Source organism: Palaemon carinicauda, chromosome 25 (genome assembly GCF_036898095.1).
Source record: "Palaemon carinicauda isolate YSFRI2023 chromosome 25, ASM3689809v2, whole genome shotgun sequence".
Classification (NCBI taxonomy): Eukaryota; Metazoa; Arthropoda; class Malacostraca; order Decapoda; family Palaemonidae; genus Palaemon; species Palaemon carinicauda.
In genome coordinates this window covers 92249605-92321693 of record NC_090749.1, presented here as the reverse complement: position 1 = coordinate 92321693, position 72089 = coordinate 92249605, and the positions used below count along the sequence as shown (strand labels likewise).

The 72089-nt window shown below is 45.2% G+C and overlaps 2 protein-coding genes and 1 pseudogene across 5 annotated transcripts in view; 2 read left to right on the top strand and 1 right to left on the bottom strand.

Annotated features, from left to right (window-relative positions):
• Positions 1-12580, top strand: part of LOC137618708 (zinc finger protein 454-like) — a 584206-nt gene extending 571626 nt beyond the window's left edge. For both annotated transcript variants that reach the window (XR_011039808.1, XR_011039807.1), the window contains one exon: positions 10753-12580. The gene's annotated coding sequence lies outside the window, so the exon portion shown is untranslated. The remainder of the gene's footprint in view (positions 1-10752) is intronic.
• Positions 4191-4309, top strand: LOC137619336 (5S ribosomal RNA; annotated as a pseudogene).
• Positions 12581-23644: 11064 nt separating the features above from the next.
• On the bottom strand, positions 23645-67295 carry LOC137619283 (ketosamine-3-kinase-like). 3 transcript variants are annotated; one of them, XR_011039887.1, is made up of 5 exons: positions 67230-67295; positions 64790-64953; positions 63884-64082; positions 41386-41585; positions 23645-24024 (listed from the first exon to the last, which is right to left on the bottom strand). XR_011039887.1 is itself a non-coding variant. In XM_068349450.1 (4 exons), the coding sequence occupies exons 2-4, from the start codon at positions 64940-64942 to the stop codon at positions 23965-23967; spliced, it is 381 nt and encodes a 126-aa protein (XP_068205551.1). In that variant the 5' UTR covers positions 64943-64953; positions 67230-67295; the 3' UTR covers positions 23645-23964. The 3 variants fall into 3 exon arrangements, 1 of the variants encoding a protein (XP_068205551.1); XR_011039886.1 differs by lacking the exon at positions 63884-64082; XM_068349450.1 differs by lacking the exon at positions 63884-64082 and having other exon boundaries at positions 41386-41553.
• Between the last annotated feature and the right edge of the window lie 4794 nt (positions 67296-72089).

Sequence of the window (72089 nt, the reverse complement as noted above, 5' to 3'; positions counted from 1 at the left end):
CAATTAGTTTATGAATCTAATTGTATTTGTTGATTTTTCAGCTTTTGTAGAACGATTCCTTTCGGCGTTTTCGTTCTTTATTTAGTGTTCATTCATTTTTTAATTACATAATTACATAGTTACATAATTATAATTGTTATAATTCTGTGTTGGTTACAGCTCTCCTTCCGTGAGTGTAAGTGGTTGTGAGGGCACGTTCCTGTTGTGTAATTTTTGTGTTCTTTTCCCTCGGGATTCCTCTTTGGAGTCTTCCCGGGGGAATGAATGTTAACTAATGATTTTTGTTTTTATTTTTCACAGTTACCGATCTAGTTCGTTTCTGTAATATGGCTACGGTGTGAGCTGTCTTGTGGAGACCTGGGGATTCAGCTGTTGCTGCCTCCCCTATAGATCTTCGTCAGGGGCGTGTCTCCTTCTCCTGGAAGTACTCCCGTGACGATTGACAGCTCTCCAGTTCATTTTAGAACACTCAGGAGGCTCGCCTCCTTGGGTGGGTAACTTTCCTTCCGAGCGAAGTTTTCCTGTCCAGGCTTGAGTTTTTTCCCCTTTGGGGGGTTCTCCTCTTACCTTTATTTCGTGCAACTATGCTCTTGGTGCTGAGCGGTCGCACCTGCAGTTACGCTCAAGGGGCTGGGCAACTGCAGGAGCCCCTCTTCGGAGGATTGCTCTTTTTAGGTCACTGGCTGACCAGTCTCTTCTACGAAGTGTTTCTCTTTCGTTCGCGAGGGAGTACACTCATAGAGACTCCTCTTCGGAGGACTCTTCTGCTGCTGTTGCTGTTGGCCGCCTTCGCCGTAAGGCTCACCGTCCGCTACGTCGTAAGGGCCTCCCGTCTCCCTATAAGGGTGCTAAGAGGCGCCTTTTTGAATCTTCTCCGTATGCAGCCTGCAGCTCCTACCTCCTTAGATCTCTCCGGCGATCGATCTCCAAAGCCTTCCTGACCTTCCGGCCCTGGTGCAGATGGACAGCAGTCTGACCTCGTCATCCGACGGGCAACGGTCCCTTCGGGGCAAAGGGTTGCCTCCCACGGTGTGGGTGCTTCCCTTGCGTGTCAGGTTTCCCCTGCGCGCCCTTCTGCAGTGTTAGCGCACAGGCGCTCTCCTGCTCGTTAGTGTTCTCCTGTTCGTCAGCGCTTTCCTGATGATCATCGCCCCACTGCTCGCCAGCGCTCTCCTGAGGACCCTGAACATCTTGCGGTTCCTGTTGGGCGCCCTGCGCGCCATCGGTCTCCTGAGCGCTCTAGATCTCCTGCCCGTCAGAGCGCACCTGCGCTTCCAGTTCCTGATACGCACCCTGTGCGCCCCTCGTTCGCCCACGCAACCTAGAACTTCGGTTTGGGTCTTGGACAAGGACTCTTTTTCTTCTCGCCCTCGCGATCCGGCTCGTCAGCCTGCTCCAGCGCAGCAATGCTCGCGGTCGCCTACGCATGCTTCTAAGCTACTGTACGCGCAGGATTCCACGTGTCGCCCTTCTGCTTGCCAGCGATCACCAGCTCGCCAGCGACCACGGACGCGTCAACGTTCGCCTGCTCATCAGCGATCTCCTGCGCGTCAACGATCGCCATCGATCTTCCACGCATTACAGGTCCCCTGGACACCATCAGTAGTGATCTAGCGCTCGCCTGCTGTGGACCACGATCTCCGGTAGCTGAGTCTTGCCGTAGATCTTCCTCCTGCTCGCCAGCGCTCACCTTTACTTCTGTCCTTCTGTGCGTCAGCTTTCTTCAATCGCCAGCGCACATCTGCGCGCCCTTTCCTGCTACGCACCAATGGGCACCAACGGTTTTTCCTGACCGTCCAGGATCGCCTGATTGACAGCTCGAATCAGCGCTCACCTCCCTGATGCACCTGTGCGCATTCTGATTAGCGCGATGCGCGCTAATCATCCCTAGTCTCTTACGCGTCAGCGATCTCCTACGCGCCCGCGCAATTCTTCGCCTGCGCGCTAGCGTTTTGTTAACGCACCACCGCTCGCCAACGCGCCGTCACTTGCCGACGCGCCATCGCTTGCCAACGCGTCTTCACTCGCTAAAACGAGCCATCGCTCGTCAACGCGCCATCGCACGCCTACGCGCCATCGCACGCCTACGCGCCATCGGTCTCCCGACCGCCTGCACTTGCCCACGTGCCTGCGCGACCACACGCCCACGTGCCCGCGCACCTACGCACATGCGCGCCTGTGCACATGGGCTCCAATGTTCGCCCGTACGCGAACCAACGGTATTCCATCGCACGAACTATCGGTGTTTCATCGCGCGAACCAACGGTGTTTCATCGTGCGAACCAACGGTGTTCCATCGCGCAAACCGACGGTGTTCCATCGCGCGAACCGACGGTGTTCCATCGCGCGAGCGCCGGCTCGATTCCTGCAGTAGCCATTGCTTGCCTACGGGTCATCGCTCGCCTGTGAACTATCGGATTCCGACCACCAGCTCTCGCCCTTCCTACCACGCTCGCCCTTCCTACCACGCTCGCCCTCCTTCTGCGCTCCCTCGCGCACTTTCGTCCGCGCTCCTGCGTGCCCACGCACGGGCGCTTCCACGTTTGGCCACGCGCGAACCATTGATTTACCATCGCGCGAGCGCCAGGGCGATTGCGACTGCGATTCCCGTCGGGGTTTCGCAACACGGCCAGCCTGGCGAGTCTTCTGGAGCGCGTATTTCCAGAACACGGTCTTCACCCCATAAACGCAGAGCATGGCATGTGCAAGAGCAGGAAGAATCTTCAGGGAGGTCTGAGCAACATTCTTCTTTCCAGAACCTGGGTTAGCCCTTCCTCCTCGTCATTCCCTGGAAGGGTCTTGCCAGGGAGCTTTCCGTTCGAGATTTCTCCGTCGGTCAAGGGGTGACTGGTTTAGCCCTTTCCTCTTCTCCATCTTGTGGAAGGGGCTTACCAGGTCCTTTCTCTCCTTGGTTGCAACCCGAGGTTTTGTACAAGGAAGCTCCAGGAAAATCATGGGTACTTTCCTCCTCTCGGGCTCAAGCACCTTGGCGTTCCGTCGCCAAGTTTCGAACTTGCGGGCAAACTCGATGTTGGAGCATCTAGACAGTGACTGAGGGCTTCCTCTCGGGTGTCTCATCCGTGGATGTCGACAAGCTCAGACACTTCCATCCTTGGGAAGAGCTTGTTTGAGCCCAAGGACAGAAACATGGACAGCTGTTGTGCGAAGGAAGTCGACTTCCGTTTTCACTCCTCCAAGGCGCTTTCTTCCAGACCCTACAGGCCTCCGACGCCTCTTCATTCAGCCTCGTCAGCCTAAGTTATCGGACCGGCTACAGCAGCTAAGACAAGGTGTACAATAGCAGTCCCCTCCTGTCAGGGACAGGTAGCACGGGAGGCTCTCCCGGGGAGGCATAATCCTAGAGGGAGCGGCAGAGTTCACAAACTCTAGGATTGACAACCCCCCCATGCAGGTCTCACGCTGGGGGGATGCCTAAGGTAACTCATCCGGATAACAGTTTCCCGATGCCGATTCCTGCACGATCTCCGTGATCAGCCAAGGATATCGCGCCTCGCTCTTACCATTTCTCCATCACTGTCAGCGAATCCAGTGTCACTGAGCCTCTATGCCATTGGGTCGGCAAGAGGTTTGCCCGTTGGGCAGAAGGATCCATGCCTTAGGAGAAGGTCCTCCATAGGGTCGTCGACGCCCCCCTCCCCCCCCCCCCCCCCCCCCCCGGCTTCTTCAGTCGATCCTTTCTTCTGGGAAAGCATCTGAGACGGGAGTTCCGTCGTCGACCTCTCAGCTCTGATCAAAGTTTGTCGAACAAACTTCGTCCAGCGTGGAACAGCAGAGTCGATCAGACTGGTAACGAGGCTGCAGGACTCCTTAGGCTCTGGATCGGAAGGACGGGTACTTCCAGTTTCCATTCCATCCATCTTCCGGGAAGCTCTTGGAATTCAGCCTAGACTACATGTGTTCCTGCTCAAGATGCGGTGTGGTGATCCCGCCGCGGCATCTCAGGTTTTTCCCCAGAGAACTCTCCCTGCTTTCCTCATGGCCGCTCAGGAGCAGGCTTCCGCCTCTTTCGCCTTTTGGAGGTCTGGTCAACTCCGGAAGGCTCGGGTTCGACCTTCTTCAATGCCGGGACAAGCTTCCGGATCCTTACCATGAGTTAGGGATCACGGTAATTTGCTAGGAGCCTTCTCTACTTCTGCCTCAACATCTGGAGTATCTAGCCATGATATTGAGTCAACGGCCTTACCACATTGGAAACCCCGCTTCTCGTCCGTCCAGCGAGGTTAAGCAATGTCGGGTCTGGTCGGTACTTGGATGGGTGACCACCTGGGGACGCCAGATGCTGTTGCCGCCTCCTCCGAGCCTTCCCTTCAGTTGACTGTGGCAAGGCTGAGGAGAGTTGCAGTACCTGTTCTCAGTCAAGCAGAGCTTTCAGCCCTACCTTCGAACGTTTCCTAGGTCTCTTTTCCTCATTGACCGTCTTAAGTTCCAAACGGTCGCCTCAAGATAAGTTCCCTGTGGGGCGGCCCAAGTTCCGGTGGTATCCAAGCAACGATTAACCGTACTTTCTGGTCCCTATGGGACCAGCGGAACGTTTAGACCGGCAATGGGTTGACCTATAGAACCTCTTGCATGGGAGTGGATATTCTTGTCCTTTCCCCACATTTGATGCTGTTCTCGGACTCGTCAAAGAAAAGGGGGGACATGTTCCGGTTCAGGCCTATGGTCAGGACCTGAAGGGTACCTCCCCATCATTCAGGCAGGCTTAGGGGCCGTAGTCTGGCCCCTCTACAGATCCTACAGATCCTGCCAAGTCGCTCCGTGTGCGATGACTTCATGGTACTCGCGTATTCCAACCAGCATGGAGGCGCATTTTCATACTTTCGCATCTTGCAGTAGAGATACCGAGATGATCCGAGGTCCTCTCAATACCACTATCGGCTCGCTCATTCCGGGCAGAGGAATGTTCTCTCCGACTATCTGAGCAGAGCCTCACAGATAGAGAGTACCTGGGGGTCTTTGGACTATAGTAACCAGCAAGTCCTGGCCTGGGGGACCTGATCATGACAGCCTGGAACTTCAAGCTTCTGCTGTTCTTCCCCCCAGTCTCAGACCCCAAGACTCTTTGGCAAGATGCTTTCCGGTGACGTTGGGACAGCATCGACGCCTGCGTCTTCCCACCATTGTTGTCTGTTGTGAATGGGTTTCAACAAGACCAGGTTGTCTGTCTACCTTTCGATGGCCCTGAGAGCTCCGCTGTGACTATACGCAGAACGGTTTCCGGACCCTCTGCTTCCCCTGGCGGAACTCCCGGGAGAGTTTCTTCCACGACACAGGCTACTCGAACAACCACACTACATCATTTTTCACGAGCCGTTGCATTGCTTCGGCTTCACGCCTGGAGACACTACGCCGCCCCCTCAAGAAGAGACAACCCACTACAGTCGCGGAGCGGAGGTCGCATCACCTGCGATAGTCATCCGCAGGGGTCTACCAGGCGAAGTGAAGAGTCTTCTGTGGTTGGTGTCGTGGGAGAGATACCTCTTCCCTTGAAGCCTTTTCTCCAGCAATAACGGAGTTATTGTCCGTTATTGCTTTTCGGCGGGAGGAAACTCTTTTCCGCTCTCGGCAGTGAAGCCTATCGCTCAGCCTTCCCCTGGCCTTCAGGCTGAAAGGAATAGACTTTTTCCTTCCCGCTGGACATTTCTTCGCTCATGCGAAGCTGCGAACGTCCCTGCCCAGTACGTCAGGCCTCTGATCGTATTTCGTCTTGGGGGACGGTGCTCCTGCTCACTCTGGCCTCGGCCAGTGTGTAAGCAATCTTCATGGTCTCGTACGACTCCGCCCTTTCAAGAGAATAGGGGAAGGCAACATTCAGGTTTGCTCCTGAGTTGTTTTTTAGACTCAGAATCTTGGAGTCCCGGACCTTCGGTTTGACTCCTTCAAGATTTCGAGTCTCCGTTCTGTATCAGATGACCCAAACCTTTTCCTTCTTCCCAGTAAAGGAATCGAGGGGTTATCTTTGAGAACAGCTGCAGTTAGTTTGGGAGCAAGGGAGGACACAGGGGAGAGTCACCAGTATACCTCTTCAGCTCGGAGTCAAGGGCATTCATCTCGACCTGAATCCAGACCCTCCCCCGTCACGTCGCCCTACAGCACGATGTCGGATACATCGCAACGTCCCTCGCCTTCGAGTAGAACTACTCTGTGACGCAGGTGCTACAAGCTGGAGTCTGGAAGCGTCTAATGACCTTCACAGCCCGCTTCATGCAGGACATGACCCACAGGAGTATCGATACGTTTCTATCGCTCTGTGGTGGCTACACAACAGCTGGTCTAACCTCAGGCTCCTTTTTGGACAGGTAGCAGAAGGTTGAGGACCATTGTTATCAGGTTTTAGTCTGCATGAACGAAGGAAGTATGTCTGGCCCTTACTTCTTTCTTCATCGTCCCCTCTACTGGGGAAGCAGCATCCTGGTCTCTGCATAGCTGACCTAAAAAATTCTGCAGGTAAACCATGCTTTCTTGTGTTCCAAGTATTGAGTCAATACTGTCGTGTCCCCCATACTCTGACGAGGTGGTATTGGGAACGTCCTAACCCAGAGTTCCTTCTGGAACTCCAGGTCAATTGCCTAGGACGGCTCACACTTTCTTCCTTCACACACAAGCTTATGTAGGCCACATGGTTCCTTGCCGGGCAAGGAACTTGTGAGGTGCAGGGACTCCTTTTCTCGAGTGCGACTCACTCGGATTCTGAGTCCCAGGGTAAAGCCAAAGCCAGTATGGCTGGGAACTTTCCACCCTTCCTAAGGGGTAAGTCACCCAATGTAAATAGCGTGGTTTGTATTTCGGTTACGGGACAAATGACAAATTCGGAGATAATTTGTATTTTTCCTAACCATACAAACCTTAGCTATTTACACATATTTGCCCGCCAGCCCTGTCCCTCAAGACAAGTCCTACCTCTAAGTGAAGTGAGACATTTCACCGGTGTGTGAGGGAGGGAGGGGTAGCAAGCTACCCCTCCCCCTACCCCTGCTAACTAGCGCAGGGTAGGAAACCCTCGTTAAAATCTAATGGTTCGTCATTTCAGCTACGCCGAAAGTAATACCCAATGTAAATAGCTAAGGTTTGTATGGTTAGGAAAAATACAAATTATCTCCGAATTTGTCATTTTTGCTTTTTCTTTTCTCTAGTGTGTGTTGTGAAGTTGACTTCTGTGACCATGCGCACCGGCCCTGGACTCTCCAGCCACCCTTGTGGAACGCTTATGTCGGCGATGGAAATGGATCCTCACACCCTTTGTCCGATATGCAGAAGTCAACGGTGTGATAGTGTAACTAATTGTAATGAGTGTAGGGAGTGGTCTTCCTCCTAGTGGGAGAGGTTTGGGCGATGGTAAAAGAAGAAATTAGGAAAACCCAAGGCCTCTCCTTCCGTCTCCGGACCCTCCTCCGAAGCTTCCCCTTGTTCAGCCTCTTACGAGAGACCGTCGAGTAGTAGGGTAGACCAAGTTAATGTCGGCCAACCCCAGTCCTCAAGAGATGGTGTTGCTTCCCCTAGCGAAGCAGCCCCACCTCTCCCCCCTGGTGAGGCCTTGTCACTAACCCCTTTGTTGCAGATTTGGTCTTCCTTGGGGCTCACAGGTCCACCCTCCAAGGAAGCTTTGCTGCAGTTCATTCAAATGGGTGCTTCTGTTCAGCATTCATCGTCGCCGTTAGAGGTAGATCCTCTGGCCCTCGTCCATGTTGTAGTGTCAGAGGTGTCACACTTAATGTCATCCGACTCCTCCCAGCGGTTGCTGCCAACTTAGTTTCCCCCATTCCTGAACATCCTTAGAGGGGGGAAACTAAGTCCAACATCTGTCTCTCCTGCGAGTGTTTCTCCCCCTCGTAGGAGTTCACTTCAGAGGACTGCTGCGGCGCACGGTCAGCTTGCTGATCCAACGGCCCTCAGAGGGGCCCTTCGTTGGAAAGCTCACCCTCCACCCTCTGGTTCGTCTGCTTCGTCGCAGCCGACCATTGATCGTCACTGCTCTGCTACTAGTCCTGTGACTTCATTCCTGGACCTCTCTGCGGATCGTTTGCGATCCCCATCGGTGGATGCTCGCCCTTGCAAAGGACACATCCCATCACCTGACCATCCACCCTTCAGACCTGCCGACCTTCCATCACCCTTCCTGTCTCATGTAAAGCCTCTTAAGGCTCTACCAAAGTGTGCATCTGCGCGCCATCGCCCTTCAACTTGCCAACTTACAGGACACCAGCGCTCACCAGCAGCTCGTTATGCACAGCCTGCCCATCAGCACTCTACAGCGCTTCGGCGCGCCCCTTCACCTGCTCACCCTCATAGAAGGCAGCAGTATCATGCGCCTACGCGCCAATGCTCTCCTGCACGTCAGCGCTCTCCTGCACTCCCTGCTCCCACGTTCGCCTGGGCACCGTGCGCTCACACGCTTAGGGTCGCCCACGCAACAGCGCCCTCCTGCGCGCCCACGATTTCCTGCGCTCTTGCGATCTCCTGCGCGTCAGCAATATCCTATGCTCCCACGATCTCCTGCGCGTTAGCAATCTCCTATGCGCCAACGATCTCCTGAGCGTCGGCAATCTCCTATGCGCCCACGATCTCCTGCGCGTCAACACGCACCTACACGCCAGCTCTCTCCTGCATGCCGTTCCTCTCCACATGCCAACATATTCCACAAAGCCGTAGCTTCGCTACGACTTCACGCCTGGAGACTATCCAGCATCTCCTCTCTCAGAGAGGATTTTTGCAACAAGTTGTGACTAGGGTGTAATGGATACCTGTGTAAGTCATCAGCAGCAGTCTACCAGGCAAAGTGGAAAGTCTTCTGTGGTTGGTGTCGTGGAAGGGGTATCTCCTCCCGATGCCACTATTCCAGCAATAGCAGAGTTCCTCGTGTATTTGGGTGAAGAAATGGGCCTGTCAGTCTCGGCAGTAATAGGCTATCACTAAGCCTTAAGCCTCACCTTTAGACTGAAAGGAATGGACATTCCTTCATCACTAGAACTTTCCTTACTCATATGGAGTTATGAACTTACCTGTCCTCAGTCAGAAGTGAGACCTCCCCCATGAAACGTGGTTCGAGTTCTCAGATCTCTTAAGAGACCTCCCTATGAACTATTACGCCAGGCAACCGATCGCCACCTGACTTGGAAGACGGTGTTGCGGCTAGCTATGGCTTTGGTCAAACGAGTCAGTGAACTTCATGGTCTCTCATACGACATCGCCCATTCAAGGGGATGGGGAGAGGTAACATTCAGCTTCGTCCCTAAGTTTATTGCTAAGACTCAGAACACGGGAGTAGTGGATCCACGATTCGACTCCTTCCGGATTTCTAGTCTCTGTTCTGTAACAGACGACCCAGACCATCTCTTACTATGCCCAGTGAGGAGTTTGAGGCTATATCTTAAGAGAACAGCTGCAGCCCGTCCCCGTGTGCCTGCACTTTTCGTCAGCACAGGAAGGACCAAGAGGAGGTTCACCAAGAACACCATCTCAGCATGGATTCGCAAGGTCATAGACCTTGCATTGAATCCAGATCCTCCTCCTTCACGTCGCCCCAGAGCTCATGATGTCAAGGGCATAGCTAAGTCCCTGGCATTCAAGAGAAACTTCTCAGTGGGTCAGGTTCTTCAAGATGGAATTTGGAATCGTCAGACCACATTCACATCCCACTATCTGCAAGACGTGACCCACAGGAGACTCGATACATTCTCTATTAGTCCTGTGGTGGCTGCACAAGAGATGGTTTAAAACCTCAAGCTCCTTATTGGACAAGTAGCAGAAGGTTGAGGGCATTGTTACCCGGTTTTAGTCTGCGTGAATGAAAAGGTTTGACTGTCCCTTATTCTTTTCTTCATCCTCCCCTCTCTTGGGGAAAGCAGCATCCTGGGTTCTCTACATAGCTGACCTCAAACCACTGTAGGTAAACCATGCTCCCTTGTGTACCTAGTATCAAGGCTAATACTGTTGCGTCCCCATACCCTGACGAGGTGGTATTGGGAAAGTTCTAGTTACACAGTTTTTCCTTCTAAAGAACTCGGAATAACTTTACCTGGACAGTCACACTTCTATATACCTCAACACACAGCTTGTGTAAGCCGCGGACCTTGCGTAGCAACATTTTGACGAGGTGCAGACACTCCTTATTTTTTAGTACTGACATACTCAGATAAGGCGCCCCCGGGTAAAGCCAAAAGCCAGATTGGCTGGGACGTCCACCCTACCTAATTTTTGAGTCAACCCTATTGAATAGAGAGGTTTGTATTCCAGTTACGGAACAAATGACAAATTCGTAGATGATTTGAATTTTTCCAAACTATACAAACCTTAGCTATTTAAATAAACTTGCCCGTCAGCCCTATCCCCCTTTAAGTCCTACCTACAAGCAAAGTGAGCTCAATCACAGGTGTGTAAAGGGGGGGGGGTTACCAAGCAACCCTCCATTACCCCCGCTAACTAGCGGTATGGGTAGTTAACCATCGTTGAAAATTAATGGCTCTCTCATTTCAGCTACATCGAAAGTAATACCCCTATTAAATAGCTAAGGTGTGGCTTGTAGCATCCTGCTTTTCCAATTAGGGTTGTAGCCAGGGTAGTAATAATGAAAAAGTGATAAATAGGTTAACGATAGTAAATGTTGAAGCTTTTTATTAATAGTCCAGACCATTTTCCAATTAATCCTTAAGCCTTTTTGAAAATCTGTCTGCCATTGATTATTGTAACTAACCCCAAAGAGTGTTTTATTCATGTATTTATTTTCTCTTACAGGAAGTGAATCCTGTTTCTGGATCGTCACCACAAACAATTTGTACATCAGATATTTCCATGGCGCTGATGGAAATTTGGTGCCTTAACATCCTCTGTCTGTGGCACCAGGATTCCAGAACATTCCAGCCAGACCACTCCATCTCAGCCACTTATAATTAGTTCTTAGTGTAGTTTGATTCATTTTACATCTGGACATTTTAAAATACTTACAAAAGTCTTATCTTTTACACAGCAATGGTGTCAGACCAGTCAGGATTACAGATGTTTTCCAAATTAAGGGTTCAGTGCCCCCATTTACAGGTTTATTTTAAAGCTAATGATATTTTAATACAGTTTCATACATATTGACTTTTGAAGTAATGTCTATGTGGGTAATTTTGCCAGAGGGTACAAAACTTCTGGACTCCAGTGAGGCTGTAACTAAAGCTGCCGTATCAGGTTCATATCAGCTTTCCCAGTAAGGCTTCAATTCCCTGTGTAAGAAACAATATTTACAAATTCCCAAAAAGAGGTCAGATTAAAAAAGATCTATAGTATTGAGTTTATAATGTGAGAGATTGTGATATCCATTAATTATACTATAAAGTTATTTGACCAAGTATTGAGGGCTGTTATGCAACTTATAAAAAAAATCCATTGGTAAATGCTTTGATGCCTTGAACCTATAGAATAAATTGACCCATACAACATGAGGCATTGCTAAATCAATTCAATTTATCTGGATTGAATATATTTCTCAGCTGGATTGAATGAAAAAGTTAATCTTTCTTTTCTAACAATACTCCAGTTTTCAAATCAAAGCTTTGGCATTTTAGATCTGTAAAAGGAATTTCCCTTTTGATGTTTTCAGTGATTCTGGAAGTGACACAGAAGTCCGTCTTTAAGTTTTGCCTTTGAAAATATCCAAAATTAAATATGTTGAATCTTTTGATATAGACATTGCAAATGTTGGAGTATGTGATCTAAGATATTGGAAGCGTTGGGAGATTGATTTTGAGAAATCACTAGAGTTTTGAACGTATCCAATGTTTTTCAGTAATTGGTTGTTGACATCTCTAAGACTCATTATATGAAAAACTAACCCAAAGGAATAATGAACCAGAAATTGTACAAGGTCAAACCTATCGTTGGGTTTTGCTGTTCATAAAGTAGTTTGACCTCGTCTTTAAATAGGTTTGAATAGGCGACACTTGTTGAACCCGTGAACTTTATTTCAAAGTAGCTTACATGATCTGATCCTAGCCAAACCCCTATGAGGACTTAGGAGCCTCTGTAACTTAAACGTCAAACAATTTATTCTTTTTGCGCACCAGATTTTGTTATTAGAATTATTAATGAGCTGAACTGACTACTGACTCAACCTCCTAAGCTCTCAACCAGCTCTCCTATTTCCTGACTGGTCTGTCACTGTTGGTATTAGTAAGATGTGAAGGTAGTCATCTGTGAAGACCTTCTGTAAAATGATGGTATGTTGTTACACATTTACTCTTGAGGCAATGTCTTCTGGTTAGGGACCTTCTCTCGACAGTCTCTCATAGGTTGTGTTCTCTCAGTCATGTGACTCAGTCTATACAATGTAAGGATATTTAGTCAGTACTGAGACTTGAAGCATTGCAGTGTATTGCCTCTGGAGTAAATGGATATGATTCTGTCAGTGGTGTTTTAGAGTTAAGTTTAGTTTAGGGATTTAGCATTTGGTCTCAGAAAACTATTTTGTTTTGTATTTAAATGTACAGTATAGGCAAACCACAGTTTTAAGCACAGTAAATGTGTGTGCGTGTGTGTGTGTGTGAGAGAGAGAGAGAGAGAGAGAGAGAGAGAGAGAGAGAGAGAGAGAGAGAGAGAGAGAGAGTGTGCACATGTGAGAGAGAGAGAGAGAGAGAGAGAGAGAGAGAGAGTGTGCACATGTGAGAGAGAGAGAGAGAGAGAGAGAGAGAGAGTGTGTGTGTGTGTGTAAAACAGGACAATGACTTTTTAGTTTCCTGGGTAATTACAGATCACTTCATTAGGTTGCAGAGAAGGTGAGTCACAACAGATTAATCTGGCCATTATTAGAGCTACTTGGGAAAGTAGATGGCTATAAGCCCAAGAGACCAGACCCAGAACGAAAGCAGCACAACCCACAAAAAGTAAAGAATAAAGAAAGATAAATTTATAGATATTAAAAAATACCTTGAGATTTGTAAGAAACTGACAACTGCTGTTCTATGGCCAATTTGTTCCAAGGAGCAATAATTTGACCAGAGAAAACCAACAAAAGAAAAAAGTTACACAAATCAGATCCCAAAGGACAACAGAAGACCAAAGTGCAACAGGAAATGATGCTAAAAAGGGTCATGTTGTGCAAATCAGGTAAAGAGGTTCATGAGAAGCTTATTTCTTACTTATTAAAAGTAATGCAGGAAGGAAGGCAATGTCATATCAGATAAAGAATGGATTCTTGGGAGAGTAACTGAATTTATTCCAGCTCAAATAATGAAAATATTCTCACTGTAAGGGATCCCACGTCCATAAAGGGACCTCAAAGGACTCAAACTACCAAGTCATCCCTTTGTGCTAAAAGACAAAGTCATCTCAAGAAGTGACATCCTCATATTGTCAGAAAACGGCAGAGAGAAAAACCATCGTTCAAGGTGTAAAGAGACAAAGTTTAAAGGATGCAAAAGACAATGTAGAAAAAGCATCAGCCGCCCATCCTTAACAATCAAATGAAACATTTAATAAAAAATACTAACTATAATCGATCCCGACATACTGTACACCACAACTTTGTCCATTTGCATTGGAGACCAATGTAAGGCAAATGCAGTTACACTTCAGTGCAACAAATCCATCAGTTTTGTCAAAACCAGTTAAGATTGCAATATGCAAACAGAAAACAAGAACCAATTGTGTAGTTTCTTCCTCACCTTGCAAACTCCTAAAGGACAACCAAATAATTAGTTCATATTTTTAAATGCACAGTAATCTCTCATGACTAATTTACTCTAGATACAATTATTCATAAATTCTTTCCCCAAAATAAGATTTAATGTTAAAACAAGGGTTTATCTAGACCTTCATTTTGCCATTTGACAATTTTTTATGAAACTCTTTGATGAATTATTTGAAAAAGACACTTGGACCCGAGAAAAATGAATCCCCAACAATATTAACAGAAGAACGAAACTACAAATGACCTCAACTTTTCAACAGCCTATAAAAGTGTACGGTAATAAACTGATCTGCCTTGGAACAGTTTTCCAACTAAAACTACAACTAAAAGAAATGCTTTTTGCTGCCAAAGAAAAAGAGGACTGATATAAATACAGACCTACAAGGAACTCGGATACAAAGTACAGGACAGAAAAACAAGAGCTATTGTTTCAAGACGAACCACATTAGAAATATAGAAAACAAACTTTTACAACCTTAATGATGGTGAACATTCGTCTAACAGGTTTAAAAGGGGAACTATATGAAAGGTTTACGTCTAGAATGCGATTCAAAGACCAGACAACAAAAATTTTCCATAAATGTGTTGACCCAAGACATCATAAATTTCATTAACAAAGATGATTTAAAAATGTCATAGAACAGAAGAGACCGATATCAATCAGTGAGAAGGAGGTCCACAGACTACAGTATATAGAAATTAAGGCCAAAGGTGAACCACAGAGTAGAATATAATAGATGGGAATGATCATCACTAAACAAAATAGGAGAAAAATTACGATAATAAAAAAATTGAAGATAAATATAATTTTCTGGCAATCCTCATGAAAAAGATATATAGGAAAACAAAGAGAAGAAAGTTTTATGGCTCAACAGAGAAGGAAACAGTTAACACAAAATAACGAACAATTTCTTTCCTTCAAAATAACACCAGACAAAATGGTTCCCTCCTGAGTCTACTAAATATCAAGTTATCAAAACAACTCCCAGGAACTTTAAACTCCCTTAAAAAAACCAAGGAACTTCTGCTATTCCTAGAACTAACTTAATCAAGGAGTTTTAATACATATTCACAGACATTGAACTACAAGTTTTAAAATTGAATTATAACTGAAATATTCAAGAGAAAATCCTTGGAAACTAAATCCTGTTCTCCTACAGAGGAAATTCTATTTTACAATTTTTCCTGATATGTTATTCATGAATCTAGTTGGAAGAGTTCTTGCACCAAATCACCAAGACAACAAAGATTCTTCCCAATGACCCAAAAGATAAGGTTATACAGTCTTTAAACTTACAGAGTCTATATTTCTATCCCTAACCTAACAATCAAAGAAAATATAACATCACAGAACATCTCATTTCACAAGTTAAAACCAAAGATATAAACCCCAAATTCTCTACCTGCAAAGGAAACCAGTTTCATGATATTGTCATGGCACAGTAAAAATAGCAATTTTCTTCACTACAAAGGTAAATAAATATAAAAACAATATGTTATTTTTATTAATAAAATAAATTTTTGAATATACTTACCCGGTGATCATATAAGCTGTCAGCTCTGCTGCCCGACAGAAAAACCTAAGGACAAAATACGCCAGCGATCGCTATACAGGTGGGGGTGTACATCAACAGCGCCATCTGTCGAGCAGGTAGTCAAGTGCTCCATGTAAACACAGAACCAATTTTCTCCTCGGTCCACTGGGTCTCTATTGGGGAGGAAGGGAGGGTCCTTTAATATATGATCACCGGGTAAGTATATTCAAAAATTTATTTTATTAATAAAAATAACATTTTTCAATATTAAACTTAGCCGGTGATCATATAAGCTGATTCACACCCAGGGGGGTGGGTAGAGACCAGCATTACATGTTTACATTATTAAGAGCTAAGTATTTTGTATTTCATTTTAGCAGTTATTCAAAATAACAAACATAAAATAAATAAGTACCTGGTAAGGAAGTCGACTTGAACAATTACTCTGCCTTTTTAAGTACGTCTTCCTTACTGAGCCTCGCGATCCTCATAGGATGCTGAGCGACTCCTAGGAGCTGAAGTATCAAGGGTTGCAACCCATACTAAAGGACCTCATCAAAACCTCTAATCTAGGCGCTTCTCAAGAAAAGAATTTGACCACCCGCCAAATCAACCAGGATGCGAAAGGCTTCTTAGCCTTCCGGACAACCCAAAAACAACAATAAAAAACATTTCAAGAGAAAGATTAAAAAAGGTTATGGAATTAGGGGAATGTAGTGGTTGAGCCCTCACCCACTACTGCACTCGCTGCTACGAATGGTCCCAGGGTGTAGCAGTTCTCGTAAAGAGACTGGACATCTTTAAGATAAAAAGACGTGAACACTGACTTGCTTCTCCAATAGGTTGCGTCCATTATACTCTGCAGAGATCTGTTTTGTTTGAAGGCCACTGAAGTTGCGACAGCTCTAACTTCATGTGTCCTTACCTTCAGCAAAGCATGGTCTTCCTCATTCAGATGGGAATGAGCTTCTCGTATCAACAGTCTAATATAATAGGAAACTGCATTCTTCGACATAGGTAAAGAAGGTTTCTTAATAGCACACCATAAAGCTTCTGACTGTCCTCGTAAAGGTTTAGTTCGTTTTAAATAGAACTTAAGAGCTCTAACAGGGCACAAGACTCTTTCTAGTTCATTTCCAACCAAATTAGAAAGGCTTGGAATATCGAACGATTTCGGCCAAGGACGAGAAGGTAGTTCGTTTTTGGCTAGAAAACCAAGCTGCAAAGAACATGTAGCCATTTCAGATGAAAATCCGATGTTCCTGCTGAAGGCGTGTATCTCACTGACTCTTTTAGCTGTAGCTAAGCAGACGAGGAAAAGAGTCTTTAAAGTGAGATCTTTAAAGGAGGCTGATTGTAGCGGCTCGAACCTTTCTGACATAAGGAATCTTAGTACCACGTCTAAATTCCAACCTGGTGTGGCCAAACGACGCTCCTTCGAGGTCTCAAAAGACTTAAGGAGGTCCTGTAGATCTTTGTTGTTGGAAAGATCTAAGCCTCTGTGACGGAAGACTGCTGCCAACATGCTTCTGTAACCCTTGATCGTGGGAGCTGAAAGAGATCTTTCCTTCCTCAGGTATAAAAGGAAGTCAGCTATTTGAGTTACAGAGGTACTGGTTGAGGATACTGATACCGACTTGCACCAGCTTCGGAAGACTTCCCACTTCGACTGGTAGACTCTAAGAGTGGATGTCCTCCTTGCTCTAGCAATCGCCCTGGCTGCCTCCTTCGAAAAGCCTCTAGCTCTCGAGAGTCTTTCGATAGTCTGAAGGCAGTCAGACGAAGAGCGTGGAGGCTTGGGTGTACCTTCTTTACGTGTGGCTGACGTAGAAGGTCCACTCTTAGCGGAAGAGTTCTGGGAACGTCCACCAGCCATTGCAGTACCTCGGTGAACCATTCTCTCGCGGGCCAGAGGGGAGCAACCAACATCAACCTTGTCCCTTCGTGAGAGGCGAACTTCTGCAGTACCTTGTTGACAATCTTGAACGGGGGGAATGCATAAAGGTCTAGATGGGACCAATCCAGTAGAAAAGCATCTATATGAACTGCTGCTGGGTCCGGGATTGGCGAGCAATAATTTGGGAGCCTCTTGGTCATTGAGGTTGCAAAGAGATCTATGGTAGGTTGGCACCATGTGGCCCAAAGTCTCTTGCATACATTCTTGTGAAGGGTCCATTCTGTTGGGATGATTTGACCCTTCCGACTGAGGCGGTCCGCCATGACATTCATGTTGCCTTGAATGAACCTCGTTACTAGAGACAGGTTTAGATCTCTTGACCAGGTGAGGAGGTCCCTTGTGATCTCGTACAACTTCATAGAATGGGTCCCTCCTTGCTTGGAGATGTACGCCAAGGCCGTGGTGTTGTCGGAGTTCACCTCCACCACCTTGCCTAGAAGGAGGGACTTGAAGCTTTTCAAGGCCAGATGAACTGCCAGTAGCTCCTTGCAGTTGATATGTAACGCTCTTTGCTCCGAGTTCCAGGTGCCCGAGCATTCCCGACCGTCTAATGTCGCACCCCAGCCCGTGTCCGATGCGTCCGAGAAGAGAACGTGGTTGGGGGTCTGAACAGTCAGGGGCAGACCCTCTCTGAGGTTGATGTTGTCCTTCCACCAGGTCAGTGATGACTTCATCTTCTCGGAAATAGGGATCGAGACCGCTTCTAGCGTCTTGTCCTTTCTCCAGTGAACAGCCAGGTGAAATTGAAGGGGACGGAGGTGCAGTCTCCCTAACGCAATGAACTGGTCCAGTGATGAAAGCGTCCCTATCAGACTCATCCACTGTCTGACTGAACATCGGTCCTTCATTAGCATGTTCTGGATGCATCCTTGGGCTTGACTTATTCTGGGGGCCGACGGAAAAGCCCGAAAAGCTTGACTGTGAATCTCCATCCCTAGGTACACTATAGTTTGGGATGGGACCAGTTGGGACTTCTCCATATTGACCAGGAGACCCAATTCCTTGGTCAGATCTAGAGTCCACTTTAGATTCTCCAGACAGCGACGACTGGACGAAGCTCTTAAAAGCCAGTCGTCCAAATAGAGGGAGGCTCTGATGTCTGCTAAATGCAGGAATTTGGCAATATTCCTCATCAGTTTCGTAAAGACAAGAGGCGCCGTGCTTAGGCCAAAGCACAGGGCTTGAAATTGGTAGACAACCTTCCTGTAAACGAACCTTAGAAAAGGTTGGGAATCTGGGTGGATGGGGACGTGAAAGTAAGCGTCCTTGAGGTCTAAAGAGACCATCCAGTCTTCCTTCCTGACCGCTGCTAGAACAGACTTTGTCGTCTCCATGGCGAACGTCTGCTTTGTGACAAAGACATTCAGAGCACTGACGTCTAGCACCGGTCTCCACCCTCCTGTCTTCTTTACCACTAAGAAGAGACGGTTGTAGAAGCCCGGGGATTGATGGTCCCGGACTTTGACTACCGCTCCCTTTTCTAGTAAGAGAGACACCTCTTGCTTCAACGCTAGTCTCTTGTCCTCCTCTCTGTACCTGGGAGAGAGGTCGATGGGAGTCGTTGCTAGATGGGGCTTGCGCAAGAATGGGATCTTGTACCCTTCTCTGAGCAACTTCACAGATTGTGCATCTGCGCCCCTGTTCTCCCAAGACTGCCAGTAGTTCTTGAGTCTGGCTCCCACTGCTGTCTGAAGAAGGTGGCAGTCAGACTCCGCCTCTAAAGGACTTGGCACCCCTCTCCCCGCTCCCACGCTTCCCTTCGGCACGAGCACCTCCTCTGCTGGTGGCTCCGCCACGAAAGGGCGGAATAAATCTTGACGCTGGAGTATCCATCCTGGGTCTAGACACGGTAGGCAAAGGGGTGGCTTTGCGTGCGGATGACGCAACCAGGTCATGTGTGTCTTTTTGAATCAAGGAGGCAGCAATCTCCTTGATCAACTCCTCTGGGAAAAGGCACTTCGAGAGAGGAGCAAAGATAAGCTCCGATTTCTGACATTGTGTTACTCCAGCTGACAAGAAGGAGCAAAGGTTTTCCCGTTTCTTGAGGACCCCGGAAACGAACGAAGCCGCAAGCTCACTGGAACCGTCCCGCATGGCCCCGTCCATGCAGGACATAATGAGCATGGAAGTCTCCTTGTCAGAAGGGGAGGTTTTCCCGCTCAACGCTCCCAAACACCAATCCAAAAAGTCAAACACTTCGAAGGCTCTGAACACTCCCTTCATCAGATGATCCAAATCTGAAGGAGTCCAACAAATCCTGGAGCGCCCCATGGCCAGCCTGCGGGGAGAGTACCAGACCTGAGAAGTCGCCCTGGGCAGAGGCAGGAACTCCCAAGCCGAGAACTTCTCCCGTGGCGCACCAGACGCTCGATCTGGAAGCGAGTTTCGCAGGGGGAAACAAGAATGCTGTCTTCCCAAGGTGCTTTTTGGACTGCATCCAATCTCCCAACACCCTTAAAGCTCTCTTGGACGAGCGGGCGAGGACGAGCTTCGTAAAGGCAGGCGCGGATGACTGCGTGCCTAAAGCGAACTCAGATGGAGGTGAGCGTGGGGCCGCAGAAACAAACTGATCGGGATACATATCCTTGAACAGTGCAAGTACTTTCCTAAAGTCCAAGGAGGGAGGCGTGGTCTTGGGTTCGTCGATGTCCGTGTGCGGGTCGTCAAGGTGTGCAGCGTCGTCATCATCAGAGAGTCCATCGTCTGAATGCTGAGGAGGAAGCGGCAAAGGAGTAGGCATTGGCTGGTCAGCTGAGTCCGGCAGCACGGGTGCATGCGTGACTGCACTGGACGCAACGTCATGGAACTGTTGGCCAGTCTGTGAGCTGGCAACAACCATAGCTGCGCGGGGGCACAAAGCGTCTACTCCTGACTGTCTAGTCTGCTGTGGGCGAGTAGGGGTAACCACAGTGGGTTGCGGAGGTTGACGCACCGCGTCAAAACAAAACAACTTAGGTTGTTGTTGTTGTAACTCGCGAACGTCAACGGAGGGTTCCGTGCGTCGGCGAACGTCAACATGCGGCTGGCAGGGTACAGTGCGCATGGGTGGCGGGACTCTCACAGCTGGAGTGCGGGAGAAGGTAGCCTCAGCGTCAACTGGACGCACAACCGTGGTTGGTTGTAGGCTAACGGGTGCAGCGTCAACCTTCTCCGCACGAAAGTCCTGCATTAAAGATGACAACTGTGTCTGCATGGTCTGCAGCAAAGCCCACTTAGGGTCTACAGTAGCAGGTGCGGCAACAGACGGTGTTACTGCCTGTTGCGGTACCGCTTTGCCTCTCTTAGGAGGTGTGCAGTCATCGGAAGACTGCAGCGAGTCCGAACTGACCCAGTGGCTACAACTGGGCCGTTGGACTTGCGCGGAAGGGACCTTGCGTTTGAGAGGTCGTGAGACCTTGGTCCATCGTTTCTTCCGAGAAACATCTTCCGCAGACGAGGAATAAATGGGCTCTCTCGTCTTCTTGTGGGTGGGGCGATCTTGGCAAGATACGTCCGAAACCACGGAGGGAACGTCTGTCCGCTGATTAAAGCCTGTCGAACCCTTTGGTCGTACGACATTGCTTCTCCCCTGGGCTTGGGAGCTTGCAAGAGGTCCCGGACTGGGAGGACGACAGGCACGAACAGACGCACCCTCAAGCGCAACACTAACACTTTCCACAACACTACCACTCACTTTGTCACTACCCACTGCACTCTTACCCTTCAACTCCTTGACGTCTGCCATGAGTTGATTACGGTCACTCGCCAATGACTCGACTCTCTCACCCAGAGCCTGGATGGCACGCATCATATCCGCCATCGAAGGTTGTTGAGTGCTAGAAGGGGGATCAGGAGCAACCACTACAGGGGAAGGAATAGGTTGTGGGGCATGGAGAGAGGAAAAATCAACGGAGCGAGATGAACTTCTCCTGACTCTATCTCTCTCTAGCCTACGTGAATATTTCAGGAATTCGAGAAAATCGAATTCCGAAAGCCCAACGCATTCCTCACATCGATCTTCCAATTGACAGGTTTTACCCCGACAATTGGAACAAATGGTGTGCGGATCGATAGAGGCCTTCGGAAGACGCCTTGAACAGTCCCTAGCACTACACTTTCTGTATTTAGGGACTTGAGAAGGGTCAGCCATCTTGAATTAGTCAAAGGGGAATTCAAAATCTATCCAAGTCGTCAACAAATAATCCAAAATTCAATCAAAGAATGCAAGGAAGTATTGAAGATAACCTCTGCAAAGCGAAAGCTAATAACTAGAAATGAGTACTTCACCAAAATCTGTGAAAACCAATCCAGTAAGCAACAGCGTATTTAGTAGGTCTTGCCGGTGGCACGACAGAGAGAAAATTGGTTCTGTGTTTACATGGAGTACTTGAGTACCTGCTCGACAGATGGCGCTGTTGATGTACACCCCCACCTGTATAGCGATCGCTGGCGTATTTTGTCCTTAGGTTTTTCTGTCGGGCAGCAGAGCTGACAGCTTATATGATCACCGGCTAAGTTTAATATTGAAAACTTTTATTTACGTCATAACCTTAAAATCAATGCTCTGATTAATGTTTGTTCACTAACACTTTTTGAAAAACAGGATTCAATCTGGCAAACCTTCAAGAAATAAAATACAAATTGACAATAATTCTCAGAATGTTCAAATGTTACAAACGAATCTTGGATGTTGGTATTGAAAAGATTTGACTTTTAAGCTAACCTGAAGTCTTCAATACATGACTGACACATACATTTCTAAGTCCAGCTTATGTGAAAGTTTGATAAGAAGGAAAATGAAATTAATAATGGCTTTTGATTCACATAAGATTATTGACAACCAAAAATGAAAGACCATTAATAAGGATTGATATTTCTAAAAGGGTCTTATGAATACAAATTAGTAATAAGGGTGATACACAAAGTGTGCAATGTGTTTGAAAGGTTTTATGGCCTCAAACAAACCGCAGGATGAGAGCCTGTCTTATGGTATGGGGTGTAAGTACTGTATTTAGGCAAAGGGTAATCTAAGATGGAGCTTTCGGTGCATGCTAGTGTTGGATGCATTAAGTGTGTGATATCTCGCACAATCCTTCAGTTGGACAATGTGTTCATTAAACATAATGTAAAATATGTAAACCTATAAAGGAATCATAAATGAAATTGTATGTTATGATGTAGATCCTTTACACAATGTGGAGTCTTGCAACTTCCGTTTCAAAATGTTGCAAGTTGAATACTTTGCAATCAAACCTTAGACAGAATTTTCATTAGACAATTCAGTGCATCAGTCTGAAGTTTCAGGTCCCCTGGATAAGTAGTTTGCAGACACCAATAGTGAAAAAGATACATTAATTTGTGGACCTAAAGAGTAAGCAAAGAGGAAGACTCATAAAACAGCCTCTAGTGATTGTACAGATAATTAAATGAGCTCAAATGTTTGAATTAAATTAGGGAAGAAGATGTTTGTAGTACTACAAAGAAGCAGGAAAGTTCTGTACCAATATAACTAAACTATTCAGTAGCGAATTATTTTCTGTGGATATCTAATTGACATTCTTTGCAGATATTAACAAATGCTGGACCAACTTCACTGAGAATTGAAATAATAATAACTCAAGTTGAACAATAATATGTCTAAGTGAATGGTATCCTGTGGAACAACATAAGTGTAAGGAGATCTGCCAGTAATTAATGTGAACAGGATATTTTACACAAACAATAACACATTAGAACGGGTAATGCAGTAGTGCCCTTGCACTTGGGGAAAATGGTCTAGTCCTTCAAGAGTCCTATATAGGAAATGTTCTTTACTAAAAGAAAGATATTAATTTCCTATTATGGAGTTGTCTTTTCCTGACTTTTGAAAGAGCGATAATCAGTACCTGTGTGTGCTATTTTTATGTCGTGTCAATGAGAGAATATCTCTGAAGATTCCTTTGTAAGTGATGGAAAATTTCACAAAGCTTAAAAAAAAGATTTAAGATGGAAGATGTGACCAGACAGAATGTAACTCAAATCCAATAGAAAAGGCTTTCCTTTTCCTAACTTCTTGCACATACTATTAGTCAATGTTTGTTCAACTAACCATCTGACTTCTTTGATAAAGACAAGCTTCAATTTTCAACCAACCTCAACACCTGACAGACAACTGGCCATGCAATTCATCTGGTGTTAGAAAACAAAGTCAAAAGGATTCACTTTCAAAAAGGATCTACAATAATAGAATAGTAACCTACAAGAGCTTTTCACAGACATCTCTGCAATGTATACCTTAGTGTTTAGAATCTTTATTTACTGTATTGAGAACCAGTTATGACTTGACTCTTCAAAACCCCAATCATACTACCTTGATCGACTGCACACACACTAATGGCACAAGAACCATGAAAAGTCTTCATTGAGACACAATGCTTGATAAACTTGATAAAAACTGAACGGTATTTTTGGGCAAAAGTAAATAAATATGCTTATTGAACTCTTGTATATATTGTATTACTGTGTTACTATCCTTTTTTCCTAAGGAAACTACAGTCTTTATCAACAATGTCTGTATTAGCACAGGGAAACTAATGTATACAGTAGACTTGCCCAACTGAACCCTTTTCAGAGTGAATCTCCTCCAACCTTCTCTGCAGTCTAATAGCAAATATATCTTCAGGGTTTAATCCTGTTTACTAAAGGGAGTTTTTGCTATTTCATTTATAATCCTCATCTACGATTCCTTGACCCTGATATATTCTCTCTCAACTAACAAGTTCTGTAGGTGAAGTAGCTCTAAGGTGAGTTTCTTCCTGTTGAGGTGCTCATGAACCTTCCACTTGAGGACGGGGAATAATGTGGCTCTTTGAATTCAAGTTTTGTACCTGAAAGATACAAGATAATCATTATACAAATATATTACAAAGTTATTGTACCTCACAACAATGTAAAATTGCTTGTGGTATTGAAGAGTTTACACAAAAACACTAAAAGATTTTATTATTATTATTATTATTATTATTATTATTATTATTATTATCATTATTATTACTAGCTAAGCTACAACCCTAGTTGGAAAAGCAGGATGCTATAAGATCAAGGGTTCCAACAGGAAAAAATCACCTGTTAGGAAAGGAAAAAAGGAAAGAAATAAACTAAAAAGAGAAATAATTAACAATAAAATAAAACGCTTTAAGAACAGTAATAATGTTAAAATAGATCTGTCATATTATATAAACTATAAAAAGACACTTCTGTCTGTTCAACAAGAAATCATTCGCTGCAAGTTTGAACTTTTACTTTAGACATAAGTCTTCTCAAAACCACAAAATCATATTTTAAGGCTGATGAGATTTTCCTTGAGTGAAAATTGGTAAACAAAGCAACATGAAGTGTGAGAAGGTGAACATCTTGGAGAGAAGACAACAAATGATGAGGTTCAAAGGCACAAGATAAGATTCTACTGCCAACTGCATTTAGTGGCTTCTACAAATCACTGGACTAAGATCATTTCTTGTAGTTCCCCCTTAGAGGATAAAACACTTCTAGACTCTCTTCGTAAGACTAATCTGACAGTAATCAAAATACTTCATGAATATAACAGACACAAAGTAAGCAGACAGACATTTCCTATAAGAAAGGCTTTGATGCAGATGAAAGGTTATAAAGATACTCAGTCTAGATTTAAGAATATCTTTTAGATCTAGATTTGATGGACATTTTTCCGGCCGGATGAAACTGAATATTAGATAACCATTTCTTACTCAAAATAATTTACAGAGAGAGAGAGAGAGAGAGAGAGAGAGAGAGAGAGAGAGAGAGAGAGAGAGAGAGAGAGAGAGAGAGAGAGAGCCCTATTGCCTTATTCTAGAATATGTTTGGGTTCCCCCAGGTCCCTCAGTGTGAGGCACATCATGCAATATACATAGCCACTACAATTACATAAAAATACTTTGGAATAAGAATATACAACAATGTTGATAAAAGTAATTAATTACTGCATCTTATTGCATAATTAAAATCACCCTATAGAGTCAGTTTTTATCATTCACAAACACCTGGTATTTCATATATAAATGCTGGTATATATAGGTATTTAATAAAATGACCAATTCGTAGATAATTTGTATTTTTCCTAACCATACAAACCTTAGCTATTTAATATGAGTATTACTTTCGGCATAGCTGAAATGACGAGCCATTAGAATTTTAACGAGGGTTTACTACCCCCTCGCTGTTACCCTCCCCCCCTCACACACCTGTGACTAGCTCACTTTGCATAGAGGTAGGAGTTCCCGGGGGACAGGGCTGGCGGGCAAGTTTGATTAAATAGCTAAGGTTTGTATGGTTAGGAAAAATAAGAATTATATACGAATTTGTCATTTGTTCCGTAACCGAAATACAAACCACGCTATTTACATTGAGTGACTTAATCCTTAGGTAGGGTGGTAAGTCCCAGCCGTTACTGGCTTTTGGCTTTTTGCCCGGGGACTCAGTATCTGAGTGTGTCAGTGCTCAAGATAAGGAGTCCCTGCACATCGCAAGGGCCTTGCTCTGCAAGGACCGCGGCCTACATATGCTTGTGTGTGAAGGAATGAAGTGTGACTCGTCCTAGGAAGTTGACCTGAAGTCATTTAGATGGAATTCTAGGATAGGACGTTCCCAATACCACCTTGTAAGGGTATGTGGACGTAACAGTATTATCTTAATACTAGGAACACAAGGAAACATGGGTTACCTGCAGTGGTTTGAGGTCAGCTGTGCAGAGAACCCAGGATGCTGCTTTCCCCAAGAGAAGGGAGGATGAAGAAAAGAATAAGGGCCAGGCATACCTTTTCATTCACGCAGACTAAAACCGGGTAACAATGCCCTCAACCTTCTGCTACTTGTCCATTAAGGAGCCTGAGGTTTAAACCAGCTGTTGTGCAGCCACCACAGGGCCGATAGAGAACGTTTCAAGCCTCCTGTGGTTCATGTCTTGCAGGTAGTGGGCTGTGAAGGTCGTTTGATGCTTTCAAACCCCTGCTTGTAAAACCTGTGTCACCGAGTAATTCTTCTTGAATGCCAGGGACGTAGCAATGCCTCTGACATCATGTGCTCTAGGGCGACGTGACGGAGGAGGGTCGAGATTCAGGGAATGAGGGATAACCCTGCAAATCCACGCTGAGATTGTATTCCTAGTGACCCTCCTCTTCGTAATTCCCGTGCTCACGAGCAATGCTTGCACCCGAGGATGAATTGCAGCTGTTCTCTTAAGATAGAGCCTCAGACTCCTTACTGGGCACAGTAGGAGATGGTCTGGGTCATCTGTTACAGAACGGAGACTCGAAATCCGGAAGGAGTCGAACCGAAGGTCCGGCAATCCTGGATTTTGAGTCTTAGCAACAAACTCGGGGATGAAACTGAACGTTACCTCCCCCCATCCCCTTGAATGGGCGATGTCATAAGAGAGACCATGAAGTTCGCTGACTCGCTTGGCCGAGGCCAAAGCAAGTAGGAACACCGTCTTCCAAGTCAGGTGGCGATCAGAAGCCTGGCGTAATGGTTCGAAAGGAGGTCTCTTAAGAGACCTGAGGACTCGAACCACATTCCATGGAGGAGGTCTCACTTCCGACTGAGATCAGGTAAGTTCATAACTTCATGCGAGTAGAGAAAGTTCCAGCGAAGAGGAAATGTCCATTCCTTTGAGCCTGAAGGCAAGACTTAGGGCTGAGCGATAGCCTTTCACTGCCGAGACTGAAAGGCGCATTTCTTCCTGCAAATACACGAGAAACTCCGCTATTGCTGGAATAGTGGCATCGAGTGGAGAGATACCCCTTCCACGACACCAGCCACAGAAGACTCTCCACTTTGCCTGGTAGACCCCTGCGGATGACTTTCACAGGTGTCGAGACATCCTTTCAGCAACTTGTTGCGAAAAGCCTCTCTCTGTGAGGAGACGCTGGATACTCTCCAGGCGTGAAGCCGCAGCGATGCTACGGCTTTGTGGAAGATGTTGGCATGTGGTTGTCTGAGTAGCTCGTGTCGAGGAGTAAGTTCTCTCGGGAGTTCCGTCAGGAGCTGCAGAAGGTCCGGGAACCACTCTGCATGATGCCATAGCGGAGCTATCAAGGTCATCGAAAGGTTAACCGATATTCTGGTCTTGTTGAGTACCCTTCTCATCAGACAGAACGGGGGAAAGGCGTAAACGTCGATGTTGTCCCACCGTTGTTGGAAGGCATCTTGCCAGAGTGCCTTGGGGTCCGGGACTGGGGAGCAGTACGGCGGAAGCTTGAAATTCAATGCTGTCGAGAACAGATCCACCGTCGGGGAACCCCACAAAGTCAGGACTTTGTTGGCTACTAGACGATCCAAAGACCACTCGGTACTCACTATCCGAGATGCCCTGCTCAGACTGTAGGCGAGCACATTCCTCTTGCCTGGAATGAAGAGAGCTGATAGTGGAATCGAGTGGACTTCAGTCCATCTCAGTATCTCTACTGCAAGATGGGATAGCTGCTCTGAAAAGGTACCTCCCTGCTTGTTGATGTAAGCCACTACCGTGGTGTTGTCGCTCATCACCACCACAGAGTGACCCGCCAGGTATTGTTGGAACTGTTGAAGTGCCATGTATACGCCCTTCATTTCTAGCAGGTTTACATGGAGGCACTTTTCTGATTCTGACCAGAGGCCTGAGTTCCTGTGGTTCAGAACATGGGCCCCCACCATTATTTGAGGCGTCCGAGAACAGCATCAAATCCGGGGGGAGGATGAGAAGATCCACTCCCTTTCGTAGGTTTTCATCCGTCAGCCACTACAGAAGGTTCGTCCATTCCGCAGGACCCGTAGGGACCAAGACGTCCGGGGAATCGTGTCCTTGATTCCACCAGGACTTTAGTCCCCATTGCAGGGATCTCATCCTGAGGCGACCATTTGGAACTAGACGGGCCAGTGAAGAAAGGTGACCGAGGAGACATAACCACGATTGGGCTGGGAGTTCTTCTCGTCTGAGGAAAGGATCTGTGACCCTCATCAGCCTTCCTATCCTGTCGTCTGATGGGAAGGCTTTGTGGATATTGGTGTCCAAGATCATGCCTAGATATACCAGTCACTGAGTTGGAAGCAGAGAAGACTTCTCGAGAATTACCATGATCCCAAGATCTTGGCAAAGTCCCAGAAGCTTGTCTCGGTGTCGAAGCAGGGTCGACTCAGAGTCTGCCAAGATCAGCCAGTCGTCCAGATAACGGAGGAGACGGATGCCGATCCTGTGTGCCCACGAAGAAGTCAGGGTAAACACTCTAGTGAATACCTGAGGTGCTGTGGAGAGACCGAAACACAGCACCTTGAACTGGTAGATCTTGTTGTCTAGGCTGAATCTTAGGTACTTCCTTGAAGATGGCAGGATTGGGATCTGGAAGTACGCGTCCTTCAGGTCCAGTTTACACATGAAGTCTTGTGGTCTCACTGCAAGTCTGACCGTGTCCGCTGTCTCCATGCTGAACGGGGTTTGTTTGACAAACTTGTTCAGAGCTGAGAGGTCGATGAATGGTCTCTAGCCTCCAGACGCCTTCTTTACAAGAAAGAGTCGACTGAAGAAGCATGGGGAACCGTCGACGACCTCCTGGAGAGCGCCCTTCTTTAACATGGTCTCAACTTCTGCCCGTAGGGCTTGCCCCCTTACTCTTACTCTGGCAGCAAAGTCTCCAGTCCCCAAAGGCTCTTCTTGGGGGGACACATGGACGTTCTCTGCGGGTCTTGTTGGCTCTGGGCGAATTCTTGAGGATGACTTGATGACTGTCTTAGAGTCCTTAGGTTCCCTCCTGGGAGGAATACAAGACTCCAACAACGATGTCTGAGGGCTCTTCTCCACCCCAACCGGGGACGATTCTCCTGTGCGAGGTGGGGTTTCTCCCATTAGTGCGATGAGAGAACGCCTCACCTCGGAAGATTCCCAAGGACGGAAAATCCTCGTCCACAGGAGAGGGAGAGAAAGTCTGGCGGGGGGGGGGGGGGGGGGGGGTAAGGAAGCCTTCCTCAAGGATGTCCGAGGAGCCAGCTTGACCCTTGGAGAATTTACCATGACTTCTACTCCTCTCTTCCTCTTCAGTGGGGTCAGATCCGCCATTGATTTGAGGCCCATCTCAGCAAAGGCAGGTTTGACAGCCTGCACGACAGCTATGATGAGGGACCCGAACCATGGCTGCTCACAGACAGCTGTGCTGTCAGAGACTCCCTCTGAAGGGAAGGGGATCAGGCGATCCTTCGGAGAAGAAACAACAACTGGGCCTGCCTAAAAAGAAAGGGAAGAAGAAGAAGGTTGGTTCCTGGACCTATCTGGAGACTTCCCTCCCTCCTGCGAGCACGCTGGTCTGCGCTTGCAGGGGGGGGGGGGAACGTGAGGATGACAACCTGGCAGTTCTCGTTCCCGTAGGCTCGCGCGGTGGCTCGCGTTGTGCCTCCCTAGTAGGCCAGTCATTTTATGGATATACCCACCACAAATTGCAATAGTAATGAAACTTTGCATTTTTGCTTCTTTTGACCCATGTAATAACATAGTAAAAGTCAAGGAAATTTGAGGCATTGGAACACATTCATTTCGAGCAACCACTTTTTGAAAGTTATGCACGAAAATACGCTAATAGAAATGGCATATTTTTTGTTATAACAGTGCTTTTGTTATTTCTTTCACATTTCTCAAAAGATGTCAAACATTTTTATTATTAAATAAATAAATTGAGATAATTAACGTCTAATAGCCTTGTTTTTTTTTCTTTTTAGGTTAACCAGTAGCATGGACGATTGCGTTTTCTGCAGCGAGTCTCTCGGCAATGGCGAACAAACCACGAAATTAGGTGCCAAGGGGTGTGATGGAATAAACAAGGCAAATGACCTACGGCAGGTTGATATTAGTGTCGCACCTGGACAAGTTGTTCACACCAGATGCAGGAAGGACTTCTGCTCCCAACTGTCTATTGAGCGAGACATCAGAAAACGCAAATATGACTGTACTGGTGGTTTCATCAGCACTGTGCGTGCGCGTCGATCTGCCAGTTCTGCGTTTCACTACAGCGAACACTGTTTGTTCTGTGGAACACCAGACAAGTACCAGGGCAGACAAAAAACACATAAACTTATACCAGTCCGAACAATGGACTTCCAGAGGAAGGTTACAGAGAGCTGTGTTGAACGCAATGATGCATGGTCAGAGACAGTAAAGGCTCGAGTAGAATTCGTCCAGGACTTGCATGCCGCTGACGCAGTCTATCACAATATATGTAGCATAAACTTCAGAACTGGGAAGCAGATTCCACGCCAGTTCCTTACAGTGCCAAGCAAGCGACCTAAGTATGGTAGACCGGCTGATGACACACGGAATGATGCATTCATAAAAGTCGCAGAGTACCTCAAAGCCAATGACGAGGAACAGACAACAATGCCGGATCTCATAGGAAAAATGGGGGAATTTCTTCTTGGAACTGATTGCACACCTTATGGATTCACCTACATGAAGGAATGTATCCAAAAGCACTTTGGTCAGGATATCACCATCGCAGAAATAAATGGCAAAGAGAATGTTGTGACCTTTCGCCACAGGGCCTCTGCGATCATTCACGAGTTCCATCAAAGGCCAAAGGAGACATCATATGAAGCTGAGAAGATGAGACTGATTAAGACGGCAGCAAAACTGATCAAAAGTGATGTGAAATCCGTACAACAGTCGATAGATATGTACCCATGTACAACTGAAATGTCCTCAACAGAAGAAGCCATGTCATTCCTACTTGAATCACTAAAACTCCTTCTTCAAACACTCTTTGTGGGCTGAGATGCTGATAGAAAAGTCGGTTCTCTAGGGCAAGCTATCATGCAGGCAATTCGGCCCCGAGTTCTGCTGGCACCCTTACAGATAGGACTGGGTGTACAGATGCACCATCATTTTGCATCAAAGTTCTTGATCGACACGCTCCATGCCCACGGATATTGCAGTTCTTATCGTGAGATACAAAGGTATGAACGGAGTGCAGCAGTTGTACTAGGGACAGACATACCAAACTACTGGCCAGAGCAGTTAATCCAATATATGGCGGACAATGTCGATCACAACATCCTTACAATAGATGGCCTCAACACATTCCCCGGGATGGGAATGATTGCGTCTGTCACTCCAGGTACCAGGACATCAACAAGAGTGCCACGTGTGTCTGTGACACTGAAGGATGTTGTAGCTGTGGGCCGAATAAACATCCGACATCTGACAACACCTTGCGATGGGCTAGATACTCTGAGGTATGAGGTTCTACAAGATGAGATGGAAAAGGACAGATCTACCAACCTTGACCTCCTCTGGAAGCTGTCCCTCACATTACGCTCACCACGACCAGCATGGTCTGGCATGATGCAAGCCGTGCACACTGGTGTACATCCAGGTCAGTCTACAGTCTTCCTGCTTCCCATGATCGACATGAACAGCAGTGATCCAACTTGCATCTATTCAACATTGACATTTCTATCTGAGCACGCCAAACAGTACAACGCAAAGGTCATCATCACATTTGACCAACCACTTTGGTGGAAGGCGCTTACCATCATCGAAAGTCAATCGGAGGGCAGTGACTTGCGTAAGTTTGTACTGTGCATGGGGGGGCTTCCACACGTTGATGAGCTTCTTGGGGAGTATTGGAAATATCATGTCAGGATCTGGACTGCGCTCTGTTCTGGAACTGGTGTATGCCGAGAACACTGTAATGCACATGCTGTATGACAAGGCATATGACCGAGCTATCCGTGGGCATCTCTTGGTTGATGCAGCACTGAACACTCTCCTCGCGGAAAGGATACTTGGTACGCTAGTGCCTATTTGTTCGCAGGCTAAGAATGATGGTCCTCAGGGTATTGTAGAAGATGACGAACCAAGTGAAGACGAGATAATGCAAAGCATAGATGATGCACAGGCAGCCATAGATCCACATGATACCGAGTCAGGGTCGCAAAGTGTGGGAGCTGGACCAATTGACCTGTGTGAGCTGCGAGACCTGTATGATTCATTGATGAAGGGTGAGTGTTCTACTGAAAATATCCTTTCAGCCCCGGTTCTGGACTCTGTTCGTGACATCATGAATGTTGCCCGACAATCGATGAAGGATCTACGTACTGCACAGCTATGGCTGCAATACATGGACATGATTGACATATTGAGGACATTCCTGAGGTCAGAACGCACTGGTGACTGGCGTCTGCAGGTGCACGCTTTGCACGACATGTTGCCCTACCTGGCAGCTGCAGGCCACAATCTCTACACCAAATCTATTTACGTCTACCTGCAGCGACTGGCACAACTGTCTATTCAGCACCCCGAGGTCCACCACCAGTTCCAGAATGGATATCACGTAGTGCGGCGCTCAGATCGGTACTGGGCCGGCTTGTCCACAGATCTTCTGACCGAGCAAGTGCTCATGGGAAGTGTGAAAACCACAGGGGGACTGACAAGGGGCCATGGCATGAGCGAGTCGCAAAGGATCACGTGGCTGCTGTCCACCCCCATATGTGCAGAGGTCAACATGGCCTTGCAAGACTACACATCAGTGCCGTATGAGACCAGTGACCAGCACAAAGAACAAAGAGCAGCTCGACAAGCACGGGACACAGAGGACACGCACAAACTCATTGGCTACCTGTCATCAAAGGATCCCTTTGGAAACGATCCAACTCTGCAAAGCATTGACACTGGCATCACAGCTGGAGATTCGGTCAATGCTGACCAAGCAGCGTCAGTGGGCAGGAAGATCTTAGATGGAATGATTAGCAAAAAGGTTCTTGATCACACGTTCAAGAAAAAAAATCAGGTTGTGACTTTAGAAACACGTTCATCAGTGAAAAATGGCAAAGAATCTGTTCTGATAGATCCACAACTGTTGTTCCAACGTCTGAGTACGGCAGGATCACGCTGTGATGACCTCACTGATGTCTTCAAGTACGAACTACGCAGTTACCCAACAGCACTGTTTCAGACCATTGATATCCTGCTTGAGGCCGACAAGCCAGCGCTAGCCGAGGCCATTTGGAAACAACTCCCCCTTGCCGTTCGCAACACAGTGATGCCACAGAATGTGCAATATGTTCTGGATGGTGGGGCATTGCTACACAGAATTCCTTGGAATTTTGGCGAGACCTATGAAGGAATCTCCAGTCACTACATACGATATGTTGGAGACAGGTATGGTAAAGCTGTCATAGTGTTTGATGGATATGTGAGCGCACCCTCCACCAAAGATGTAGCGCACAGCAGGCGCGTTCGATCTCACAGCAGTCCCCTTGTCAACTTCACAAAGGACATGGTATGTACAGTAGGGTCCCGAATTACACGTGTTCTAATTACGCGATTCCTCAATTACGCGATCGATAGTTTTTAAAAATTAATTTTCCTGTATTTGCGAGGAGCATTCTAAATCCGCGAGTCAAGCACCGCGAAGCGTAGGAAATCTATTGTTTTCTTAATTGTATTGGGGGGGGGGGGGGGTGATGGTTCCCCGATGTCTGAGAAGGGGGGGGGGGAGAATGTGAGAGAAAGATTTCTGTTCAAACATTTTAAGACTAGTTTTGGATGAAAAATGTTAAGGTTTGCCCATCTGTTGTGTGAACTTGTCGCTAGGCCTAGCCTAACTGTCCAACACCTATATGTATAATATTCCATATTTGTACTAATTAATTTTTATACTTACGTTGTGATTATGGTGAAAAATCCTTATTCATTAAACTTTAAATTAAAAACCATCAAAATAAAGACTATTTTATATCATGCTACTGCCAAACATGTCACCACAACCAAACCCATTACTTTGTTTAGTACGTTCCATCGCCGATCATAACGAACTCGCTAACCAATTTTAACATCTGTCTATAGGTTAACTTTTGCGGCAAAAGATATCTTACCAGGTACTATGTAATAATAATGTTATAATTAATGTTTTATTTATCCTTAGAAAATCAAAATATTTGAAATATGAGCAATTTTGTTTCGTGTTTTTTTTTTCCTAAAAAAACGCCTTCTTAAAAGGAAAACGTTTTTTTTTTACGTTTCATCGTCGATCATAAACGCATTTACTCCTGAAAGTGATATTGAAGAGCTTTTACTAAAGATGTTATTATAAATAAAGATTATAAATAGGTGGTAAAATATCTATAATTAAAGTGTAGCAGCATCAAGAAATGTTGGGGTTCGCCCTTTACATAAGAATGTACTGTACATTGGATTAGACAGAACGTAGAAAAAATCAATTAGGGAAAAATAGGTATTCGATATCCTCTTCATCAGCATCGTCATTCGTCAATCGGGCTTTTTATTTTTTTTATTCTCAGTCGCTAACTAGTTATCGCACTGCCAAGATCTGCACACATTCCGATAATTCACATTTGAAGGTTTTCTGGGAGAGGATGGATAGAGAAAATACCGAACTATATATAATGTTTTTTTAACCTGTTAAGCGTCACCCACGTGATAAACCGTTCACCACGATCTACTCGGTACCGCCTTCAACTGTATATTCCGTTCATGACTTTAATTGCCTTTTACAAGCTGTCAGTCTCGTGATGTTACTTTACTCGTATAGTAAGTATAGGATCACCACTTGGCAACACTCTCAGCATATGGGGACTGTGAATAGAAACTTATATGATGTCTGGCAACTATTTTTCTGAAGGTAGCTTGATGTTACAAAACTCTGGTTTGAACTGGTTTCCTATCAGTGCGCTCGGGCGTTCATGCATAAGTGGTTATTTGTTGTTCCTTTTGTAATGAAAGGTCTAAAGAGGAAGGTTATTTCTTTAGATGAAATAAATGATATTCTTGTTGTGGAATTTGATAATGATAACCTGTTTGATAATGAGAGCACTAGTTCTCAATCCTCCAGTGATGAGTATATTGAAGAATAAGTTTTCTTTCGATGTCGAAAGCGAAAATGACTTCTCATTACCGAATGACTGGACAACGAAATTTCACAAAACTATAAAGGGAAAGGAAACGCCGAGAGAGAGAGAGAGAGAGAGAGAGAGAGAGAGAGAGAGAGAGAGAGAGAGAGAGAGAGAGAGAGAGAGAGAGAGAGAGAGAGAGAGAGGATAAATAATGTACAAATGTATGACGAACATATTTGAAAACTATACAGGAAACGATATGAAGAGAGAGAGAGAGAGAGAGAGAGAGAGAGAGAGAGAGAGAGAGAGAGAGAGAGAGAGAGAGAGAGAGAGAGAGAGAGAGAGAGAGAGAGAGAGACCTATCCCTTTCCTTTTGTTGCTTATCCAGGCGTAAGATTTACGATTGAAGATAAAAAGAACCCATTAGAATATTCAGTATTATGTAGCCATTTGAAATTAAATAATAGTAGTATTAATTGTTTTTTTTTACTCAACCATTTAATTAATATCCCTACTTTTAACTATAATTACGAATTATAAGCATAAAGAAATGATATTAACTTTGAAAAATTATCATTAGTGAAATGACCGCTCAGGGCAAAAAAAGCGTGATTATCGTACAGCAGCCTATTGCACACTTGCGCCTAGTGGCCGTGTTTACGTGTGGGAGTGTCATCATGGGTATACAGTACTATACTGTAATTTTTAACTATTGCTAGATACGTACTGTATCAAACCTTGAAAACCCTTTTTTGTTTTTTGCATCTATAGGAAATAATTCTACATCATTCGGAAAATACTGAAAACAGTAAGCTATGCATAGTACAGTAGTAAATACTACAGTCATAGAAAATTATCAAAACTTTAACAACTTTTTATTGTTTTATTTATCCATGAAAGAAATTTTGTACAGTATTTTATAAAAAAATCTATAAGAAGGATTTCTTACAGTATTGTTAAGATAAAAGCTACAGTATATATATATATATATATATATATATATATATATATATATATATATATATATATATATATATATATATATATATATATATATATATATATATATATATGTTTTATATATATATATATACACACATACATACACACACACAGTGTATATACAGTATATATATAGCTAGAAAGCTAGAAATGGAGTGAAAAAAAAATTGACGGGTAGGTTGCTGTTTGCCGCCATGATGTGTTTCGAAATATACGAATTTCCAATTACACGAGGCCTTTCATCGACCAAATTCTCGCATAATTCGGGACCCTACTGTACTATGAAGAAAGATGACTTTCTTGCCAACCAAACAAATAAACAAAGCTTCATCAATCTACTGAGTGATGACCTTCAACGGCAGCACAACGATGTTCTTCATGCCAGGGCAGATGCAGATGTCCTCATAGTGGAGACAGCCATTGCATGTGCAAACACCAAGGACACCGTGGTAGTTGGCGATGACACCGATCTTCTTGTTCTCCTATGTAGTCATGCAGGGCCCACATCACACAACCTGTTCTTCCGACCTGAGCCTAAGCTGACGTCAAGGAGGCAAGCAAGATGTTGGAATATCGAGCAAGTGCAAAAGACACTTGGACGCCATGTGTGTGACATGCTCCTTGTGGCACATGGACTCCTGGGTTGTGATACCACGTCAAGACTGTACTCCATTGGCAAATCAGCAGCTTTGAAGAAGCTGAACTCCAGTGCGTATTTCTCTGGGCTTTTGGCAACGTTCAACACTCCTGGAGCGTCGAAAGAGGATGTCATGACAGCTGGAGAGAATACCATGGTTTGCTTGTACAATGGCCAGCCCGGGGAAACACTGGACATACTAAGGCTTCAGCACTTCTGCCAGAAGGTTTCAACAAGCACTGTCAGAGTTGAGCCTCGTACCCTGCCCCCTACATCAGCATCTGCAAAGCAACATTGCTTACGGGTGTATGTTCAGGTTCAGCAGTGGCAAGGAGTTGGCATGGATGCCAATGGTTGGGGATGGGCTATCCGTGACGAGAGAATGGTTCCCGTTATGACCGAGATGAAGCCTGCTCCATATTACCTGCTAGATGCCATCCACTGTGGCTGCAATACAGACTGCAGCACCCGACGATGCAGCTGTCGCAAGTACAATCTGGAATGCTCTTCCACCTGCAGTGAATGCAAAGGACTTCACTGTTCTAATGTGACCTTGCCAGAACCAGAAAGTGATCCAGAAGAAGAATGCGCTCTTGCTGGTCCTGAAGATGAATAAACATATGTCAGTGTGGTCTGGTACATGGAGATGTCTTGGCAACATGATTAGACTTGACTCTCAGTTCATTCAACTCTTGATCCTTGGTCATGGTCATCTTAATTTAGCTAAGGTGAATGCCGGTGTCGTAATGTAACATGTATACAGTCGTTTGTCTAGACTCTAGAGTCTAGAATATACACTGAAAATTTTATGCAGATTTTTTTTCTTCAAACCTTCTCTTAATGATTGCAAAATTTGGAAATGTTCCAATGCTTCGATTTTCCTTGATTTTTAGTATGTCATTCTCCACTAAATTTAACATTGAAAAATGCATGTTTCATTACTATTGCAATTTGTGGTGGGTTCGACCCAAAAATGACGTAGAATGACTGGCCTAAAATATAACCCAGTGAGGAAAGGAAATAAGAAAAGATAGAATAGTGTGCTCGAGTGTACCCTCAAGCAAGAGAACTCTAACCCAAGACAGTGGAAGATATGAAATTATTTGGTGGTCTCTTAATTAACTGTTTCCTCAACAAAGATTTTCATCTTAGTTCCCTGTCTAACTACTGAATTCTTCTTTGTCTACAGCCTTTACTCCCTTTTTTGTATAAGCCTTCTCCATGATCTTCTATCCAGGTCCTCCCGTTCTCTTCATCCCTTTTCCCGCAAATCATTTGCTACTTTATCCTCCCATATCTGAACTTTTGACCTTCTCCTCTTCCTTCTCTCATCCACCTCCATTTCCATGACCCTTTGGCACTCCTAAATCTATGCATAAAATAGTTGTTGTGTTCCAAGCTAGTCTATCATCATCTCACTGAAACAAGCAAAGATGTTGATGAAGACTGACTTTAGACTTCTCTCTCCTCTTCTTGAAAAGACTCCCTGAGACGGATACTGACTGCTGTTCAACTACAGCAGACTTTAGTTGTTCCTCTATTTATTCATAGGGTTAAGATCTTCAGTTATTGAATACAGTATTTAATTTACTGGCATTAACATTATTGTCTGATGTCAACAAAGTTAAGGGTTGAAAACTGTGGCATTTTATATTTGATAGACTCGGATACCCCGCTACCAATATCCCAGGATATGATTAGCCACACATTATTAAAATTAAAAATCTTAAAAGTATTTTGTGTTTTTCCTCATTATACAAACACAAGTCGTTTAGGTAGGATGGCCGTTGCATCTTTTAACGGGCAGTTAAGCAACGAGTGGGAGCAGACCGAGGTGCTCTGCCCCCTCACCTATGGAGTTTCTTTACATATGACCTCTCGGCTCAGAACTGAGAGTAGCTGAGGAGAGAAGTATAATCTAAAGGACTTAGGTTTGTATAGTTAGGAAAAGTAACAAATTTGTGAATAAAGTGTAGTTTTCCTAGCGATAAAAACCTAGAGCTCTTTACGCATGGGTGTTTATTTCCGCAGAGCTGAATATAACTGTTAACCCTTTTACCCCCAGGCTATTTGGAACTTTCCAACCCTTAACCCCCAGGGGTTATTTTTTTTTTCATGCACATTTTGCAGTATATATTTTTTAAATTGCTCTAACAGCCTCAACTTTCATCATAGAGAGGTTAGGTTGGTCTCATTCTCTTGAAAAATGCCTGAAGTTTCTCAAAATTTTTTGAAAAATATGCAAAAAAAAAAAAATGGTAAATAACAGTTTTTTGCAAGGACGTACCGGTACGTCCATGGGGGTAAAGGGATGTGTTTTGTGAAACGTACCAGTACATCCTTTGCGGGTAAAAGGGTTAAAGCTTTTTCGAGGTGTAACCACCCACCGCTAGTTAGCGTAGGGGGAGGGGATAGTGGGGTCAGCTAGCCACCCTGCTCTCACTAGCACTAGTGACTGACTGTCGCTTTTTATTTTGGCTCGGTAAAGACGTAGTCTTTCTCACCCGTCAACCATTTTAACCGGCTTATGATTAAAAGCAACTAGCCTAAAGCTTCATGAAATGTCTTTTTCTCTTTCAGAGCGACCTTCCTTGGGACTCACGGGTTTCCCGTGCAAGGCAAGACAGCGAGAAGCTTTGCGGTTGGGCACTCGAAGGGAGCAGACATCCTGCCTAGACCAAACCCCCGCCGAGAGTCTGAAGGTCTTCGACTAAGAGTATTGCGCCCGCTCGACTGTTTCGGCCTCGGCTACTACTTGCCACGACGATCGCTCTGCTTCGGTAGGCAGGTAGGAGCAGTCACTGACAAGGACTCCTAACAATATTAGTTACAAGCACTCGGAAGAATTTAATTTACAATTTACATAATTCAACTAACAACTTATTACTCAAGTAAACAAGAAATGAATATGGACAGTCCGAGATGTATCATATCTCAATGGAAAAGGGATCAAGTGTTGATCATATGTGTACAGTATATGGTCAGGCTCTAGGACATAGTCTCATCCCTTGTCCCTGCCATTCATGAACGACTTTTAAACCTTTTAAATGTCCTTTCAATGTCCTTAGGTAAACAAATAATAAGTTCTTGACTATTTAGCATCCAACACCACCTAGTCATTTTGCTCTACGATGTTCTACCTTCCTGGCTGATGTCTGCTCATGATTACCACCACACAGATAAGGCACTGTTTGTGGAATTCTCTGTTGATGCAACTCTAAATTCAAAATAATTCTACTATCGTTAGATTTCAACCTGAAGGCCCGCTCGTAAATACATTAGTCAATGCAGGTATTTGAAACTGAAAAATAACTAAAACATTCGACAACAGACAGATAATTGACATGTCTTTGTGGATGCCAACAGCAAGGAAAATCCGCAAGCATTTCAAACCGCAGTAGAACTTCAAAAGTTCAAAGTTCCAGCAAATGTTTTTATGTTGACCAGGCTGACATGAGGCTTTTTATAGTTTATATAGGACATAGCCTATCTGTTTGGACAATGTTACTGTTTATAGAATGATATATTGTTAATTTATTCTCATCATTTATTTATTTCCTTATTTCCTTTCTTCATTGGGCTATTTTTCCCAATTGGAATTCTTGGGCTTATAGCATCTTGCTTTTCCAACTAGGGTTGTAGCTTGGCTAGTAATAATAATAATAATAATAATTTGAAAGTCCGTCAAATACATCGAGGTCAATCACACCAACATATTTAATATATCTTAAAAAAGCGATAAAAAAGTTCTAACAAACTTAAAAGTGGCAAATCATAACTGATATTGCGTACAGAAATCCTCAACTAACAAACTTAATAGGTTCAAAGAAGATGTTAACAAGTTGACTTTTGTTAAATTTTGTCCTTACCCCTGCCATGAGGGAGACGTTCAGATGGAAGTAACCATGTCCGGAGATCCTTATAGAGGTGAGTTACTTACAACACTAAATAGTTTATTGCGTAGTTTTCTCCAAGTCTCATATTCCGTTTTGGGTCAGGAGAACCTAGTCTCCTATCTAGGCTCGATCTTATCCAGCCAGTCTCTCGGCCCGTAAGACCACCCCCGCCTCCTAAAGTATAAGTCTCCTAAGAAAGTAGTTCGAGGTAAGTACTCTGTGTTGGAACAAATCACAAATTTTAAGCAATTTGTATTTTTCCTAACAGTACTTACCTAGAACTACTTTTGGGTTATGGCACGCCCATCCTTCCCCGAGTGTCTTACGGGACTTTGATACCATATCTATCATAAACATATCATAGACATGGCCACGCGCGCTCACTGACCTGGGTCGCCTCAGGGCGCGTATTCATCCGCTACAGAGGGACCCACTATAGAAAACGGAGATAGCGGAAACTACACAAAATTCTGGTCGGTTGGGAGGAGAATCCCAGATACTCCTAAGAAAGTAGTTCGAAGTAAGTACTCCGTGTTGGAACAATTATAATTTCAGTTGGATTTGTGTTTGTATTCCAAACGTTTTAAAAGCTGAGATTGATTGATTGATTTGAAGTTCTCTGGCATCTTGACATTGAAGATCATTGACGCCGATATCGTTTACAATAAATAAAGATTAAAAGAATATCTATTTAAAACCAGAAAAGCAAATATGTTATAAAAGTTAAATAGCATTAAGCTGAGACCCTTCGACATTATTTATACTTTCAATCAAGAATTAGAACATTACAACATCTTCAAGTTTCAAACGCAAGAAGCACTCACTCTGTCAGCTGCTTCCCGAGCATTCCCGTGTGCCGATTCAAACTGCGCATGTCCAGGTATTCCACCCGTGGGGTCGTCTACGACTATGTGCGGAGTGGGGACCATCACTATCCCCGTTGCTTTCGTGGCCTTCGGACTTTCAAACTCCCCGTCGAACATCGCCCTCGCCTGACGAAAATTTGATGTTTTAACTGTGATATCTGAAACAAGATAAAATTACGAACTGCTGGTAATAAAACCATCACTTATTTAATCATATAAATTGAAATTTAACTTACAGTGACATCTACAAATGATAAATAAAATTACTAACTGCTGGCAATAAAAACCATCATTTTTCTAATCATACATATAAATTGAAGGTGTAAGTATCCAAAATCCAGGAATCAAATCATCCGTCACATAATGTTTAATGACTGGTATCTATTAAAAAGCTATACAGTAAATACATATTCAATATATGATAAATGTTAACCCTTTTACCACCAAAGGACGTACTGGTACGTTTCACAAAACTCATCCCTTTACCCCCATGGACGTACCGGTACGTCCTTGCAAAAAAATGATATTTTCATTATAAAATAAATTTCTGAATATACTTACCGGTGAATATATAAATAGCTGACGTCTCCGACGGCCCGACAGATTCCAAAAAACTCGCGAGCGATCGCCATGAAGGTTGCGGGTGTGCCCACCAGCGCCGACTATCGGCCAGATACCGCATATACTTCTCAACCACTCCAGTTCTTCTCAGTCCGCAGGGTCTCTATCGGGGAGGAAGGGAGGGCCTTTAATATTATATATTCACCGGGTAAGTATATTCAAAAATTTATTTTATAATGAAAATATCATTTTTAAATATTAAACTTAGCCGGTGAATATATAAATAGCTGATTCACACCCATGGTGGTGGGTAGAGACCAGTATTATAACAATAAAGGCGTATATGCTCAAGAGTTTTTGACAAATATTTCATAAAAACAAACTTAAGTATAGGTACCTGGTAAGGAAGCTGACTCTGATGATTACTCTGCCTCATTAGTCCGCTTTCCTCACGAAGCCCAGCCATCCCCTCAGGATGCTGAAAGACTCCCAGGAGCTGCTATATCCAGGGCGAACACCCGTAAAACAGGACCTCATCAATACCCTTAATCTGGGCGCTCTCAAGAAACAACATTTTGACCACCCGCCAAATCAAAAAGATTGCGAAAGACTTCTTAGTCTTCCGTACAACCCAAAACAAGATTAAAAATTTCAAGAGTAGATTAAAAGGATATTGGGATTAAGGGAATGTAGTGGTAGAACCCTAACCCACTACTGCACTCGTTGCAACGAATGGACCCAGGGTGTAGCAGTCCTCATAAAGAGTCTGGATGTCTTTCAAGTAAAATGAAGCGAACACCGACTTGCTCCTCCAAAAGGTCGCGTCCATAATACTTTGAAGGGATCTATTTTGCTTAAATGCCACCGAAGTAGCTATCGCTCTAACTTCGTGAGCCTTGACCTTAAGCAAACTACGATCCTTCTCACTTAAATGAGAATGTGCCTCCCGGATTAAAAATCTAATAAAGTAAGATAACGCATTCTTAGACATGGGCAACGAGGGCTTTTTAACGGAGCACCATAAAGCCTCTGAACAACCTCGCATTGGTTTAGTTCTAGATAAGTAAAACTTAAGAGCTCTAACGGGGCACAGCACTCTTTCAACTTCATTACCTACGATCTCCGAAAGACTAGGTATTTCAAAAGATTTAGGCCAAGGACGAGACGGAAGTTCATTCTTGGCCAAAAAACCAAGTTGAAGAGAACATATTGCTTTATTTGTCGAGAAGCCGATGTTCTTACTAAAAGCATGGATCTCACTGACCCTTTTAGCCGAAGCCAAGCTCACCAAAAAAAGTGTCTTGAGGGTCAGATCCTTCAGGGAGGCTGAATTTAAAGGCTCAAACCTGTCTGACATTAGGAACTGTAGGACCACGTCCAAGTTTCAAGCAGGAGTTGAAATACGACGCTCCTTTGAGGTCTCGAAAGACTTAAGGAGGTCTTGGAGATCTTTGTTATTCGAAAGATCCAAGCCTCTATGCCTGAAAACAGAAGCTAACATGCTTCTGTAGCCTTTAATGGTGGATGCAGAGAGGGAGCGACCGTTTCTCAGATATAGGAGAAAATCCGCAATCTGCGCTACAGAGGTACTGGAGGAGGAAATAGAGGAGGACTTGCACAAATCTCTAAATACCTCCCACTTCGACTGGTAGATCTTGATGGTAGAGGATCTTCTAGCCCTCGCAATCGCTCTAGCTGCCTCCTTCGAAAATCCTCGAGCTCTTGAGAGTCTTTCGATAGTCTGAAGGCTGTCAGACGAAGCGCGGGGAGGCTTTGATGAAGTCTCTTTACGTGAGGCTGCCGTAAGAGATCCATCCGCAAAGGCAGACTCCTTGGAACGTCTACCAGCCATAGAAGTACCTCTGTGAACCACTCTCTCGCAGGCCAGAGGGGAGCAACCAACGTCAACCTGGTCCCTTCGTGAGAGGCGAACTTTTGCAACACCTTGTTGAGGATCTTGAAAGGTGGAAAGGCGTAAGCGTCCAGGTGAGACCAGTCCAACAGAAAGGCATCTATGTGGGCCGCCTCTGGATCTGGGACTGGAGAGCAATAAGTCGGGAGCCTTTTTGTCAGCGAGGTCGCAAAGAGATCGATGGTGGGTTAACCCCAAGTCATCCAAAGCCTCTTGCACACATCCTTGTGGAGCGTCCACTCTGTAGGGATCAATTGACCTCTTCGACTGAGACAGTCCGCCAAGACGTTCAACTTCCCTTGGACGAACTTTGTCAAAAGCGAGATGTTTCGATCTTTTGACCAAATGAGGAGGTCCCTTGCGATGACGAAAAGAGCGTGGGAGTGAGTGCCTCCTTGCTTCGAGATGTAAGCCGAGGCCGTGGTATTGTCTGCATTCACTTCTACCACCTTGTTTCGAAGCAGACTCTCGAAACTCCTCAGTGCTAAATGGACTGCCAACAGCTCCTTGCAGTTGATGTGAAGGCTCCTCTGGTCTGCCGCCCAAAGACCCGAGCATTCCAGACTGTCCAGAGTCGCCCCCCAACCCAAATCCGACGCGTCTGAAAATAACACATGGTTAGGGTTCTTGACTGCCAGAGACAGACCTTCTCGAAGTCTTATATTGCTGTCCCACCAGGCCAGGCAAGTCTTGACTGGTTCGGAGATCGGAATCGAGACCGCCTCCAAAGTCTTCTCCTTGTTCCAATGGGAGTCTAGGTGGAACTGGAGAGGGCGTAGGTGAAGTCTCCCTAGAGAGATAAACTGTTCCAGGGATGATAGCGTCCCTAGGAGGCTCATCCAGCTTCTCACAGAGCAACGGTTTTTCTCTAGCACGAGACGGACTTTGAGCAAAGCCTGCTCGATCCTGTTGGCAGACGGAAAAGCCCGAAATGCTAGACTCTGTATCTCCATCCCCAAATAGAGAATCGTTTAGGAGGGAGTCAGCTGCAACTTCTCCATGTTCACCAAGAGGCCCAACTCCTTCGCAAGATCCAAAGTCCACTGTAGGTCCTGCAGACAGCGATGACGGGACGACGCTCTGAGTAACCAGTCGTCCAGGTACAGGGAGGCTCTGATCCCCGACAAATGTAGGAACTTTGCTACATTTCTCATGAGCCTCGTAAAAACAAGAGGAGCAGGGCTGGCTGAGACCGAAGCACAGTGCTCGGAACTGGTACACAACATTCCTGTATACAAACCTCAGATAAGGTTGAGAGTCTGGATGTATCGGAATGTGGAAGTACGCATCCTGCAAGTCGAGAGAGACCATCCAGTCCCCCTCTCTGACTGCTGCTAGAACGGATTTGGTGGTCTCCATCGTAAACTTTGTTTTGACAACAAATACGTTGAGAGCACTAACATCCAGCACTGGCCTCCAACCTCCTGTGTTCTTTGGAACAAGGAAGAGACGGTTGTAAAAACCTGGGGATTGAAGGTCCGAGACTTTCACCACCGCCCCCTTCTCTAACAACTGAGACACTTGCAGATGTAATGCCTGTCTCTTCGACTCCTCTCGATACCTGGGAGAGAGGTCTATCGGATCTTTTACTAGAGGAGGTTTCCGTACAAAATCAAAAATTTTAAATAATTTTTATTTTTCCTAACATACTTACCGAGAACTACTTTCTTTAGGAGTCACTGGTAATCTCTCTCTCTGCCGACCAGAGTTTTGAGTAGTTACCCCCCACTCCGCGCCCTAAGTAGCCTTACCCCCGGCATCAAGGAATGTGCCCCGAGGGTAGGATTAAGGTAGGTCGCTAGCTTGCTGGGTCACCTTCCTCATTAAGTTCTATTGAATTAGCATAATGCTAGCAAGGGAAGAGAGGCACTCGGGGAAAGAAGGGAGGGCCATTACCCGAAAGTAGTTCTCGGTAAGTATGTTAGGAAAAATAAAAATTATTTAAAATTTTTTATTTGTTCCAACACGAATACTAACCTCGAACTACTTTCTTTAGGAGACTTACACTTTAGGAGGAGGGAGTGCTATTCTGACCCACTGACACGGCCGTGGAGGCCAACAGGCTTCTGGATAACGGGACCTACCAGAGAGCGGAAGCGAGGGTAACTACACAAAATTTCACGTTAGTGTCTAAGTACTCACCCTTTGAAAAACTTCTTTGACGTTTCTTCTCGACGCGTAGTCGTGAAGAATGTGTTATTTTCTGGGAACAGACGGTACTCCCTGAAGAGGCAAGTAAGCAACTGGGTAGGAGGTAGGAAACCGCACTTGTGCCTACCAGTCGCTAGTCTTGAATGCGCCTGGGGTTTTTACCGTTACACCGCTTGGAGGGCGGAGATGACTGTTCCAATGGAGAACCTGTCCAAGGATTTTCTTGAGTAGTCCTTGAGGTAGTGGGCAGTAAAGGTTGACTGGTTCGACCAAGAACCTGCTCGTAGAATCTGCCCTACTGCCATGTTTTTCTCAAAGGCTAGGAGGTGCTCAGGCCCTTGATGTCATGAGATCTGGGAGTGCCTGGCACTGCCATGCTAGCCTCCTTGTAGGTTCTGGCGATAACCTGTCTCAACCAGAAGGAGATGGTGTTTTTGGAAACTTGTTTCTTATTAATACCTGTGGAAACGAAGAGGCTCTTGATGTCTGGTCGGAGATGCGCTGTCCTTTCCAGGTATTTTCTAATTGTTCGCACTGGGCGCAATTTTAAGTCTTCTGCATTACCTGTCTTAGGGATGGCAGGAATTGAGAAACCTTCAAACCTCGGGTCCCAGACTGCTGGGTTCTGAGTCTTGGCTACAAAAGAAGGCACGAACTTGAAGGATACTTCTTTCCACCCCTTTGAGTGAGAGACGTCGTACGACAAACCATGGATCTCTCCCACTCTCTTAGCGGACGCCAAGGCCAGCAAGAAGACGGCCTTGAGGGTAAGATCTTTGTCCACGATATCCTTCAAGGGTTCAAAGGGGGGACGACACAGCATCTTCAGGACCATGGCTAAGTCCCACTGGGGCACCCTCCTCGCCTGGGGGGGGCAAGACTGCTCGAAACTTTTGACAAGCATCGCTATGTGCCTCGAGGCCCCCAGGTCGATGCCCTTCAGGAGGAAGACTTGGCCTAAGGCAGCCCGAACTCCTTTTATGGCTGGGATTGACATCTCTACTTTGTCCCTGAGAAACACCAGAAACTCTGCTATGTCTGGGACCGAGGCCTTAAGAGGTCTAATGTGCCTCTCTGAGAACCACTTTGTGACGGCGGCCCATTTTGCCTGGTAGTCCGCGTCTGACGACTTTCTCAGGTATAGAGACATTCTCTTAGCCGTGGAGGAAGAATATCCTTCTTTCTTCAGGAGCCGCTCTATAGTCTCCAAGCGTGAAGACGTAGGGAGAGTGGGTTGTTGTGGAGCCTGAGAAAATGAGGCTGGTGCAGAAGGTCTGACCTGGCGGACAGAGGCCACGGCGGTTGACTCGATAGGTCTTTTAGGTCCGTGAACCACTTTCTCTCCGGCCACCAGGGCGCTACCAAAGTCATCTTTAGGTTTCGGGCCGTCCTTACTCTGTTGAGCACTTGTCTTATCAATGTGAAAGGGGGAAAGGCGTACACATCCAGATTGTCCCACTTGTGCTGAAAACCGTCTTCTAAGGCTGCTTTTGGGTCTGGTACAGGGGAGCAATAGACTGGGAGTTGGGCGTTGAGGTTGTTGCAAAGAGGTCAATCACCGGGGAACCCCATCGTTGAATGATGAGCTTGGCTACTTCTGGGAGAAGGGACCATTCTGTCCCTACTATCTGGCCCATTCTGCTGAGGCCGTCGGCCAGAACGTTTTTCTTCCCAGGAATGAACCTTGCTAACATCACCACTTGATTTTCTTCTGCTCAATCTAGAATCTCTATGGTGAGATCGCACAACTCCTTCGATTTCAAGCACCCTGCTTCTTTATGTATGCCACTACCGTGGCGTTGTCGCACATCAACGCCACGGTGTTTCCCTTTAGCAGACTTGCGAAGTGTAGGCACGCCTTCTGGACTGCTTCCAATTCCAGGACATTGATGTGGAGTTGCCTCTCCCCTTCCAACAAGGTCTCTCGTGACGTTTCGTCGAGGAGAAGGGCTCCCCATCCCTGGTTGGAGGCGTCTGTGAACAGTAGTAACTCGGGAGGGCCAGTCCCGAAGGGCGTCCCCTTGAGTGAGTTTGACTGGCAATGCCACCATTCTAGGGAGGGTCTCGTGTTTGGAAGGACTGGGATTAGCACCTGCTGTGAATCCGTCTGGCACCAGAGGTTCTTGAGATTCCATTGGATGGATCTGAGCCTTACCCTCCCTTGGGGAACTAGGTTCTCCAATGAGACCAGGTGACCTATCAGCTTCTGCCAGTCTTTCGCCCTCCTGGGGTATTCTGACAGGAACGGCTGACTAGTGTGCCTGAGGTTTCTTATCTTGTCCTCCGAAGGGAAAACTTTTCCCCGAATGATGTCTAATGTCATTCCCAAGTAGTTCATTCTGGTGGATGGGGATAGATTGACTCCTTCGGGTTGATTATGATCCCCAGATCCTTGGAAAATTGGAGGAGACTCCTCCCTTGTTCCTCTAAGAGGACCTTTGAGGCGGAAAGAAGCAACCAGTCGTCCAGGTATCTGATAAGGCGAATGCCTCGTTCGTGAGCCTCCACTGAGACAGCCGTGAAGACTCTCGTGAACACCTGGGGCGCTGTTGACAGACCGAAGCAAAAAAGGGTCCTGAATTGCAGGATCTGGGAACCCCATTTCACCCGGAGGAACTTTCGACCCGAGGTGTGGACCGGAATCTGGAAGTATGCGTCCTTGGGGTCGACGGTCATCATATAATCTTTCTCCCTCAAGGACAGCAGGACTGACTTCGGAGTGTCCATTTTGAAGTCCGTCTTCTTGACGAACTTGTTGAGGGCTGACAGATCTATAACCGGTCTCCACCCCCCGGTCGCTTTCTCCACCAGGAACAGGCGACTGTAGAAACCTGGCCCTGGGAGAAGAACTTCTTCCATGGCACCCTTCTCTAACATGGACGATACCTCCTCTTGAAGGGCGGTCCTCTTTAACGGGTCTTTGGGAGCTAGCCATTCTGTCCGGTTGGCCGGAATAAGCGGGGGTGGTTCCGTTAGGAACGGAAGTCTGTAGCCCTCCTTTAGTACGGACACTGTCCAAGGCTCTGCTCCTTGAGCCTTCCATGCTTGCCAATGACGTCTGAGGCATCCTCCAACCCGAGGGTTGGGCGGGGATAGGGGGCCGCCCACTCTATCTTCTTCTAGAGGGGCGGCCTGAACTGCCTCTCCTAGAGGCGGAGTAACCCGACCTGAAGGAGCTTGAGGGCGCTGGAGCTCCCCTGCGGGGGGGCTGAGGTGTTGCGAACCAGGAGGAAGAGGGGGGCTTCTCTCCTCGTAGTGCTGGTATAGGCTTGGGGTGTCGCGGCACTATCCGAGACGGACCTCTTATAGGGCGGTCTCCTAGGAGTCGTAGGTCTGGGGACGTTAGCCTCCTTCTTTTTCGAGACCTTCTCCATTATGGCTTCTAGTTCCTTCAGAGGAAACAAAGACTCTCCCAACAGGGGTAGTCTGCGAATGGCTCGCGCCTCCCTGTCTGGTACCTTCTGAGACACCTTCGCCAGAACAGTGTCTCGCTTCCAGAGCACCCAGTTACCTGTTAGTGCGAGAGACTGATATGTCAAAAACTTAAGGGTTTTACCCCCAGAGGTAATGAGGTCCCTCAGTAGGCCTTGCTGGTCAGGGTCCTTGGGGTCGAAGGAGGCTTGTACACCTACCAAAGTGGAAGCCCACCAGTCCAGCCAAGAGGAGACGTTTACTAAGTCCCTCGACATTTTCTCCATCATGTAGGCTTCTGCTGGCGAGAAACAGACTGGGGCCGAAGAGGCTCTACCGTCTGAAACGCCTTGACTAAGGATGTCTACGGCTGACTCCACCTTACAGGGGCTTGGGCGTCATCCCACTGGTACATAGACTTTGCCTTGGGGTCTGAGGCCCTGGAGCAATTTCGAGGACCTTTGGGTTTTGGGGGCCTCGGCATTGCTGGCCACTACCTTGCCGACATACTCCTGCTCTACGACTAGAACTCGGGCTAGAGGAAGAGCTAGGGACGTCTTAGGTTGGGAGGGAGTCTGCATGATCCTCAAAAGGCTTGACTTCCAGGAATCTTCATCCGTAGCCCCAGGTTCCGCTATTTTGTGGTGCTTTCTGAAAAGGCTAACCACTCTCCTATAGGCGGAGTCCTCCGTCAGGGAACCCTCCCCTCCGTCAGCCGAGGTCTCGGCTTGGGGCCGGGGAGCTGGGTTACCGGGCACGCCGACTGGACGTCTGGCTCTTGGGTCCAGGGGTGCCGTCCTGCCGAGGTACTGGATTTCATCTGCGGGGACGTCCGCACCAGGGGCCTGGGTTAATGCAGGCAACGCTGGTTCAGCGGGGACTCTCGTCCGCCCAAGGGCTCTGGGTGCCGAGGATGCGGTTCCCGTGGGCTGACCCAACAGCGGGAACCGTTCCTTCCGACCCGAAGGCCGCACCAGCTGGGCTGGTTCGGCCAGGCCGCCCGACAAAAAGCGCGTTTCCTCCCGCTGGGCGGGGTGAACCGGAGGCTTCGGGGACTTACGCCTACCTGTAGAGTCCTTCTTACGGCTTGATCTCGAGGAGCCGGGTCACCAGGCACTCCCCATCGGGCGCTTCGGTTCTGGAATACCAGGCACTCCCTTGCGGTGGTACCGGTCTTCCCCGGCGGGAGCTCCGCACCAGGTTCGTGGGTCAGAACCGGCATCGCCGTACCGTCGAGGACTACCGTTCGTGTATTCTCTCTGGGGGACGCGGACGCGGATCCCCGTGGGCTGACCCAACGGAGGGAACCGTTCCTTTAAGTCCGAGGGCCGAACCAGCTGTACTGATTCGGCCAGGCTGCCCGTAAAGAAGCCCGGTTACACCCGCTGTCGGGGTGAACCGGACGCTTCGTGGCCTTAAGCCTGCCTGAAGAGGCCTTCTCGCATTTCTCCCTGCGAGGGTTATATCTGCGTCTGGAGGATGGCCTTCGTGGTGAGAAAAACCCTGGGCTGCCGGTCCGGGGAACGCTGCAATACAGACCTGGGAGGCTCCTTCTCGGCGATGCCCTCGGCTGCAGAAGATACTGAAAAATACGCCTAAGAGACTGGAGAAGAATTAGGGACATTTTTCCCCACATGGGGTCATCAGAGGAGACGTGGCCTGCTTGCACCAGGACTCCGTCTCCCCACACACTCTCGAAAGTAGTACTCACCTCGAACTACTTTCTTAGGAGTTACCTTCTCCACAACAGACCAACCTCGTCTCCTACTCTGGGTAGGGGAGGGTGGTAGGGAAGCTCTGTCAGGCGAGACGCCCGGCGCTAGTCTTCTTAGGCGAACCCTTCGTCGCCTACTTCTACTTGGTGTTATACCGCACCCACTCAAACTCCTGGGGAAGAGCAATGGGCACTTCCCCGCAACTGACTTACCTCGTCCCCTACTCTGGGTAGGGGAAGATGGCTGTATAAGAAGCTCTATTCGACGAGGCATCGGGAAGTAAGTGGCGAGGAGAGGCTCGTCTTCTTATGAGCCTCTTGGATGTATTCTTCCTCTTGGTGCCGAAGTGCACTCACTGCACTACGTTCCAGGACTAGTAGTCCTGACACGTGGTTGTAGGGGAACATAAGCTGCCCCTACACGGCTAACACAGAGGATAAGGGGAGGAAGAATGATTTATTGTAAAATTGTTCCCTTCAGCTATTAATTCCTTGAAGGGAATCAAGGAATACACTGGGTAAGCACACGGGTGGAAGGTGAACGCACAGGAACACTAGGGAAAGCACACTGGAAAAAACGTAAGTTGCCACGCTGGGAACACGTGGGGCACAGAACGCACACAAAGGATCGACAGGGATACGAGAGCGAGGGATGTTATCGCCTCGCGACCAGAGAACTTAATGAGGAAGGTGACCCAGCAAGCTAGCGACCTACCTTAATCCTACTCTCGGGGCACATTCCTTGATGCCGGGGGTAAGGCTACTTAGGGCGCGGAGTGGGGGGGTAACTACTCAAAACTCTGGTCGGCAGAGAGAGAGATCACCAGTGACTCCTAAAGAAAGTAGTTCGAGGTAAGTATTCGTGTTGGAACAAATGGATTTTGTAACCCTCCTTCAGCAACAAAACAGACTCCCGGTCTGCACCCCTCTTCTCCCAGGCCTGCCAGAAGTTGGTCAATCTGGCACCTACTGCTGTCTGAGGACGTGGGCAGTCAGACTCTGCCACGGGAGGATTTAGATCCTCGCTTCTTACCCCGCTTACTATCGGCACGAGAGCCTCCCTTACTGGGAGCTCTGCCACGAAAAGGCGGGATAAACCTTGTCGCTGGAGTTTCAAATTTAGGTCTGTTAGACATAAGAGGCCGAAGGTACAGCCTTACGAGCAGACGTGGCCATCAAATCATGAGTGTCCTTCTGTACAAGAGACGCTGCGATATCTCTAATAAGCTGCTGCGGGAACAGGGCAGAAGACAATGGCGCAAAGAGAAGTTCTGACCTTTGACAAGGAGTGACACCTGCGGACAGAAAAGAACAAAGTCTCTCTCTTCTTAAGAACCCCTGCTGTGAAAGTAGCAGCAAGTTCATTAGAGCCATCTCTAATAGCCTTGTCCATGCAGGACATAATTTGAACAGAGACATCACGGTCTGCTGACGAGACCTTCCTACTCAAGGCTCCCAGAGACCAATCCAAAAAATTGAAAACCTCAAAGGCCCGATAAATTCCTTTGAGATGATCTAGGTCTGAAGAGGACCAGCAAACTTTCGAGCGTCTCATGGCCAGACGACGAGGAGAGTCTACGAGGCTTGAGAAGTCTCCCTGGGCAGAGGCAGGCACTCCCAAGCCGAGAACTTTTCCCGTGTCATACCAGACGCTCGCACGAGAAGCCAGTTTGAAAGTGGGAAAAGCACAAGCTGACTTCCCCAAATTCCTCCTGGTCATTAACCAGTCGCCCAATAAACGCAAAGCTCTCTTAGAAGAGCGAGAGAGCACTAACTTCGTGAACGACAGAGTCGAAGAAGCTAGCGTGAACTCAGAGGGAGGCGAACGAGGAGCAGCAGACACAAAATGATCAGGAAACAGGTCCTTAAAAATTAGCATGATCTTCTTAAAATCAAGGGAGGGCTGAGCAACCCTAGGCTCCTCTCCATCCGAAAGAGTCCCCAAAGGAACATCAGTTGGAAGGGGATCAACGACTTCCTCATCCGAAGGAACTTCATCCGACAATGGCCGAGTCTCGCGATACGGAGAGACATGCCGAGGAGGCAACGCTTGACAGGCTATGTCAACATGCGACGGAGCCGCAGCAACAGCTGAGGTAACGACGTCACGCCGAGGCTGCAAAGACTGAAAGTCTTGAGACTGACAAACAACAACAGACTGTGTCAACTGCCGTTCGACATCACGTCGGGGCTGCAATGATGGCAGGGTTTGAGTTTGAAAAACAACACCCGACTGCGGTGACTGACGTTCAACGTCACGTCGGGGCAACGGAGTCGGCCGACGAACGTCACTTCGAGACTGCCGCGACAGTTGCTGAACGTCACCTTGAGTCTGCGGCAAAAGGGGTTCCACGTCACGTGACTGACGTGAATGACGAGGAACATGATCAGAATCGCGTTTAACAGCACTGATAACGTTAACGCTAACATCATAAGGACGAGAAAACACTCGTTTAGGCGGTTGAAGGCCAGAGTCACGCTTGTCGGACTGGCGAACCGCAAGCAAAGGATCTTTACGAACCTGTTCATGCTCATAAACTTCCATTAAAGATGAAAGTTTAGACTGCATGTCCTGCAGGAGACTCCACTTCGGGTCAACGGGAGTAGGAACGGGCCGTGACGTCGGCAACGTCTGTGCATGCAAATCATCGCACCGAACGAAACCCTCGGACTCCGTGTCATGCTTTCGCTTAACAGGCGAACAGCCATCCGATGACTGAAAGGGGTCAGAGCTGCCCCAATGGCTACAGCCAGGACGCTGGACCTGTCCAGAAGGGACTGACTTGCGCTTTAAGGGTCTAGAAACCTTACGCCAAGGTTTCTTGTGCGCCAAATCGTCGGAAGACGAGGAGAACTTAGTCTCCCCCGTCTTATGGTAAGGACGTTCTTGATGAGAAACGTCTGATACCTTAGAGGGAACGTCTGTACGTCGGTTTACACCTCTCGCTCCCTTAAGTCCTACGTCATTCCTTCTCCCTGGTGCAGGGGAGCCTGAGGTCTCGGACTAGGGGAGCGACAAGCACGAACAGACGAACCCTCGGTTGCAACACTAAACACATTTTGCGAACTTTACCACTTTGATTTTTTAACAGCTTAACATCGGACATAAGCTGGTTCCTGTCCGAGGCTAAGGTTTCAACCTTCTCACCTAATGCTTGAATAGCTAAAAACATATCGCGTATTAAAGGTTCATGAGTGCCAATAGGGGGTTCAGAAACTACCACTACAGGGGAAGGATTAGGTTCAGGGGCATGGGAGGAGGAAAATTCTAAAGATCTAGATGAGCTTCTCCTCACCCTATCTCTTTCGAGTTTACGAGTATATTTTCATACTCTAACCACTCGAATTCCGATAGAACCACACACTCCTCACACCGATCTCCTAATTGGCAGGATTTACCCCGGCAATTAGCACAAACAGTATGAGGGTCGATAGAAGCTTTCGGAAGACGTTTGTTACAATCTTTCGCACATTTGCGATATACAGGAGAAGGGTCAGCCATTATGAAAAACCAGAGAAAATCCAAAGGAAAGCCAAGTTCATCAACAAAAAACAAAAAAGGTTTCAAGAGTTTTATTGAAGGAACAAACCAACACAGCGAAAGCCAATAAAACCCAAAACAAAGTACTTCACCAATTCGGTAGAAAACTCGAGGTCTAGAGCGAGCGGAACCAATGTTGTCGGTGACACCGACAGAGAAGAACTGGAGTGGTTGAGAAGTATATGCGGTATCTGGCCGATAGTCGGCGCTGGTGGGCACACCCACAACCTTCATGGCGATCGCTCGTGAGTTTTTTGGAATCTGTCGGGCCGTCGGAGACGTCAGCTATCTATATATTCACCGGCTAAGTTTAATATTTAAAACTACTATTTACATTTTTTTTTGCATATTCTTTATAATATTTTGAGAAACTTCAGGCATTTTCCAAGAGAATGAGACCAACCTGACCTCTCTATGATGAAAATTAAGGCTGTTAGAGCAATTTAAAAAAAAATATACTGCAAAATGTGCTTGAAAAAAATAAACCCCTGGGGGTTAAGGGTTGGAAAGTTCCAAATAGCCTGGGGGTAAAAGGGCTAAAGTACTGCTGCGTACTTGTACTTAGATGTACTTCATCTAAAATGTTACAGATTCATCCTTGGGTCATCCCAAACATGACTACCAAATTTGGCCCAAATTGGTATGACAGTTTTTGTGTAAAGTTGCTTACATACAAACAAACAGACAGGAGTGACTGCATAACCTTCGCAAAATTTTGGTGAAGGCAATTCATCAGCAAGAAATTCTATTTACCAACATCTGAGTTACATCATTCAACCATAAGCATCGATAAAGCATTACTGTACTAATTCAATTAAAAGAAATTATATACATGTATAAAAATCGTCTTGGGTTAGAGTTCTCTTGCTTGGGGGTACACTCAAGCTCAATATTCTATCTTATTTCTCTTCCTCTTGTTTTCTTAAAGTTTCTAAAGGAAATATTTATTTTAATGTTGTTACTCTTCTTCAAATATTTTATTTTCCTTTCCTCACTAGGTATTTCCCCTGTTGGACCCCTTGGGTTTATAGAATATTGCTTTTCCAACTAGGGTTGTAGCTTAGCAAGTAATAATAATAAAAATAATAATAATTTCTTTTTGTCATCCGAGATTTACTAACTCACAGAAAATGTTCCTATGGCATACAGTATTATTATTCAATGGCCGCCAATATACCCGTAAGGGAAGGCATCATGCAGAGCGTCTGAGACTAAAAACAAACAAAAATGTTATTTTTATTAATAAAATAAATTTTTGAATATACTTACCCGATAATCATGTAGCTGTCAACTCCGTTGCCCGACAGAATTATATGGAGGGATACGCCAGCTATCACAATACTAGAAGGGGGTGTACTTACCAGCGCCACCTGTGGCCAGGTACTCAAGTACTTCTTGTTGACACCTCCTCAATTATTCCTCGGTCCACTGGTTCTCTCTGGGGAGGAAGGGAGGGTCGATTAAATCATGATTATCGGGTAAGTATATTCAAAAATTTATTTTATTAATAAAAATAACATTTTTCAATATTAAACTTACCCGATAATCATGTAGCTGATTCACACCCAGGGAGGTGGGTGAAAACCAGTGTACAAGATTAAAGGATAGCTAAGTATCCCATATTTCATATAACAGTTATCTCAAATAACAATGAAATAATAAGTACCTGGTAAGGAAGTCGAATAGAACCGTTACTCTGCCTTTTTATTTAAGTTCGTCTTCCTTACTGAGCGCAGCGTTCCTCTTGGAGGCTGAATCAACCCAAAGGTGCCAAAGTACACGGGGTTGCAACCCCTACTAAAGGACCTCTACCAAACCTTTAACCTAGGCGCTTCTCAAGAATGAATAGACCACCCGCCAAATCCAAGGATGCGGAAGGCTTCTTAGCCTACCGTAACAACCATAAAAACAACAATAAAAGTATTCAAGAGAAAGGTTAAAAAAGGTTATGGGATTAAGGGAATGTAGTGGCTGAGCCCTCACCTACTACTGCACTCGCTGCTACGAATGGTCCCAGGGTGTAGCAGTTCTCGTAAAGAGACTGGACATCTTTCAGATAAAATGATGCAAACACTGACTTGCTCCTCCAATAGGTTGCATCCATTATGCTCTGCAGAGAACGGTTTTTATTAAAGGCCATCGAAGTAGCTACAGCTCTTACTTCGTGGGTCCTTACCTTCAGCAATGCAAGGTCTTCCTCCTTTAAGTGAGAATGTGCTTCTCTGATCAGAAGCCTTATATAATACGAAAGCCCATTCTTGGACATGGGTCTCGAGGGTTTCTTGATGGCACACCATAAGGCTTCTGACTGTCCTCGAATAGGTTTAGACCTCTTAAGATAATATTTGAGAGCTCTGACAGGGCAAAGAACTCTCTCTAGTTCGTTACCTACCATGTTGGAGAGGCTAGGTATTTCGAACGATCTAGGCCAAGGACGTGAAGGAAGCTCGTTCTTTGCTAGGAATCCAAGCTGAAAAGAACATGTCGCAGATTCGGTTGTGAAACCAATGTTCTTGCTGAAGGCATGAACCTCACTGACTCTCTTAGCTGTTGCAAGACAAACGAGAAAAAGAGTCTTGAGGGTGAGGTCCTTGAAGGAAGCTGACTGGAGAGGTTCGAACCTAGATGTCATAAGGAACCTTAAGACCACGTCTAGATTCCAGCCTGGAGTGGAAAGACGACGTTCTTTAGACGTCTCAAAAGACTTGATAATGTCTTGAAGGTCCTTGTTGGAAGACAGGTCCAAACCTCTGTGGCGGAGAACTGAAGTCAACATGCTCCTATATCCTTTAATCGTAGGTGCTGAAAGGGATCTCTCATTCCTAAGATGTAGAAGGAAGTCAGCTATTTGGATCACAGAGGTATTGGTGGAGGAAATTGAATTGGCTCTACACCAGCTTCGGAAGACCTCCCACTTAGACTGGTAGACTCTACGAGTGGAAACTCTTCTAGCTCTGGCAATCGCACTGGCTGCCTCCTTCGAAAAGCCTCTAGCTCTAGCGAGTCTTTCGACAGTCTGAAGGCAGTCAGCTGAAGAGCGTGGAGGTTTGGGTGCAACCTGTCTACGTGAGGTTGACGTAGAAGGTCCACTCTTAGAGGTAGAGTCCTGGGGAAGTCGACTAGCCATTGACGTACCTCTGTGAACCATTCTCTTGCAGGCCAAAGGGGAGCAACCAGCGTCAGCCGTGTCCCTTCGTGCGAGACGAATTTCTGCAGAACTTTGTTTATTATCTTGAACGGCGGGAACGCGTACAGGTCGAGATGGGACCAGTTCAGTAGAAAGGCATCCACATGAACTGCTGCAGGGTCTGGAACAGGGGAACAATACAGCGGAAGTCTCTTGGTGATGGAGGTGGCAAACAGATCTATGGTAGGTTGGCCCCACAAGGTCCAAAGTCTGTTGCACACACTCTTGTGGAGGGTCCATTCCGTGGGAATGACCTGATTCCTTCTGCTGAGGCGATCCGCTGAAACATTCATATCGCCCTGGATGAACCTCGTGACCAGAGTGAGGTTTAGACCTCTTGACCAAATGAGGAGGTCCCTTGCGATCTCGTAAAGGCTCTTCGAATGGGTCCCTCCTTGCTTGGAGATGTAAGCCAAGGCTGTGGTGTTGTCTGAGTTTACCTCCACCACTTTGCCTAGCAGGAGGGACTTGAAGTTCAACAGGGCTAGATGAACTGCTAGCAGTTCCTTGCAGTTGATGTGGAGAGATCCTTGTTCCTCGTTCCACACTCCCGAGCATTCCCGTCCGTCCAAGGTTGCACCCCAGCCCGAGTCCGATGCATCTGAGAAGAGATGAAGATTGGGGGTCTGAATGGCCAATGATAGACCCTCCTTGAGAAGGAGGTTGTGCTTCCACCACAGGAGAGTGGTCTTCATCTCTTGGTTGATAGGGATAGAGACTGCTTCTAGCGTCGAGCCCTTGTCCCAATGAGCTGCAAGATGGAATTGAAGAGGGCGGAGGTGGAGTCTTCCTAGCTCGACAAACAGGGCCAGTGATGAAAGGGTCCCTGTGAGACTCATCCACTGTCTCACTGAGCAATTGCTCCTCTTCAGCATGCTCATGATGCACTCTAGGGCTTGGCTTATCCTGGGGGCCGATGGAAAAGCCCGAAAATCCTGACTCCGAATCTCCATTCCCAGGTACACAATGGATTGGGAGGGAATGAGTTGAGATTTCTCTATATTGACTAATAGACCTAGGTCTCTGATTAAGTCTAAAGTCCAACTGAGGTTCTCCAGACAACGACGACTCGTGGAGGCTCTCAACAGCCAGTCGTCTAGGTAGAGGGAGGCTCTGATGTTCGACAAGTGTAGGAATTTTGCTACATTCCTCATCAGATGAGTAAAGACCATAGGAGCTGTGCTTAGGCCAAAGCACAGGGCTTGGAACTGATAGACAACCTTTCCGAAAACGAATCTCAGGAAAGGTTGGGAGTCTGGATGAATGGGAACGTGAAAGTATGCATCTTTCAAGTCCAACGAGACCATCCAGTCCTCCTGTCTGACCGCTGCTAAGACCGACTTGGTCGTCTCCATCGTGAACGTCTGCTTGGTGACATACTCGTTGAGAGAGCTGACGTCCAGCACCGGTCTCCAACCTCCTGTCTTCTTGGCCACAAGAAAGAGACGGTTGTAGAAGCCCGGGGATTGATGGTCCCGGACTATAACCACTGCCTTCTTCTGCACCAGTAGCGACACTTCCTGTTGCAATGCTAGCCTCTTGTCCTCTTCTTTGTAGTTGGGAGAGAGGTTGATGGGTGACGTGGTCAGAGGTGGTTTGAGGCAGAATGGAATCCTGTAACCGTTCCTCAGCCAACTGACAGACTGTGCGTCTGCACCTCTCTTCTCCCAGGCTCGCCAGAAGATCTTGAGTCTGGCTCCTACTGTTGTCTGGAGAAACGGAGAGTCAGTTTTTTCCTTTTGATGTCCTGGATCCTTTCCTAGACTTGCTCCTGTGAGAGTCTGGACGGGAGCTTCCTCGGCTGGGGGCTCTACCACGAAAGGGCGGTATGAACCTAGTCGCAGGTGTATCAGCAACTGGGGAGCGATAAGTCTTGGGGACTGAGGTGGCAACCTTAGACTTACGAGCTGATGAGGCTACAAGATCGTGCGTATCCTTTTGTATCAGGGCAGCAGACAAGTCCTTAACTAGCTCTTCGGGAAAGAGGAACTTCGAGAGCGGAGCAAAAAGGAGTTGTGACCGTTGGCAAGGTGTAATGCTGGCGGAAAGGAAGGTACACAGTTGCTCCCTTTTCTTCAACACCCCTGATACAAACAACGACGCTAGCTCACCCGATCCATCTCTGATGGCCTTATCCATACAGGACATTAATAGCATGGCAGAATCTTTGTCCGCAGGAGAGGTTTTCTTGCTGAGGGCCCCCAGGCACCAGTCGAGAAAGTTGAACATTTCAAATGCTCTGAACATCCCTTTCAGTAAGTGATCCAGGTCTGAGAAGGTCCAACAAACCTTCGAGCGTCTCATAGCAGTTCTCCGAGGCGAGTCCACCAGACTTGAGAAGTCAGCCTGGGCAGAGGCAGGTACTCCCAAGCCTGGTGCTTCCCCTGTGGCATACCAAACGCTCGCTTTCGAAGCGAGCTTCGTTGGAGGGAACATGAAGGAAGTCTTGCCAAGGTGTTGTTTAGACTGTAGCCACTCCCCTAAGATCCTTAAAGCCCTCTTAGAGGATCTAGCTAGGACAAGCTTAGTATAGGTGGACTTAGCTTGTTGTACGCCCAGCGAAAAATCAGATGGCGGAGAGCGGGGAATAGCAGAGACAAAGTGGTCTGGATAAATCTCCCTGAGAAGAGCCAAGACCTTACGAAAATCAATCGACTGTGGAGAAAGCTTGGATTCGTCCACGTCTGATGAGGGATCAAGGTGTGCCTCCTCATCATCCGACACCTCATCACCAGAGTGTAGCGAAGAGATCGGACAAGAATGCTGAACCGCAGAGTCAGAACGGGTAGGAACAACAACAAAGGTTTCCTCTTCCAGTAACTGTTGAGGGAAAACCTGAGGCTCAGACTGCAAAGGCTGAACAACAGACGAAGCAGAAGGAAGGCGCATGGGTGAAGGAGGTTGACTCCTAGCAAGAGAGGTTGAACCCAAGGGTTGCGCTAGCTGAGCGGAGGACGGAGGCGGAGCAGCCCGTTCCTGTTCCTGTGATATAAGCGGAGCATGATGAGGTTGAGGCTGCACAGAACAAGGTAAAGTTCTCGCAAGCTGAGGCTCCTGAGGCGCAAGTCCAGGGTGTAGAGGAGCTTGCTTAGAGGAGGGTTGAGCTCGCTGCAGCGATGGCTGAGCAGACTGACTCATAGACGGGAGAGGTTGTTGTACCTCAACCGAGAGTTGCACCACTGGTGGAGCAGCAGGGAGAGGCGGAGGATGAGTGTAATAATCCTCCTGATCCCAACGTAAAGGTTGCCTTAAAGAAGGCTGAGGTTGAACACCACTGGGAACAGCGAACTCGGAAAGTGGCTCAACATCGTACGCCTGGCAGATAGCGCTGCGACCAGGCGGAGCGAGCGCAGGCTGGGCGAGCACAGGCGGAGCGAGAACAGGCGGAGGGAGTGTAGGCGGAGGCGGAGGTGCAACACTCTCAGCCCGACACTCACGCATCAAGTCCGAAAGCTGAGCTTGCATGGACTGAAGCAGAGTCCACTTGGGATCGGCAGAAACGAAAGTAGACTGAGGTAAAGCCTTAACAGTCGAGCTCTGTTGTGGCAGAACCTTACTCCTCTTGGGCGGAGTACAGTCGACAGATGACTGAGGCGAGTCAGAGCTGAGCCAATGACTGCAACCTGGCTGAGCACTCGCGGACTGGACTCTACGTTTAAGCGGTCTCGAGACCTGAGACCAACGTTTCTTCCCCGACAGTTGATCGGCGGACGAGAATAAGACGGGCTCAATCGTCTGCAGGTGGGAGTGACGGTCTTTGGAAGACACGCCCGCAACCACCGAGGATAGTTCTGTGCGCCTAACAAGGCCTGCCGAACCCTTATGCCCTTCGACATTGCTTCTCCCCTGGGCATGGGAGCTTGCAAGAGGTCCCGGACTGGGAGGACGACAGGCTCGCACAGAAAAATCCTCACGCACCACACTGGCACTAACACTAGCACTAGGCACTGCACCGACACTAGCACTCGTCACAGCACTGGCACTAACTCCACCCACTGCACTCTTGACCTTCAGCTCTTTAACTTCGGCCATCAGAGACTTATGGTCACTTACCACTGACTCTACTTTATCGCCTAAAGCCTGAATAGCACTCAAAACAACTGACATATCAGGCGGAGGGCACACAGTAGGTTCGGGGGTAGCCACTACAGGGGTAGGAAAAGGTAGGGGATCATGAGGTGAGGAAAACAAAGAAGAGTGAGAAGAACTCCTCCTAACTCTACCTCTCTCTAACTTAGTTGAATATTTTAAAAGACGGACAAATTCCAATTCGGAAAGTCCGGCGCATTCCTCACATCGATTTTCTAACTGACAGGGTCTGTCCCTACAGTCAGAACAAGCGGTGTGAGGATCTACCGAGGCCTTCGGAATACGTCTATTGCAAGACCTACATCGTCTATGGGAGGGAGCTTGCGAAATGTCAGACATCTTGTAAACCAAAGAGTAAGCCAAAGGGGGTTCCAAAAACAAGCAAAAATCGTTAACGTTATATCAGAACTATATAAAAGCTATCTAGCTAATATAAGAAGGATTCCAGTAATGCGACAGCCGTTAATCTGAGAGAATACTTCACCAAATATCCGTGAATAAACTCGAAGACCATAAGCGTATCCCAGAACGTCTTGCCGGAAGCACGACAGAGGAATAATTGAGGAGGTGTCAACAAGAAGTACTTGAGTACCTGGCCACAGGTGGCGCTGGTAAGTACACCCCCTTCTAGTATTGTGATAGCTGGCGTATCCCTCCATATAATTCTGTCGGGCAACGGAGTTGACAGCTACATGATTATCGGGTAAGTTTAATATTGAAAATTATAAAATTAACGTGTGTCGCTACCTAGATTTATCGAAACAGACAATTATAATACTCAACTTGGGAGCAGGGACCTCCAAACCGATTGACATCTTCAAAAACACCGAAACACAAAGCTACGAAAGCAACGTGTCCGAATCTCAATGGTGCTAGAAAAGGAATGAGGGAAGAAGCGTGGGTAGTGGTAGGGGTGGGGGGAGAGAGGGTAGTCATAGTAGAGGGCAGTAGTTGGATATAGAATGGCACCTCGTAGTATCGGGGGATATTGGGGAAGGAGAGGACTAATTGGTAAGGGACCTCTGGTAGTGGTTCTAACACGCCCCAGTTGCTATACCGACACTCTATTGGAGTGAGCGAACTGGTTATATTTCTGGCATTCCATGCAAATTTTTCTCTGGTATATTTAGCAGTATTTATACCTTAGAAATGGTGCTATAAGGAGCATTTCACGGAGCGACACAGGTCGAGCCCAGAAAAAAAACATTTATTATTACCATTCCTTTTCTGTACTGCATTCTACTTTTTATTATTCATTTAGCTATAAATTTCTTATCACATCGATCAAAACCATAAACCCCATGCATTTCAAGTAACCCCTTTCTTTTCCAATGAGATTTTTTCACCTTTCTATAGATGTCTCTTTCCAGCTATTCTCTCAAGGGGTCAACTACTGCACTGCAATCGTTCAGTGGCTACTTTCCTATTGGTAAGGGTAGAAGAGACTCTCTAGCTATGGTAAGTAGCTCTTCTAGAAGGACACTCCAAAATCAAACCATTGTTCTCCAGTCTTGGATAGTGCCATAGCCTCTGTGCCATGGTCTTCCACTGTCCTGGGGTAGAGTTCTCTTGCTTGAGAGTGCACCCATAAACACTATTCTATTTGTTTCCTGACTGAGCTATTCTTCCCTAATGGAGTCCTTGGGCTTACAGCATCCTGCTTTTCCAACTAGGGTTGTGACTTAGCTGGTGGTAATACTACGGCTATTCAGATAAACTAGTCTTCCTCCTTTGCCCAATATTCTTGAACATTAAAAACCAGAGGAAATACAGATGAGGGAGAAATTATACATAAAACAAGCCTCTTCGGACCTTTCTAGCTATTAAAATAGCACTACCAAGGAACATGTTGAGAACTGCCTCAACAATAGCCCTACTGTCATCACTAACCTGATCTTAAACGAACTGCTCATAAGTTTCGTAACTGTTGCTTTCCCATCAACCCATGCCGACTGACTTCAGGGCCCTGACCTTATCTGCTGCCCATCAAAAGTTTCACTTGAAAATGGGGAACTAAACTATATAATCTTCGTACTGACAAATAGATTCAAGTCCTGGACGACTTAAAGGGAGATATTTCTTCATCACACTGTTAAAAAGAAAGAAAAAAAAATATTTGTAAAGGTATGATGGTATGAAAACTGTACTGTATATACGCAGCAAACACAATTTGACCTATATCTATGGTGTACTTTTCTGTACTAAACCATTGAGCAGTAACCTCTACGTGGAGTCAGACATACAGATTTTTTTCACAGCTCCCTTGAATTCTAGGCAATTTCAGCCTAGATCTTCATTTCAACATGTTTCACATCTAATGAGTCTTTCCATTTGCTGTTCCCCCTACCAAACTCTTTCCAGTGTAATTCTTCTTTCCTTCTTTTGTCATATGTCTGATTCAAGCTCTTGACTTATAACAAATCAAAAGATAATGGTCATGTGTGTGTGTGTGGGGGGGGGGGGGGGGGGAAGTGCAGACAAGGGGAAGTGTGGTGAAGCACAACTGAAAATAATATGGATGACATATATATTCCAAAAATTGAGGTGATTAAGAAATTGGATAAGTCAATGAAGTGGTTCAAATGGAATTAAGCGGTGAATAACTCATATAATGGCTCAGAAAGCAAGGTAGAGAAGGGACATGTTAAAGAAGAGAACTGTGCGATAACTCGTTCATTTGAATCGCATATAATTTATCAAAATACCGTTTGAAAAGACATAAGGATGAAATACCTTTTCCACGTACAGTACTAGAAGATTTTATATGAAGGAGTTAACGTACTTCAAATGCTGTACCTTTTCCTTGGAGCTTCTCTTCAGATAAACCTTTCTGTGATCTGCCTCATACACCTCCCCCTTGTTGATGCACCCGCCTCCAGTCTGACCAGTGGCGACGAAGCGCGACGTCCACAGAGCCTGGCGTATGGCGTCGTGCATTTTCGATGTCATGGCAAAAGCTCCTGAAATTGTCATGGAGAATATCAGCACATAATACAGTACAGTAATCAATAAAATCTAATGTATTAAATACAGTAATATATCTAAACATGTACTAGAGCAATGTATAAGCATAATGAATATCAACATCTTCAAGGTTTTAAATGAATTTGTCTAACCCAGATTAAAAATGACAAATTTATAAAGTAATTTGTATTTTCCTAATTATACAAACCTGAGTTCTTTACTCACAGGAGAAGGATAACATCGAAGCTGGGATACGGCAGTTAAAACTTTTAACCCTTTTATCCCCAAAGGACGTACTGGTACGTTTCAATTAACTCATCCCTTTACCCCCATGGACGTACCGGTACGCTCTTGCAAAAAACTGCTATATTTTTTTTATTTTGCATATTTTTGATAATTTTTCGAGAAACTTCAGGCATTTTCCCAGAGAATGAGACCAACGTGACCTCTCTATGATGAAAATTAAGGCTGTTAGAGCAATTTATAAAAAATATACTGCAAAATGTGCTTGAAAAAAAAAAATAACCCCTGGGGGTTAAGGGTTAGAAAGTTCCACATAGCCTGGGGGGTAAAAGGGTTAACGAGGTATAAACACCCGGAAGGTAGTTACCCTGAAAGGTTGTCTCCCCTTTAGCAAACTGTGACCTCAATTAGCTGCGGAAGGTAGTTACCCTGAAAGGTTGTCTCCCCTTTAGCAAACTGTGACCTCAATTAGCTGCGGAAGGTAGTTACCCTGAAAGGTTGTCTCCCCTTTAGCAAACTGTAACCTCAATTAGCTGCGGAAGGTAGTTACCCTGAAAGGTTGTCTCCCCTTTAGCAAACTGTAACCTCAATTAGATTGCAGCCGGCAGAAGAGGCGGGGGCTTTCCCACCACTACCCAGTATCGACCGCCTACTGCTAACATCTATTTGTACGTTTTTAACTGCCAAGTTCATTATTAAAAAACGAAGGTTAGTGATTGCCTTGGAAAAACTACAGGTTTCCACCAGTCCTCTTTATCAAAATCATTCAAATCTCCTTAAAATACATCATTTAATAGTCTCTTGTTTTCTCCATGTCATTGAACTATTGTATAGTTTTACCATAAATTGTCATCGACGCAGAGGCACATGTATATAGAAGGTCCAAACTTACAAATATTTGGTGAAACAAACAAACACAAATCTAACTGAAAATAAGAAAGATAAGATAGAGAAATACCGTAATAAAAAAATATTATATCCTTTAATAGGATAAAAAAGAAAAAACATTTATAATAACCTGATATCTATTTCATAAGAAACCTACTTACACTGCCGCATTCTAAGTTAGACATAATACATACAGGTGGCCGCTATCGTACATACACCCCAGGCCAAAATGTAACAAAAACCAACTTAAAAACAGCTTCTTGGTACAAATTAAGTTCAAGGGGTGTATGTACGATAGCAGCCTCCTGTATTATTATGCCTTAGTTGGAATACGGCAGTGTAAAGGGGGTGGCATGGGACGTTAACTCCCCCCGCCACCACCCAGTTAGCTAAGTAGGTAAGGACACGGCTTGTAGGTTAGATTAGGGGGGAAAGTTTAAGTAAGTTGATGTCCATTTTTAACGAACGCGTGAGGAACTGGCCACTGATGTACAAAGGCTCAAGTTCAAGTTTAGGACCTTCTGTATGTTGCAATCTCGCTTCCTAACCCGGTCTAATCCACAATATCTTTGCCTGTTTAGGTATTGCGTTTCTGTATCCCACTTACCTAACCTAATCTAGGACGGATGGAAGTACTTTCTGAGAGTGATTCGCGGAATCTTCGTAAAGCGTAAAAAGTATTATCACAAATGAATAACTTACTCGACCAGAAGTTCATGTTACTTCCAATAAAAGCTAGTTATAAATACTATAGTACAACTTAATTCCTAGGTCATAATTAATATTAATAGCAAATATCTACACCGAACTAGCTTAGAGTAGCCTAGGCTAGTCTCGGCCTTCACCTAATTATAGCTATTAAATAAAATTATACTGTATATCTACAGGAAATTGTTTCGTAAAACATGTATAATATATATTCATTACTTATAAATATCTATATTTAATTTAAAAGTCTCAGTTCAATTTAAAAACACGTTATGTCTGTAGGAAGCGCCTCCAATACCATGCGAGAAATCGTGTTTCAATATCGGTTAATATCTCAATATATAATTAAGCTTTCAAGCTTTTAATTAATATAATGACACCTATAACATTGAATAACGCTTTAGCTTCATTTATTTTAATTTGACATACTTACAGAACGAAGTTAAATGAAGATAAACATGATAGAGTTCCTAAACAGACAGACATGGCTGCCACTGTGTATTACCACTGGATTATCGTACATGAGCATTATAATTGTCGTTTTTTAACCAAAATCGTCGTATACACTTTCAACATAATTATTAAGGAATTATATGATTGAATTATTCCAAACTGTTTTAGTATAAATGTTTAATTAAACACATACACACATATGTATATACCTAAGGTATGTATCATAGATCAAACCGGACCTAAAAGAATCGCACATGTATGATAATTATCGTACAACTGACACCCCTGCGGTCTTGTTTACAAGACATCTTCTTCTACTTCTTGGGGCGAGAATTGAGAATCCGGGTCTATGGAATTCTCAAAATTATCCTCAATTTTACCTAAAAAAAGCAATAATCGTACACAGTAACTCTGTGTGGAAACGTATTTAGCAAAGTTATAAGATTATCCATAACAATTTCTACGATTTGTGTGAAAATCTATCAGATTATTGGCTAAAACTGGTTCCAAATTTATCATAAAAAGCAATCCTCGTACACAATAATACTACGTGGAGACGTATTTATCCCTGATATATGATTGTCCATACAATTTTTTACGATTTGTGTTAAAATATATCAGATTATTGTCTAAAATTACTACTAATATTACGGTCCATCAAGCATTTGAATATTTAAACGATTGCTTGTTTGATAGAAAATGCTGTGTAAAAAAAATTGGAAACTCTCATTCATTATATGAATAATTGAACAGAAGGGTACCCCAGGGGAGTTTACTAGGCCCGGTTTTATTGTGTATCTATGTTATTAGTCTATCAGAAGTACTAGAGGAGTATGCAGTGAAGTTTAAACTATTGCAGACGATATACATTTTTCATGAAAAGGTGGACAAGCTGACAAAGGTTATAGAATTAAATAAGTTAACATTTCAAACACTGATGGACCCAAACATGAGAAAATGACATATGCTGACAAAGGAAAAAAATCTATTAGTATTAAATTTGTAGATTATATACAATTTTACTGAAAGGGTGGACAAGCTGATAAAGATTATGGAAGCAATTAAGTTAACACGTCAAACACTGATGGACCCCAAAGTATAGAAAATTATATATGCTGATAAAGTCAAGGGAAAAAAATCTACTCGTAATTAGATAAACTAGAATCACTAAAAGGGAATATGATGTTGAACATGCACTGAAGATTAAACCAGTTCTCAATACGAGGTCAACATCAAATGGAAATGCTGGTGAAAAGGTCAGCGAGGAAGAAGTAAACCAAGTCCAAACTATGGTGGCCAACACAGAGATGATAAAAATGGGAAAATTAAACCCTAAAATAATGATTATGCAATGTATACAATGATGAAGATGGAGTGGTAAATTCTTTTATTTTAAAGTGATTGTTACCTGGGCCAGATTTTAAATATGGAAGGGAATATAAGTCTGGTATTCAAGAAAAGTGTTGCAGGTGCCACATAATCACCTATCCCTCACAAAGGTAAGGATATTTCAGAAAAAAAAAAAGATTGCGAGTTCAAGACTAATGACAAATAGAATATATAAACTACACTAAGTTGAACAAACCTTGTGATTATATACTGAATTTAAGAAATTGCAAAGCTTATGATATGGAATTGAAGAAATTGGTATAAAATACGGACCTTGGACACTATGAAAATATTTAATCTGTTATAAAAACAATTCATATTGAATGATAAATGATAAATATCTCGTTCAAGAAGAAACTGAGGACTTTCTTGTTCTATTAAGTGTCACAATAATGTAGGTTTGACAATAAACGCAAGTTTTGTAGTGTGATATGCAAAGTACCTAAGATTGTATACAATAAACTGATTTTATAGGACCTATAGAGAGTAGAGTTCCTCTATACGATGGGAACAGAAAATCAGTCAGAGTGAATTAAGTAAACTTTCTTATTACAAGGATTGACTACTGCAACTCCATTTACCAAAAGCCATCCAAAGTGCAACTTTGGAAATTAAAAAACATAATAAACAGGGGAGTATGACTGATAAAAGGTGCCCCACCCCGAGAAGGATCACCCCTATACTAATTGATTTACACTGGCTGCCTATTAAAGCCAGAATAGAGTTTAAAATATGTACTATAACCCATCAAGTTATAAGAACCGGACGTCCAAAATATCTAAGAGAATTGGTACATATCGTAAAGCCTATAAATTGTGTTGACATGAGAATAGTTACAGATGGTTTCAAATGATTAGAACTTAGATATATGTCTACTTTAGGCTCTAGATCCTTTTAAATATGCGGCCACTAGATTATATAATAAGCTTCCACTAGACATTCGAAAGACGGAAGACATTAAGGCTTTCAAGAGGAAACTGAAGAAGTCTTTCTTGTTCTCGAAGTCTTTCGATAGTGTAAATTTGGCAATAAACGAGCTATGGGAGATGAAATACATACGATAAATGATACTGTGTGATCAATGTTGTTACAGTTATGTATCATTGTAATAATGTACTGTAATTTCAAGTGTTACATGTACTGCGCAACATTGCATCATATTGCTTGAATAAAACGATATGCTTTGTGTATAAGTGAAATGATTTATTTTGATATTAGGATTCAAGCATTTATTAGTTACCTCAAAGATAGGATGTAGTTCTTTATAGTTGGTGTACTGGAGTAGGATTTAAGTCATTTAGGAGCGATGCTCTTTTGTTATTTAGCAATGTTTTGGTTTTGTCAGATTGTTTATAACGCTCCACAGTCCACACACACACTTGGGAGTTGCCTGTCGTAGAGCAATGTTGTCACAAGCTTTATTTAAGTTGTATTTTAAGAATACAACTTGGTCAAAAACTATTAAAACCTTCTAATTGACTGAACTGTCCCTGTTATAGACTTTAACTCTAATTTCTCTCTCTCTCTCTCTCTCTCTCTCTCTCTCTCTCTCTCTCTCTCTCTCTCTCTCTCTCATGTTGGAGCCCTTGTAGGGCTTATAGCATCCTGCTTTTTCAACTAGAATTGTTCTTTAGCTACTACTACTACTACTACTACTACTACTACTACTACTACTACTACTAATAATAATAATAATAATAATAATAATAATAATAATAATAATAATAATAATAATAATAATAATAGACGTTGAGCCTAAATATCCTTGATCAAAAACTTACAATAAAACTGAAAAAGTAAAACGTAAAGCAAATTCAAAGATTGTTATAAAAAAATTCAAAATGCAGTATATAATCTTGAACATATCTGTTTAATGCAATTAATCAGCTGGTGGTATGTGGCATACAATTATGGGCAATGACTTGCCCATACCCATACGTGTGTGAGGAGGGTCGTGAAGACAGGACAAACAGCTGTATAACCCCTTTTTTTACACCGTGACCTTTGACCTTTTTGATAGCACTATACTTTTAACTACTAAGTGAAGTATAACGCATACAATGAGACTGAAAGGATAAAAGAAATAATTGAAGGAAAGAAGAAGACGATGAAAAGAACTGCATAGATAATGTTTGTGACTTATGCAAAGATAATAAGGAACTTTTGCTTTCACGGAGTTAGGAAAGGTAAGAGAACGAGAGGAAAGAGGGGGTGTGGTGAAAATTCCTAGCAGAGAGAGAGAGAGAGAGAGAGAGAGAGAGAGAGAGAGAGAGAGAGAGAGAGAGAGAGAGACCATTATACTTTCAATTACTACTAAGCCACACGTAATATAACGCATTCACTCATTCACAAAGAATTACTTTTATATATAAATGCAATTATTGCCATTCTGTCTGTCTGTCTGTGAGCAACTTTACTAAAAAACTACTGTACCGATTTGGACCAAACTTGCTAGTCACGATTCACCCAAGGATGAACCTGTAACATTTGCAGATAAGGTACATCAAAGTACATATAAGAAGAAGTACTTTGAATGCTCGTATGTTAATCTTTTTTTTTAACATTACGCAAAAACTACTTAACCAATTTCAACCAAATTTGGTGGACACGTGGAGTATGTATAAAGGACAAATCCATTAAATTTTGAGGAAAATAATTCGAAATACAATGACGTAGTGGAGTCAAGATCAAAATAAAGACTGCTTGGCGTGGAGAGGATATGCTCTCTACTGAGTGGCCCCTCTAGTTATATCTGAAATGTCTACTGACGTAATCAAGCAGAATAATATAAGAATATCTTTCTTGAATTATATGTGGGTCTCTAATTATTATCATCACACATTATTATCTTTATTATTTTTACTTGCTAAGCTACAACCCTAGATGGAAAAACAGGATGCTATAAGCTCAAGGGCTCCGACAGGGAAAATAGCCCAGTGAGGAAAGGAAACAAAGGAAAAATAAAATATATCAAGAACAGTAACAACATTAAAATAAATATTTCCTATATAAACTATACAAACTTTAACAAAACAAGAATCCCTTCTACCCTTACCAAGAAGAAAGTAGACACTGAACAATTAGAGTGCAGTAGTTAACCTCTTGGGTGAAGAAGAATTGTTTGGTAATCTAAGCCTTGTCAGGTGTATGAGGACAGAGGAGAATCTGTAGAGAATAGGCCAGACTATTCGGTGTATACGTAGGCAAAGGGGAAAATGAGCCGTAGCCAGAGAGAGAGAGGGATCCAATGTAGTACTGTCTGGCCAGTCAAAGGACCCATAACTCTCTAGCGGTAGTATCTCAAACGGGTGGTTGGTGCCCTGGCCAACCTACTACATATAAAGGACTGACATATTTCTAAAATTTTCCTGCCTGAGATTTCGCAATGACAGATCAATCAATCAATTCTATAAGTCAGACAAGAAATAGATCTTTGGGATAGAAGAGAATG

Excerpts from the sequence above, each read along its gene's own strand:
- LOC137619283 (XM_068349450.1), bottom strand. The coding sequence starts at position 64,942 with ATGACATCGAAAATGCACGACGCCATACGCCAGGCTCTGTGGACGTCG. Across the intron at positions 41,554-64,789 it reads AGAGAAGCTCCAAGGAAAAG|GCGAGGGCGATGTTCGACGG; the intron begins GTACAGCATTTG and ends AATTTTCGTCAG. Across the intron at positions 24,025-41,385 it reads CTCGGGAAGCAGCTGACAGA|GTACAAAACTTGAATTCAAA; the intron begins GTGAGTGCTTCT and ends TGTATCTTTCAG.